The sequence below is a fragment of the Phaseolus vulgaris genome, chromosome 1, assembly GCF_000499845.2.
Source record: "Phaseolus vulgaris cultivar G19833 chromosome 1, P. vulgaris v2.0, whole genome shotgun sequence".
Taxonomy (NCBI): domain Eukaryota; kingdom Viridiplantae; phylum Streptophyta; class Magnoliopsida; order Fabales; family Fabaceae; genus Phaseolus; species Phaseolus vulgaris.
Window position 1 is genome coordinate 47,202,681 of NC_023759.2, and position 62,388 is coordinate 47,265,068.

General features: G+C 30.6%; 7 protein-coding genes and 1 long non-coding RNA gene across 10 annotated transcripts in view; 6 read left to right on the forward strand and 2 right to left on the reverse strand.

Moving 5' to 3' along the window:
- Positions 1–11,297: 11,297 nt before the first annotated feature.
- On the reverse strand, positions 11,298–15,372 carry LOC137814815 (uncharacterized). Its single transcript, XR_011081683.1, has 3 exons — positions 15,325–15,372; positions 11,682–15,236; positions 11,298–11,597 (listed from the first exon to the last, which is right to left on the reverse strand). It is a non-coding gene; the product is annotated as an uncharacterized lncRNA (long non-coding RNA).
- Positions 15,373–21,260: 5,888 nt separating this feature from the next.
- LOC137814808 (polygalacturonase At1g48100-like) lies at positions 21,261–24,521 on the reverse strand. 2 transcript variants are annotated; one of them, XM_068617719.1, is made up of 6 exons: positions 23,344–24,521; positions 23,075–23,242; positions 22,935–22,979; positions 22,641–22,848; positions 22,473–22,554; positions 21,261–21,986 (listed from the first exon to the last, which is right to left on the reverse strand). In XM_068617719.1, the coding sequence occupies exons 1-6, from the start codon at positions 23,719–23,721 to the stop codon at positions 21,485–21,487; spliced, it is 1,383 nt and encodes a 460-aa protein (XP_068473820.1). In that variant the 5' UTR covers positions 23,722–24,521; the 3' UTR covers positions 21,261–21,484. The 2 variants fall into 2 exon arrangements, with proteins under 2 accessions (XP_068473820.1, XP_068473821.1); XM_068617720.1 differs by lacking the exon at positions 22,935–22,979 and having other exon boundaries at positions 23,344–23,977.
- A 4,470-nt stretch (positions 24,522–28,991) lies between these two features.
- LOC137814816 (short-chain dehydrogenase reductase 3b-like) lies at positions 28,992–30,187 on the forward strand. Its single transcript, XM_068617733.1, has 2 exons — positions 28,992–29,129; positions 29,208–30,187. The coding sequence occupies exons 1-2, from the start codon at positions 29,116–29,118 to the stop codon at positions 29,986–29,988; spliced, it is 795 nt and encodes a 264-aa protein (XP_068473834.1). The 5' UTR covers positions 28,992–29,115; the 3' UTR covers positions 29,989–30,187.
- Positions 30,188–32,767: 2,580 nt separating this feature from the next.
- LOC137814817 (short-chain dehydrogenase reductase 3b-like) lies at positions 32,768–34,152 on the forward strand. The gene is made up of 2 exons (XM_068617734.1): positions 32,768–32,993; positions 33,237–34,152. The coding sequence occupies exons 1-2, from the start codon at positions 32,980–32,982 to the stop codon at positions 34,015–34,017; spliced, it is 795 nt and encodes a 264-aa protein (XP_068473835.1). The 5' UTR covers positions 32,768–32,979; the 3' UTR covers positions 34,018–34,152.
- Positions 34,153–45,236: 11,084 nt separating this feature from the next.
- On the forward strand, positions 45,237–46,625 carry LOC137814819 (short-chain dehydrogenase reductase 3b-like). Its single transcript, XM_068617735.1, has 2 exons — positions 45,237–45,432; positions 45,589–46,625. Exons 1-2 carry the CDS (start codon positions 45,419–45,421, stop codon positions 46,373–46,375), a joined length of 801 nt encoding a protein of 266 aa, XP_068473836.1. The 5' UTR covers positions 45,237–45,418; the 3' UTR covers positions 46,376–46,625.
- Positions 46,626–49,685: 3,060 nt separating this feature from the next.
- Positions 49,686–53,163, forward strand: LOC137814820 (uncharacterized). 2 transcript variants are annotated; one of them, XM_068617737.1, is made up of 9 exons: positions 49,707–50,283; positions 50,761–50,794; positions 51,051–51,287; positions 51,574–51,663; positions 51,974–52,039; positions 52,307–52,398; positions 52,485–52,532; positions 52,727–52,857; positions 53,006–53,163. In XM_068617737.1, exons 1-8 carry the CDS (start codon positions 49,943–49,945, stop codon positions 52,842–52,844), a joined length of 1,026 nt encoding a protein of 341 aa, XP_068473838.1. In that variant the 5' UTR covers positions 49,707–49,942; the 3' UTR covers positions 52,845–52,857; positions 53,006–53,163. The 2 variants fall into 2 exon arrangements, with proteins under 2 accessions (XP_068473837.1, XP_068473838.1); XM_068617736.1 differs by having other exon boundaries at positions 49,686–50,283; positions 52,727–53,163.
- A 2,974-nt stretch (positions 53,164–56,137) lies between these two features.
- LOC137814821 (uncharacterized) lies at positions 56,138–60,614 on the forward strand. The gene is made up of 7 exons (XM_068617739.1): positions 56,138–56,721; positions 57,357–57,662; positions 57,760–57,968; positions 58,048–58,096; positions 58,208–58,297; positions 58,491–58,553; positions 58,685–60,614. The coding sequence occupies exons 1-7, from the start codon at positions 56,554–56,556 to the stop codon at positions 60,302–60,304; spliced, it is 2,505 nt and encodes an 834-aa protein (XP_068473840.1). The 5' UTR covers positions 56,138–56,553; the 3' UTR covers positions 60,305–60,614.
- Positions 60,615–62,056: 1,442 nt separating this feature from the next.
- The window catches only part of LOC137814822 (uncharacterized), a 12,159-nt gene continuing 11,827 nt past the window's right edge, over positions 62,057–62,388 (forward strand). Inside the window, exons 1-2 of the mRNA XM_068617740.1 lie at positions 62,057–62,300; positions 62,380–62,388. The exon at positions 62,380–62,388 is cut by the window's right edge and continues 245 nt beyond it. Coding sequence (XP_068473841.1) covers positions 62,159–62,300; positions 62,380–62,388 — 151 coding nt within the window. The 5' untranslated portion in view covers positions 62,057–62,158. The remainder of the gene's footprint in view (positions 62,301–62,379) is intronic.

Here is a 62,388-nt window from a genome sequence, read left to right on the forward strand (position 1 = left end):
TAGTTTTAGGTTCGTAATGGCAAAAGAGAAATAATGCTTCACATGCAGCCATCATAATTCATGGTTATAAATGATGTTGTCTTTTGGTTGGGGAATATATATAATGCCTTAAAAAGAAATATTTTTTATAGAAGAATAAAATATCTGAACTTAATCTTTTTCACGAATACACATGTTTATGAAACAAAACAAATTTTGGTATTTATGTTTTTTTTTATATAAAATTCATGTTATACAGCACTTGTGATCACATAAAATAACTTTGAAATTTAAATAAAAATAAATAAAGTCATGTGCCAGAATTATATGGAACTGATGTGACCAGCTGTTTTTGGAACGAAATGAGCAAAATATTGTTTTCTCTTAGTAACTGCTGTAAAAAAAATTATTAGTAAGATATAAATGAATTTTATAAAAAAAAATGTTTAGCAATAAAATATACATTCAAATCACATAGCATAAGAATTAAAAACATTTTTTTTTAAATTATAGACAAAGGCATGTGACGTGTTTGGTTTAGTAGGAAACCCAACTAACGTTAAGAAATTAAAATTGAAAATTTATCTGGTTTAGTTTTATTTAAATCCAATTATAAACTGAGTTTTGTCTTGAAAATGAGGAGTAAGAAGAGCTATTTTTGCAAACTCAATTTACAAGAAGTTTAGTCAAATTTAAATTTATAAATTTTAGTCCATGCACTAAATCATTAAAAATGTAACTCACTTTGGACATTAAATTGATAAAATAACAAGATATTTTAAGTATAAATGTGAGGGATTCAATTACTCAAATATTATTAAAGTTGTAACAGAACATTAAACATAGGATAATAGTATTATTATTATCCTTACTTTCTCCATTTTTTTCATTAGATTATTTTCTAACATGATACCTTATTAGGCCTTCAATTTATTTTGGGCCGGGCTCTCAGATGGGCCTAGGTTATTCAAAAATTTAAAAATTGTAATTTCAAGTGCTCTTTTTTAAAATAAAGAAAGAAGCGTTATTGTTATAGAATGTGGAAACTGAGGCCTTGAAGAAGCTGCTAAAAGGTATAATGTTTAGACCTAGTTTGTTTCACTAGAATCTTTGTAAGAAAAACATTTGGTAAATATTTACCTAAAATATTGAAGTCAAATTCTAAATTTTCAACTAATTATTTTAGCTTATGGATTATGAAATTCTAAAATCAATTTTTTGCATGAAAAAAAAAATAGATTACACAATATAAAAAATCAATTTATTATAAAAAAGAACTTTTGAATTGTGTAATTCAGAAGTCTTTCAAATTATATAATTTAAAACACTTTCTTTCTTAAATTTATTCATGATTTTATGTACTAAGGATGACATAAGACAGGGGTGGTGACGGTGAGACAATTTTATCTTTTAACTATGGGGTGTAGAAAGAAATGGCACAAGACACAAAACACAATGAAAAGATTTTCGTAATCCAACCCATTTGTTGTGGCTTCCAATTCCAATTCATTTTGGGAGATTTCTTTTTGCAGCCCATGCTTTCCTTCTGCACCTTCATATATCTTGAAATCTTTACTAATAACACAATTAGCACGGGTGGGATTGAAGAAAGAAATGCATTTCGGGTCAAACATATTGTCCACCCTAACACATCATAGTTATTGTATAAATATAAAACTGTAAAAAAATGGACAAATGCATGTATCCAACTTACAATCAAACATATAGTTTTTATTTAATCTATATTAATATATAAAGATCTTCATAATAGTTATTTTGGTATATACATTTATTTTTCTATTTTATTCTTATGTCAATATTTTATTTTATTATCTTAGAAATATATAATATGAGTTTTTTGTTATTTTGGATATTCATATCATTTTTTTTGGTATTCACTCTCATCTTTCTAATTTTATAATTTGAAAACAAAATGTAACTTTCTTAAAAACTTTTCACTTTCCTCTTTATTAAAAATATCACACTTTTCTCTCTATCAAAACTTCTCACTTCTCTCTCTCTTAATTGTCCTTAAACTGATTAGTTACAATATTAATGTATCTCAAACTTCACCCTCTCTCACATAGTTTTCTCTTAGAGACACATGCTTTCTCACTTTTTTTTTTCTCTTTCTCTTCTATTTTAGAGCTCATTCTCCTTTTTTTCTATTTTTTTTTTGTTTTGTTCCAATTGTTCCATCTTCTTTACATGCATTGTGTTTTTGCAAATAGAATTTTGTATAGGTTTACCATTGTCGTCATAAGCACATGAAGTTTGATCTTTTGGTTGAATTAAGTTGAATGACTCTTCATCTAACTAGCTCTCTTCTCCAATTCCCCTCACACACTTACTTTGTTCCCTTCACTCTCAAATGAATAAGTTTCTAAAAAAATATATTCATAACTTAACCACATTTTGTTTTATGTGTTTCAGATATACACATGGTGTCTGTTGCTATTTCTTCACCATTTTTCCCAAAAATCCTTTTTTTCTCTTTTTATTAAAGACTCAAATGTTATTTTTTTTCTTATCAAAAGCACTAAAATGATTGTTTTATAAAAAATAATTATTCATTACTTCTTTTCTATTTTTAAAGATAATATTTTAAGCCTTTAAAACTAAAAAGTGATAAATATTTTATTAAGCTTATTTATTTACATGTTTTTATTTTGTTTTCATGTTTCTTGGATAGAAGGTGTAGAAGTCATTAATCCATATGAGTAAAGAAAACCCAGAGAAGGAAACACAAAGATGAAATAGAAACAAGAGTATTTATTTATTTCAATTGACTTTTTAGGTAAAGAAAAAAGATTATCAATAAAAAATGATGCAATCATATATTTGTATTTGTTCAAATGTTAATAATGACACTAAAATTATTAAAATATTATAATTTCTCATTTATATATTAATTAATGAATTTAATTTTATAAATCTTATTAAATATATAATAGATATATATATATATATATAATATTTATTATTCGATTTTTAATATTAAACACAAATTATATAAATAATAAAATAAAATATGTGAATACATACATATTGGAACAAAACTTGTGTTTTGTGTTTTGCTAATAATAATGATGTTAATCATACAATAGGATGAGAATATGAAAAACAAATTATAATATATAAATAAATCACAAGCAAATCCCTATAAAAGAGGAGGAAAAGGCTAATGTAGAAGGAAAGCGATATAAATGAAATGATTAAATTCTTCCCTCTCTTTCCAATGATCTGTCATCAAAATAATAAAATCCCTCATTAAAGGAAAAACTAATAATTCATAAACATGAATAAATGCAGCAAAACACTACCAACACATGATAGTGATTCAGACGTGGATTTCTTTTCAGTCTCTTTCTCTCCAATTCACCACACTTTAGACAATTTTATTTGCAACCATCTATTCTAATTCCATTATATTTTGTTTTAATCTTTTTCTAAATTTATAACTAAACACATCTGTGTAAATAATTATAATTATAATATTTCTAAGTTATAAATTTTAAAAACAAAAAATCTTACATAAAGAGATAAGAACCATAAATGAGGAATTGACTGCTATATGGGTCCTGCGGTTTTTGTAACCACCAACTCCAAAGTTTCTCAATTTCTCATCACAAATTCACTTCCTTATCAATCACTGTTTTTTTTTTTTAATTTTAAACAAACTTAAGTATAAATTTCGTTTGCATAAATGGTAGATACAGTTTTATATTATTATTTCATCATAAATTATGACTTATGAGAAATTTGTTCATTTTTATAATAATCATCTTATACAACTTATATATGATGGTTTTATATTTGTTGATAGTGTAAATTATATTTTCTCTGTTATTTTAATACATATTTTAAATATTTAATTAAGGGTTCCTATATACAATATGTACAATAAATAATTTTCATAGATAGCATTATGATTTAATAGATAAGTTAATAATGTCTATTGTACAAAATAAACTTGTTTGTTAAATTATTATTACTACACTTAAAAGTAACAAACTCTATAAAATAAAAACTCATTTTAAACAAATTTCTCTATGAAGTTTATTGAATGAAGATTGTGATACATTATAAACTAAATAAAAGATAAGTACATGTGACTTGAAAAGAGGCTTATCCAAATTAATAAAGATTTTGAGGTGGGATTAAATTTGGTAGAATTTTAATATATAAATTACGTAAAAAAACATTTTCTCCCATTAGACTATTTGATATAAAAAATATAGTAGAAATAAAATATAAAGAGACAGAAAAAAAAAAAAACAAAGTTGAATTTCAATTATGAAGGGCTCAAAGCTTTAACACGATTGGAAAATGTATTCTTTCGAACGTATTTTTGGGTACTCACGAGAAATATGATGAATTTATTGGATGTTTTTAGTGAAACATGCACAAATAAATGTTTAAAATTTATCTCTGAAATAATAATAAAAAATTATATTCCCGTGAATTCTAAGATGTGATAATTATTAACGAAAATTATGTTAAAAATTTAGGATAATTGAGATCTCTAATGAAAAATATGTTTGTTTATAAATCTTTAATTTACCTCATCACACGTGATATGAAAGCTTTTATTTAAAAAAAATAATTTACCTCGTGACACAATATACTGTAAATAAAATTTTAATCTGGAAATTCCATTGCAGATGAAATAGTAACAAGGATGATTAATATTACTCATAAAAAGGTGCACGCACAAAAAAACAATTAAATTACTTGAAGAAATCAATATCATAAAACCTGATTTTAATTTAACCATAGAAAACTTCTTTGATAACTTGTAATCCTCAACTATAATTTCTTCATCAAAATCATAAAATATTTAGAAAAATAAAAGTAGATCTAAAATTGAAAAATTGCTTCAATCCGAACCACTTTAAATGAAATTGCATAAAATTTAAATTTTTAAACTATAAACTAATACGATACCTCTCGTGTTTTTGTTTTTTTTTACAAAGAAAGAATAAAAGGAAAAGAAAAGAAAGCAATTGTTATTCTATGTCGGTTTCTAACTCACCTAGTTTAAGAATGTGAAAACAAATGCCGTGCTTTAAACAGTAAAAGTAAATGCATTCATTTCACAACTCATTATAATAATATAATAATACTTTAAATTAAAAAATAAAATAAATATGGGTCCCGATTTTTGGACAACTCTAAATGAGTTGCTCCACCATACAACTGCCAACGTGGCAAAATAAATATTATTTTATTTGAATTGTGGGGTCCAGGCAAAATCTGAAATTTAGTGTTTAGGGTGCGGTAGAATGTGAAATTAGGTTTTAAGAAAGGGGCTGAAATTAGGTTTCTTCTTCTCCACCACATCGTCTTCTCCACCACATCGTCTTCTCCACAACATCGTCTTCTCCACCACATCGTCTTCTCCGCAAGCTATTTGTTCCAAGTTCTCCGCAACCTTTATGTGCAGCGGCGTTCGTGGTCGTCGTAGGTGCATCTATTTTCAGGGTGGCTTGGCGGTGGTGTCGTCTTCGATATCCTCCTTCCACGGTGGTTGGGCGGCGGTGTCATCTTGGACATCCTGTTTTCACAGTGGTTGGGTGGCGTTCTCCTCTTGCACATCCTGTTTTGAAAGGTAATACATTTATTTTTTTCATTTGTTTATTAAGTGAAACCTTGTTGTTGTGTGATTTTTGTTGTTGGGTCATTCCTGTTATTTGTCCTGTGGTGACCCTTGTATGAGCCAAAACAGATTTTTTTCGTATAGACTGTTAAGATAAATGTATATTCGTATTTGATGTTGGGTTTACTTTGTGGGTCTTTGTGGGTTTGTATTTCACTATTATTGTAGTATTTTTTTTCATAGTAGCATGTTAGGATACACAAAGAAAAGGGATTGGTGGAGCAACTCATTTAGAGTTGTCCAAAAATCGGGACCCATTTTTCTGGAGTATGACTTGATATTTTGTGGAAAATATTTTGTTGTTGGAAATATGTGTCTTACTGTAAAAATAATGCAGAGTGTTTGTTTGGAATGTTAGGTTGATGAGGTACCAAAATTTTTAAGGAAATTTTGTAATGTTGACATGGATAAGAAAGTTAAAAGGAGAGTGTTAGTGTTAGTGTTGATGTTGGTTGGGGAGGGCACTAGGTGGGGAGAAAGTGGGTTAAATCGGTTTTTTATATAGGCCATCAAAGTAGTTTAGTGTCAAGTAACCACAATGTTCACTGAATTTAGAGGGTTGCAGTATGTTGTGTCCCTAATAGGAGTATGTGGTGACCCACATGAGACTTCTTGCACAAACTTAACTGGGGAACTTTTTCTTGAAATTTCAATGGGGAGAAAGTGGATTAAATGAGTTATTTAGAGGCTATGAGAGTAGGAACCTGTGAATTAACCCCAAAATTTAGTAAAGTTAGAGACTAACAGTACATGGTGACCCTTCAGGGAATATGTGGTGACCCACTTCTTACTTCCTGCACAAACCCAATGAAACTTGTTATGGAAATATGAAGTGAGTGTTCATGTTTAGGGTTTGGGATGGGCATGATGTGGGGATAAAGTGTGTTAGATCAAGACTTTAGAGGGCATGAGTGTAAGGCAGTGACAAGTGAGCAGAAATCTAGTAAACTTAGAGGGTTGCAGTATGTGGTGACCCCAGTAGGAGTATGTGGTGACCCACATCACAGTTCCTGCACAAACCTAGCAGGGGAACTTTTTCTTGAAATGTCAATTGTGTTCATGTTGGTTAGGGAGGAACACGAGGTGGGGAGAAAGTGGATTAAATGAGTTATTTAGAGGCTGTGAGAGTAGGATCCTGTGAATTAACCCCAAAATTTAGTAAAGTTAGAGACTGACAGTATGTGGTGACCCTTCAGGGAATATGTGGTGACCCACTTCTTGCTTCCTGCACAAACCCAGTGAAACTTGTTCTGGAAATGGGAAGTGACTGAGTGTTGGTTGTAGTGGGCGATGAAGTGTGAATTGTTTCATTTTTTAAAGATTGATGTTCTTTCATTGTTGTTTGGTTTTAAATAACGTATTCAATGTTGATGAACATGTGCAGACGTCTTACGTTAATGATAAAGACGATCCCAATGAGCAAGGCATACCTGAAGAGCAAGGTGTACACGAAGAGCAAGGCCTATCTGATGAGCAAGGTGTACCCAAAGAGCAACATGTACCCGAACAGGAAGACGTACCCGAAGAGTAAGACGTACCCCAAGAGCAAGACATACTCGAAGACCAAGATGGGGGAGAAGAAAAAAGTAACATATTCACCCGAGTGAAGCATAGAGCAAGGAAACATGTGAAGTCGGCTGTGATGAAATCACCATGGACTAGGTATGGAAGGGGAAAAAATGATTTTGTTAGTCATAATTGAAAGGGATCGTACATGACGTGTTTAGTACTTAAGTATGTTTATTACGAAGTAGTTGTTAAGAATGATATATGTTTATTTCATTGGGTGTAATGTGGTTAGAGAATTTAAGACATGTATTTAGCAACAACGTTGTAATTTTAGTAACTCTAATTTGGTTGGACTTTTTGAAGCTTTATTTAATTTTAATTGTCTTCCATTTATGTGGTTGAAGTGAACATATTTTTTAAATTTAAATGTATGGCAGTGTCAACACACATAAACTAAGTTCATAGAAGCTAAGAAGGACAAGTAACCAAAAAATTCACTTAACACATGTAATAAGCATTGTTCAAACATGTGCTTATAAATTATAAATACAATTTTGTATCCTTAATTACACAATAATAGTCTTCATTGTGCATGTAGCCATGTTTGTAAGATGTGGAAGTTTAAACCATCCTTGAACGTCAGATTCTATCTTCCTCCCTCTTATTCAATAACTCCAATTGTTTTGCATCTGAATATATTTTGAATATTGAAATGTGAATTATAATATTGGATATAGGACATTGTTTTTTAAGTATAGACAATTTTTGAAACTGTACCTAGAGTCGGTGGATCGCGTATTACTGGATGAGAACAACGAACTTCCTCATCAGATGGTGGACATATGTCAAATTTGAAAACCTATAGGCATGAATCAGATGGTGTACATATGTTAAATTTTAAAACCTATAGGCATGAATATTGTAACGAAAGGCACAGTTGTCTGTACTATAGTTATAATGAAAGCCACATACCTTAACAATGTTGTTTATGGTTATATATTAAGGTAGAATGTTCTTTGATTCGAACTAAATATGACTACCTATAACAATATTAATGATTTCATGAAATATGAAATGGACTTATTTGAAAAAAAAGTTTTATGGAAGATAAATACATTCTTTAGCACAAAGACTGATCCTATTGCAATTTGTGATCCAAATTCCGGATCTTTTAACACCTTTGCATGTACACTTGCTCTAACTGTTCCTGTTGGATCCTGTAATAAAGATGTGTATAATAGTAATTTTTTTGTTGCATAAACTGAAAGGATCGAAAGAGTACATAAGGATGTAATCTTGACGAATGTGAACAATGTATTCAGGATGGAGTTTATGAATGACACATGTACAATTTTGTTATGTAATATTGAACAATTGTTGTACATGTTCAACCACCCACATGCAATGACTAGTTGTATATGTTTGAATGAAAGTTTTTTTACCATATTCAAAATATTTTGTAAGATTACAGTGTACATGGTTATCCCGAAAATGCGGATAATTTATTCTAAATCGATCAATTATGTGAGTAGTATTAGCAGTCATGCATTTTCCCTCAATGGTTGCATTTTAGCTTCTACTAAAAAATTGGATTGGTCCAAAATGGTAAACTGCTCAAGGGGTCCACTTTAGGTTCTACTACAAAAATTGGATTGAGCGAAAACGGGGCAGTGCTGAAGGGGTCCATTTTAGCTTGCATGAAAATAATTTAGATTGACTGAAAATAGGGCAGTGCTGAAGGGGTCCATTTTAGCTTGCACAAAAAATTTTGGATTGAGCGAAAACGGGGCAGTGCTGAAGGGGTCCATTTTAGCTTGCACGAAAATAATTTGGATTGATCGAAAATAGGACAATGCTGAAGGGGTCCATTTTAGCTTGCACGAAATTTTTTGGATTGAGTGAAAACGGGGCAGTGCTGAAGGGGTCCATTTTAGCTTGCACGAAATTTTTTGGATTGAGCAAAGATAGTCCAGTGCTGAAGGGGTCCATTTTAGCTTGCACGAAATTTTTTGGATTGAGCGAAAATAGTCCAGTGCTGAAGGGGTCCATTTTAGCTTACACGAAATTTTTTGGATTGAGCGAAAATAGGTCAGTGCTGAAGGGGTCCATTTTAGCTTGCACGAAAATTTTTGGATTGAGCGAAAAAGGGGCAGTGCTGAAGGGGTCCATTTTAGCTTGCACAAAAATAATTTAGATTGATCTAAAATAGGGCAGTGCTAAATGGGTCCATTTTAGCTTGCACGAAAATTTTTGGTTTGAGCAAAAATAGTCCAGTGCTGAAGGAGTCACTTTTAGCTTACACGAAAATTTTTGGATTGAGCGAAAACGGGGCAGTGCTGAAGGGGTCGATTTTAGCTTACACGAAATTTTTTGGATTGAGCGAAAATAGGTCAGTGCTGAAGGGGTCCATTTGAGCTTGCAAGAAAATTTTGGATTGAGCGAAAAAGGGACAGTGCTGAATGAGTCCATTTTAGCTTGCACAAAAATAATTTAGATTGATCTAAAATAGGGCAGTGCTAAAGGGGTCCATTTTAGTTTGCACGAAAATTTTTGGATTGAGCGAAAACGGGGCAGTGCTGAAGGGGTCCATTTTAGCTTGCACGAAAATAATTTGGATTGATCGAAAATAGGACAATGCTGAAGGGGTCCATTTTAGCTTGCACGAAATTTTTTGGATTGAGTGAAAACGGGGCAGTGCTGAAGGGGTCCATTTTAGCTTGCACGAAATTTTTTGGATTGAGCAAAGATAGTCCAGTGCTGAAGGGGTCCATTTTAGCTTGCACGAAATTTTTTGGATTGAGCGAAAATAGTCCAGTGCTGAAGGGGTCCATTTTAGCTTACACGAAATTTTTTGGATTGAGCGAAAATAGGTCAGTGCTGAAGGGGTCCATTTTAGCTTGCACGAAAATTTTTGGATTGAGCGAAAAAGGGGCAGTGCTGAAGGGGTCCATTTTAGCTTGCACAAAAATAATTTAGATTGATCTAAAATAGGGCAGTGCTAAATGGGTCCATTTTAGCTTGCACGAAAATTTTTGGTTTGAGCAAAAATAGTCCAGTGCTGAAGGAGTCACTTTTAGCTTACACGAAAATTTTTGGATTGAGCGAAAACGGGGCAGTGCTGAAGGGGTCGATTTTAGCTTACACGAAATTTTTTGGATTGAGCGAAAATAGGTCAGTGCTGAAGGGGTCCATTTGAGCTTGCAAGAAAATTTTGGATTGAGCGAAAAAGGGACAGTGCTGAATGGGTCCATTTTAGCTTGCACAAAAATAATTTAGATTGATCTAAAATAGGGCAGTGCTAAAGGGGTCCATTTTAGTTTGCACGAAAATTTTTGGATTGAGCGAAAACGGGGCAGTGCTAAAGGGGTCAATTTTAGCTTGCACGAAAATAGTTTCGATTGATCGAAAATAGGGCAGTGCTGAAGGGGTCCATTTTAGCTTGCACGAAAATTTTTGGATTGAGTGAAAACGGGGCAGTGTTGAAGGGGTCCATTTTAGCTTGCACGAAAATAATTTGAATTGATCGAAAATAGGACAGTGCTAAAAGGGTCCATTTTAGCTTGCACGAAAATAATTTGGATTGAGCGAAAATAGGACAGTGCTAAAGGGGTCCATTTTTGCTTGCACGAATTTTTTTGAATTGAGCGAAAATAGTCAAGTGCTGAAGGGGTCCATTTTAGCTTACACGAAATTTTTTGGATTGAGCGAAAATAAGCCAGTGCTGAAGGGGAGTCCATTTGAGCTTGCACGAAAATTTTTGGATGGAATGTTGCTTAGGCATAGTATCATGAAATTTTGTCTTCCACGCTTTGATCGTAGTTGTTTATGTTTTACCCAAATACTTGGTAAAAAAGTTGCCAAATTTTGAACTTTAACTTAATATTGTTAACTTTAAACTTATTTTAGTGTAGCAAAATGCACAAATGTAAATACTTAAAACTTTTTTTTGACTAAGTCCAACGAACTAAGAACGAAGTCATACTTAACCACGAACGACCGTTAAATTAACCTTCCACAGTATGTGGCACATGCTAATGGATCCTTTGGGTTTGAATACGAATAAAATCATTTCTAGAAAAACCTCTCATCATAATTACAAATGATGGAAACTAATTTTAAGTGTAATTAGAAGGTTTGTTGCATCATATGGTACAACAATATCCGTCTTCAATTCTCAGCATTATAAAGTTCGCACATTGTTCAACTCAATGGAAGTGTATGTAATCCATTATGTTTCTACAGTTATGAATGCTCCTAGGATACACTAAAACATGTAATGAATAACTACACAATTGCAGAACAAACAGCTTCACATGCAACGCACTCTCAACCACCATCATTCTGAAGTTCCACGAAAGTTGAACTCCCTCAACACATTTTCTCTTTCTGCATTATGTGCATCAAGGACCCAATTACAAACCATTTCTTGACGGAATGCTTGAAGCTCGTCCTGAAATTAATTTTGAAAATCAATTTTCAGTGCAGAATAAAACTTATAACTTGTACTCTACTAGTGAAGGGAACAAATACGTACGTTATTGTATTCAGGCATCGTCTTCCCGTCATAGTCAACCATACCATTCCACAGCTCAATATATTTCAAAACCAATACTTAACAATTATAACTACATAAAGAAAAGCACATAAAAATATTTACATATGAATATGCATAAAAATAACAAAAGTTTTCATTTCAATACTAACCCGTTTGGCTGTATAGGAAGTTTTTGTTTGACTACCTTGATGGGGGGACTATCCACCCCAACCAACACACACTTCACATTTCCAAAATAAATTTGCATTGGTGTGTACAGGAAGTCTAATGTGGGTCACCACATGTTACTACTTGGGTCACCACATACTGCAATCCTCTAAGTTGAGTGAATTTGTCATCAGTGGACACTGCCCTTCACTCATGGACTCTCAAAACCTGATCTAACTCACTTTCTGCCCGCATCATGCCCACCCCAACCAACATGGACTTCACATTTCCAGAATAAGTTTGCACTGGGTCTGTACAGGAAGTCTAATGTGGGTCACCAGATGTTCCTACTTGGGTCATCTCATACTGCAATCCTCTAAGTTGAGTGAATAATTGCTCACTTGACACTGCCTTGCACTCATGCCCTCTAAAGACCTGATCTAACACACTTTCTTCCCACGTAATGCCCACCCCAACCAACACGCACTTCATATTTCCAGAACAAGTTTGCACTGGGTGTGTACAAGAAGTCTAATGCGGGTCACCACATCTTCCTACTTGGGTCACCACATACTGCAATCCTCTAAGTTGAGTGAATTTTTGATCACTGGATGCTACCCTACACTCATGGACTCTCAAAACCTGATATAACACTTTCTGCCCACATCATGCCCAACCCAACCAACACTAACACGCTCTGCACATTTACATAATAAGTTTGCACAGGGACTATGCAGGAACTATAATGTGGTCACCACATATTCCTACTAAGATCACCACATACAACAATGCCCTAAGTTGAGTGAATTTGTGATCTCTGGACACTACCTTACACTCATGGACTCTAAAATCTGATCTAACGCATTTTCTACCAACATCACGCCCAACCAAACCAACACCAACACGCACTTCACATTTCCAGAATAAGTTTGCAAAGGGACTGTGCAGGAAGTCTAATGTGGTCACCACATATTCCTACTAGGGTCACCACATACAACAAACCCATTGAGTGAATTTGTGATCACTGGATACTGCCCTACACTCATGCTGCATACTGTGATTTCGGTATATAGATGGATAAAAACAACTCTACATACATGGATAACAACAGCTCAACAAAAAGGATATGGTGCAAACTATGTTTCTTCATATTTATTGGGTTTATTGAACGGTTATCCAACTGTATATAACTAGGGCCAAAATCACAGGAAAAAAAGTATTGTTGGAAATCATTAACCGTAAAATTGGAAACAAAAAGATCTTATTGTAGTATGACATTTTACCCCATGGGCATGTTTGGTTGCACTCTGCTGCCCTGCTTCACAGAAATAACATGTTTTATACATACAGAGATGCAAAGTCACACATTCATATTTTTACAAACATGCTATACAAAATTAAGAGCATCTCATGGTAATTTCTTAAATATAGATTACAAATTCATATTCTCATTCCCTTTTGTCAACCACACTCTGTTTTTCAGCATTTTATAACAATGATTGGTTAAAAAGTATTTACTGCTTAGAACTGTCTATGTCACATCTAGGTAACAAACAATTACAATGACATTGGACTCAAGCTTCAAAGCTTAATGTAATGTTTATTTTGCATCAGAGTATTGACAACATGATGCCAGCTTCCACAGATTTTGGAGTTGCAATCGCTTAATGACTTGGGGTTTTCTGAAACATATGTGAGATGTTTGCAGGTATGGTATTAAATTATACCTGAAAGTGTATGTCAAATGTTGAGTACTATAAAGAAAACCTTTGATTTGTTATGCTTTGTATTTTCTCAACCAATATATTACATGCTACAATGCGTGACAAATTTCGGAGGTTGTCAACAGCATGAAAGACCTAATACATATCTGTGCACAACACAGAGTTGGGGTAATAAGTAATTTGCGTGTAGTTTTTATGATGAGGTTACCCTATCGTGTTCTATTTTCAATTAATCTAGTTGTATGAAACTGTTTTAATTTGGGCTTTTGGAATTATATTCTTACATTGGCCATTAGTCTTGCCTGCAAAGTGTTTCAAACAATTATCCTCTACTAACAACAACCTCAAAGCTCAACATGCAATAGATGCAGGAAATGGAGCACATGTCAAATGTTCATGGTCTCCCAACTTATACAATCACACTCAATAAGCTGATGGACTCTAAAAATCTTATCTAACGCACTTTTTGCCCACATCATGCCCACCCCAACCACATATTCCTACTAAACCCTAAACCAACAATTACCAAACTCGTTTGTTTAACGATTAGAACATACAATTTATATGCTCTAACTTCATCACTGTGAAAAAAATTTATCAATTTTATATCAATGTGTCTAGTAATAACAACAATACCAACAGTTCAACATTCAAGGAAGAAAAGCTTCAAACTTCCTTCAACACGAAACTCAAACTAAAATTGAATCAAAAGAGGCTCTACAACAACATCAAAATCACACAACAATGTTTCACTTCATAATAAATTGAATCAAAAATATATTATCTTTATCACCTAACCACCATGAAAAGAGATGGAGGGCGTCCACCGAGCAAACACCGGTCGACGACGGCAACGAAGAACAAGACCACGGAACCACGACACAGGAAACCAATACAACAACAAACTGCAAGAGGGAACGGTGCACTGGAGAACCACGAGACCTTTGCGAAGAAGAAATTCAAAGAGGGAACGGTGCACTGGTGAACCACAGGACCAAAAAGAAGAAGAAATTGAAAGAGGGAGAGTTCAGCCACCAAAAGAAGAAGAAATTGAAAGAGGGAGAGTATCGTAACCCTAATGGAAATTTGAACCAAAGATTAAACCTTTTCAAAAAAAAAATTGTGGACCCCGCAACAACAATTTAATATTTATTTTTTTGCCACATGTGCAGTTGTACACTGGAGGAACGAGATAAGCGGTTGTTCAACCAACATTTTCCAATAAATATAGTTAAAATACTAATTATGGAAGAAAAGAGGTAGAATAATAAAGATGGGAAGAGGAGAGGAAGCAGGTATCTAGAGAGAGAGGTTGAGATCGAGAGAGTTATCGTGCAGGTGATGTTGGTGGTCGTTCTTACGTTGTTTGGGAGTGGGACGTGGCGAAGGAGATGTCGTTGATGACGGAGTTGTGAAACGCAAAGGTTGTCCTCTGAATTCAACCTCGTTTGTGAAATCTTCCCACTCGAATGATGGCATCCAACCACTCTGTTGCTCTGTCGCCACTTTCCTCTTCTTCTCACTCTTCTCCAATTCCTCCAACTCCTTTCGTCTCCGATCACGCGCGTCTCGAAACCTCCGCAAAAGCGCGTAAAACTCCTCCATCTTCGTCTCTTCTTCCTTCTCCTCGTCTTTTCCCTTCCTCTTCTTGTTTTCCATGAATCTGCATAATATAACAGGCAAAACCCTGATTTCATAACAGAAAGAAAGAACAGAAGAAGAAGGAAGAAGATAATGAAAACAATGTCTACGTCTGCTAGAGGGATGGAGGTGGCCAAGTACCAAATTTGAAACGCTTAATTTCCCTTCTATGCTTTCCTTTTATAACCATACTTAACAAATGTGGATTATTTTGTGTTGTTTATTTTTATAATAAAGGCCAAACAAGTACAATTTTACTAATTATTTTTCTCATTTCCAGTTTAATTCAAATTTTAAATAAAACCGTTTCAATATAATATTTTCATACAATGTATTAATTTCAATATTATTATATATAATTAAATATTAAATTTAATATAACGTTAAATTAGACAAAATATTGTTACTCAAAAAGTTGTCATGTTGTTATATTATTATTTGAAAGATTATATTTTTTCAAAGAAACTACAACATTAGATGGCATTGAGACGAATTAATATATCGAATTTTTTTAAGCTTAGAGAATGGAATTCAAATTGAATAAAAAATAAATATCTTTTGAAAAATACTATATATAAATTTAAAGATTTCATTATTCATTTATGAAACATTGTTTCTGTAAGATCCTTTTTTAAGTTTATGAATTGGTTATCTATTTTTTTGAAGTTCGTAAATATAATAACGGAAGAGAAGGGCATAACAGTAAATGAAGATTGGGTGTTTGGTGAATTTTAGTCACGTCACGTCACCATGTTAGAATATGAGACACTCAACAACTTAAACAGAACACAATACCAAATAAATGGCTGTTTGGGATAGCTGACGTATCATTGTTCGCGTCACTGCTTTTTGCTACCTTGCGCTTCGTGTGATGTGTCCTGTCCTCTCCCTCCACACTACGTTAGTCAGCGGAGTAATTATGGGGCAACATGATTAAATTAAAAATAATGAGTGGTTCATAAAAAAATGTTTTTTCATTATAAATTGCATGAGAATATATTCAAAATTATAACTTTTTTATGTTAATTAAAAACATTTCAATGCATTAAGTAGTTTCTAAAAAAAGAGACGGTGATGGTTATTTAAGGTATAACAAATTATGAGTGTCTTATAATTTTTTTATTGAAAATGGAATGAATTTTGTAAATATTATAAAAAAATCACTAAATAAAATTAATTTTAGAAAAAAATAATAATTAATTATTATAATGATTAAATTATAAATTATTTATTTTTTTAAAAAAATATTTTTAAATTGATTTATATGTTTCTAAATTGTTATCTAATTAGCTACCAAAGTTTTAATTTCCAATTATTTTTAAATTTGATAGAAAAAAATTAGTTATTAATTAGATATCAATTTAGAAATTATTTATCAATAATAGAAATTAATTTAGAAATTAATTTTTTTTTAATTTCTAAAATATCTCTAATTTAATCTCTCAACTAATTAATTTTAATTTCTATTTTTTTTTAAATATGGTGCATGAAAAAAATTATTGATGTGGTCCACCCCCTACTTATTTGAAAGGGGGACAAGTAAGTGATCCTTAGAAAGTTGAGTAAATTATGAACTTTTATAACTTCATAATTCAATTTTTTGGATTATTCTTTTATTTTTTTGTAATGGGTAATGTCTAATGCAATCTGACTGACTTTATTCCCTACTGATTGAATGATAGTAAATATTTTTTTTAATTTCTTAACAAAAATGATTCTAATATATGGAATCCTCTTAATTTTGTAACTTTATATACCTTTTCACATTATTTTCTTTGGAGTCCAATGTTTAAGTTTGAAAAATATCTGCTATTTATTATTTGATTTTTCTTATGTATTTTCATGACTGCGATATTTTAATAAATTTAAATAATTTTTTTTATGTAAGTTTGCTTCGTATTATTTTTAAATTTTCTTAAGAAACTAAATATTATTTTTCTTCTTAAAATCTAAGTTTGAGATATTTTTAAACTTAAATTTAGTTTTACTTAAACCAAGATATATGAAATTATAAGAAATTAATAAGAAACAAAGTTACCCAAAGTACATTTAAAATTATAAAAATCTCACAATTATGGAACTATATAAGAAAACTCAAATAAAAAAGTCTAGACATATAATAACTTATAAATGGGCACGTAATAAAACCATGTGAAAATATATAAGAAGTTCCAAACCAACAAGATTCTACGTATTTTTTGACATTTTTTTCCAATAAAAAATCACTTTAAAAATACTACAACTACCAAATAAATCAATATTACATATAATTTTAAGAAAGTTATTTTAAAATATTACAATTAGAATAATATAATTTTCCCGCTCATTTAAAGTACGCGTTTAATTGTTTAAAGTGCATAAATTTACGCTTTAAGTGTGATTAAAATTTTACTTAAGACAATATTACGAATTTAAACAGATGTTCTTTTTGGTTTATTTACTTAAAACAAAGTCATGATTATTTAAGTGACACATATTCATTATGTGACAGCTTTTGAGACGAAAATGTTGTGACAAATTTGTATGTTATAAAAATGTTACTAGTCTTTTCTATTCAATTTATAGTAACTTCTGTAGTAAAACATGATAACATATTTTTTTCTCTTACACACGTCACTGACATATTTTGAACAAAAATGTTTATTTCAAACAATATTACCCCTATAAATTTTACTTGTATTTTTATTAAGAAGAATTTTTTTTTAATTTTTTTTATTATTAATATTAATATTTATTGTGGATATAAGATGGAGTAAGAGTGTCAAAAATATCATATTATAACCCTATTTGGAATGCATTGTATTCTTTTTATATCAGAATTTTTAGAAACAATATTTTGTCCCAAAACACCCTCATTTAAAATTGGTCACAAGAGATATATCACAAATCATAAAATAAAAAATTTATATAGAATATGAGTCGTTTGAATCATGAAACAGAGATGGAATTATTAGCAGATTGAATCATAATAGGTTGCTGATCACTTTTCGTGGAGTACATGGGGAATCCAAATCCTTAGCACCATTGATTTGTTTCTGAATCTTTTATCATATCTTACCATTTTTACTACTAGCTAGTCAACACACTCCACATCCACATATTGTGCCCAGAAATATCTACAATCCCATTAATGGCTTTATGAGAGAAAATAACAGTAGCTTTTATCTTTTTCCTACATAAAAATGCCAATGATATTTCACGATCTCCCTTCTCTGTGGCTCTCATTCTCCCTCTCTTTTGTTCCTTGCTTTATCTTCTTTTCCAAACAGTCTCCTGAAGCATCATAATGGTTAAGGAAAGTGGTATTTGTATGCTATCTTTAGATGTCATTTATAAGAAAAATAGAAATAAAGTATTAGTTTATGATTGATCAAGTTGAAAGTGGGAATCATGAGATGCCATAAAATGTCCTAGATTCTTTTCTCACTTTTTTTGTTAACTTTAGATTTTCAACTTTATTCCATACCCACATTCATACGACGTCCTTTAATTAATCTTTCAGGAGTTAATTCACCTTCTCCTTCTTGGAATCTGCAACCATTTTACAGAAGGAAGACCAAAATAATTAAAAGAAAAAACTCATTAGACTCGATACCTATGTTACACTAACTATCCCGAGCCAATGAAATCGGGTTTATATGTTCATTCATTGCCCATTGGCACTGATATAGAAATATGTTGTAGTCACCTATTATTTCTTGGAAAAGGCTTTTCTGAGTTTGGTTAGACATGGTGTTAGGCCATGTGCATTGCTTGTAATGATCTTTGTGACTCGTGTCATGAGAACGAATGATCCTGAACAATGAAAGAAAACTTGAAGGAAATTTGAAAATGGATTCTGTAATTGCAGTAGAAAAGGTGTGCAGAATGATCAATCATGAAGTGAACTGGATTTGGAAGAAGAATGTTCATTGTACTGCAAAACAATAATCAGTGGACTACAGAAGTAGAGCAGAAGAAAGAAGGAAGAATGTGCTGAAATTACTATTTTATAAAGCATTTGATATATAAATATACAGACGCACTCATTAAGTCTCTTCTCATCGTATTAACAGTATTAGCCATTATATGTGCTTGTAACAATCATATACAGCTAACAAGATTGAAGACAAAAAAATTGATTCGATTTGAGCATGTTTTATTGTGAAATATATTTTTTGAGATCTCTTTAGAATCTCAAATTAAAGGGTGTGCTGAAGCAGCTGATTAATTATACGATGATGAAAGAAAGTTATTCGTTAGATGAGACCATTAGTCTATAAAGAGAGCTATCACCAAAATAAAGTTGCCCTAGGTGAGATGGGATGAGATTAAATGACATGACTTGACTTAAGAGAGAAAAAGTTTAGGTGTTATATATATGAAGATGTTCTTCAGTATTTCTTCTTATTTATATTTACATTATTCTTCACCATTTAACAAATTAAAAACAGTGCTTTGAAAGGAAAATTATGTTACAAAGTTTATTATGCCATTTTTTGTTCATATTCATACATACATTCAGGTAAAGATTGAAGAACAAGCTTAGAAAACCTATTCTACTATGTAGGTTTTTCAGAAAAGAAAGAAAAAACTAGAATCTTGTGTGAATTTGTGATTGATATTAGTGTTTAGTTCTGCATTTTTTTATGTATAAGAATCTTTTCTTTATATATTTAATCAAGAAAAATCCAAAAGAAAGTCCTCCATAGACACAAAGATTTGAAAAAGGAAAAGAAAGAGATAATCCTTCATTCTAAATGACCCCCTAATCATCATTGTTCATCCTTTTCGCACCCACATTTTGGTACAACAAATTCATAAACCTTACATTCATATACCCAAATTTTGTTGAACATATCTTGGATATTGGGAAGAAGTTAAGTTACCTAGGGTTGAGTTATAATGATGTGCAAGGGTGTGACGAAATAAAACCCAACTTCTTTAAAAGGTTGGTTATAGTTTGAATTATATATGACTCGTTTTTTGTTTAAATTAAAAGAAAAGGAGAAAGTGCAATTGGACTTATTATAGGTTGTGCAGGATAACTTTTTTGATGTTGAAGATACATATAACTTATTGATGTTAATTATGAAGAGTATGAGCTATGATTAGCGTGGCCACTGAGTATGCATGACTGAAAAGGCAATTTGACTAAACTTCCTCTTGAAATCACTCACGCTCACTAACTACTATGTTATTATATGTGATACTACTTTTTTTGCTTTGATTTCCGGATACATTCTTTTTGTTTGTTTACACTCTTGTCAGTCATCGTAATGAAGACACAAATGCCAAGGTAGTATTGGAATCTCTTCAAGTTTCTGATTAAATATATACTCATCTCATCATTCATCCTGGACCAAGTTTTATTAACTTTCCGTGGGAGACAAAACTTTGGTGCTTCTGTTAAAGCATTAGCTTCTATAAAAAGAAATACCAAATTCATCAGCTCTCACACTATTGGTTTGCTAAAATAGCGTGCTATCATCCATAAACAATTCAACTTCGCTGTTTCTTTCTTTATAGGATGTCCGATGGATACTGGGATGTCAGGTATATAAAGCTATTCAAGACCCTCCATCACTCTACTTAATGCCAGTTTATTGATTAAGGTAATGGAGCTTTTATAACCAAATCTTCTGCTTTTTTATGCAACTAGAAACTTTTTACACTAAGTATATACATATTGTGAATCATGTGGGAGGAAAGGAATGACTAGGAAATTATTTATGACAAGTTGACTGATGAATTTCAATCTCTGATTCTGAGAAATTATCCATGACCATAACAAACGGAATTGTGTGTTGATACTGTGTATTACAGACATGCAATCTTTACATTAGCAAACAACACCTCATAACCAACATATTTTGAAGTGTTTTTTTTTTATCATTTTAACTACGTCCTTTGAATTTGTGATCAGGATTAAAATAAATGATGAATGAGTTTAGAGTAAGCATTTGAAAGTCCACGTGGTGAATCAGAAACTGGTAAGAGTACGTGTTTCACACAATTAGCCACGACACTGGTGTGGGAGTAGTGGGGTTGCAAATTCAAGTTCATATACAAGCAATGAATCAGGCAATTAAATTCAAACGCCAACCGTTCCTGAATAATCACGCGACATATAGTTCAGAATTGGGGAGGAGTATAAAAAACACAACTCCTGAACAATCACAAGATAATTAGATTCAACATCATGCTATGTATTCCCTAATGGCCTAATCACTTCCCTAGTAAATAATTATATACATGCTCACATTTTTGCCCAACACATAATGTAGTGGGTCAGCAACGAGTTATGTCAAAGTCTAACACGGATTGAGGAGTGCCCTCGAGCAAGCATGAGACTGGTGGAATGGTTAGTGTCTCCAAATCTCCATATGCATTCCAACAGAAAGGGTCATGCACTATGTCTCCTTGAGCTGGAAGAAGCTCAATTTCTGAGAGTGTTAAGTTGGTGCATGGGACAGAGTCACTGCAAGAAAAACGCATAGGCGGGCTCCTTATATCATAAGTCCCCTTTATGTTTGTGTAAACAATATTTGATACAGATACTGCAGAGGTCTTGTTGGTGCAATCCTTAGTGAGGCAGTAGAATTGGTCGATTATGATGGGATTTCTTACACTAACCATATGAATATTGTTGAATGTCACTCCAGACACTGATCCTGATCCACCTTGCCAAGTCTTGATCCTAACCCCATTTTCTGTCACTTTTATAAGCGAGTCTCTCACCATAATGTTTGAAACACAGGCTCGAGAGTTGTGATTCCCCAGACTACCAATGCTGCATGAGTTATACAGACAACAGTTATGTCATAGAAGCTTTAAGCCAACATTGAAATCTATTGAAAATTACTGTGTTTAGAGTATAACTTGTTTTTTGACGAGTTTAATGATTTGTAGTTTTTAATCAATTATAAAGAATATGTTGTATTAAAAAGTATGTTATTATCCCTCTTCGATTATTTTATTTTTGACACAAAGCACCCTTCAAGCTTAAATTATAGTTTATTTATTTAATAACTTGAGATTTTGATACACTTAGTTCAAGACATGGTGTTTAGAGTCTTTGTGACAGAGTAATCTATCAAGAGTGCCATGATTGTCTCTTCTGTTCTACATTATAAAAAATCAAAACAGCGGACTGAAGCAAAAGTTAAGCGAGTATTTGGCTTATTTTATGTTTTAGAGGAACAATGATTTTCCAGATATCATAGTTACCCGCTAGATGAGGAGATTAAAACCTTTTCTGAAAGTAAATAGTAGTTACCTAATTCCATGACCAGGGCCACATGTAATGTTCTTAATATCGACATCATTGCAGCCGGATCCAATGGAAACACAATCATCACCTGTAGAAGATTATTCACCAAACAACATTAATAATGCCTTTTGATGCAAAAGCAGTGAAGAATTAGAAGAGTTTTTCGTTCCTAACCATTAGAAATAACAGAATTGTATATCTTCACGTCATTTGTATTTTCTATGTGAATTCCATCAGTATTGGGGCTAAGTTTTGGAGCTGTTATGTAGATTGATTCAATGTGGACGTTTTTGCAGCCATCAAATCTGAAATGGAACTGGGGGCTGTTCTTTACCCTTAGTCCTTGCACAGTTAAGTTGGAGCTCATAAAAAACCTTATGGCCTGCGTCATGCAGAATTACGCTCAATCACAATGCAAACTATACAGATAGAAGATGCAAATAGAAAAAAAAGGGCATGAAAGCTCACAATTGGGCTATCACAGGGTCCAGGGAGTGTTGTCCCATTAGGTCCCTGAGGCATTTATTGGTAGGGAACATGGAGTTAGAGGCTGCTTGAAGGACCCAAATTGTTGAACAAATAAAGCAAACATTCAAATTCATTAGTACCTTGTGAGGCTTACAGGGAAGGTCCCACCATTTTTCTCCTCTCCCATCTATTAAACCACTTCCTTCCATTGACATTCCATTGATTCTATAAAACACCAACCATTGGTGCCTACTGTTGTTCTTTGGCCAAGATTCGGGTCCATCAGGTGGCATAAGAGTGCCATCAACCTTATCCATATATTTGAGCCAGAAAAGTCCATTAGTAAACTTTAACCTTAAAAAATGTAAGAAGAGAAGGGCCAAAAGTTGCAAAAATAAGTATACATTACCTTCAACACCATGAGACTTTGACAAGGACCAGTGAAGATAGTGGACTGAATGAGGAAAGAGAAACCTTGAGGTACAAGAATAGCATTAACTGCTGATTCACTTTGGCAAGCAGTGTCCCATGCCATCTTAAATGACTCTGTATCATCTGTTTTTCCATCTCCTATTGCTCCAAATGTTCGTACATCCAAAACGCCAGAAGCATTGTTATTGTTCTCATTATGAGGAGGGCTAGGAGGTGCAGGATTTGAATGTTTAGAAGACTTATGAGAATGTGAGTGCTTGTGTTTTGTATGAGAATGATGCCTAGCTTGGACCAGAAGACATAAAGTAAGGAAAAATATAGACAATGCTAGTGGTAAAATAGGAGAATGCTTCATTCTGAAAAACTTTATCTGGGAGTGAAAAAAACAAAGAAAAGAAGGGGAAAAATAACTAGGAAAGTGAAGAAATCCTGAGACCAATTGGCTTAGTCACGCACTGCAAACAGCAAGGAGAATGTAATTGTGTGACTGAGTTATTAGAGCCTGGGTTTTGGGGAGTAGAAATAAAGCAGTGTGTCTAGTTTGGTACCACAAGTGAGCACTAGAGCACAAGTTGCAATAAGTTTAACTGAGTTTGGCCTTTGGAGTGCATGCAGAATCGAAAAGCTTAAGTTACTATATATAATAGCAAATCATAGTGGAAGGTCTGCTAAAGTTTCATCTTCACGTTACCAATTTTTATAATGGCTTTCATAGTGAGAAACGACAAATAACTCATAGCATTGGCCTTCCTTTAAGAATGTGGAGTCTGCATATGACTGTTCTGAAAAGAACCGAAACGGAATAACGAGATATCAGATTAGTGGGTAGTCGATAAGCCTCCCATGTTCTTCCCATAACATAACTGCCACTTTCTTTTCCCCCCCAGATTTTCTTAATATAATTAATGAATCAATTACACATATACACGTATGTTAAAGTTAGATCACAAAAATTAAACCCTTGCTTCTTATATACAAACAACCTCTTGTAAACACTCATAGAAAAACAATTTGTAACCACCGAGACATGGTTGTTCTGGTTTAACAAGGATCTCAATTTCGAGTTCTCGAGAGTAGTTGTCTATGTATGTATGCATGCATTCATCCTTGTTTTATTATTAAACAAGCATAAACGGTTGCAGACGAAGTGTGTATACAATAAATGATTTAGTTCTACAAATGTTCAAGTGACCAACCCAACAAGTTAGAAACATTAATGAAGGATTACATTTCATTTGGTTGCAATCTCAAAAGTGAATTATGCCAAAGGATGCTAAACACTGATGTCTATACTCTATACATGGTGCTAGTCGCTAGATTGAAAAAAATGAATACTCTGTTAAAATCCCAACGTCAATATAATGTAAAGAATAGCAAAGAAGACAAGAAGCATGGGGCCAACGAACTTTATCCCAGGATGGTTTTAAAATACACGAATGCAGTTTTGCGAGTAAATAGTTAAGCTTTGTTTACATAATAATTAAAATATGAATCCTGTTAGAGTATCTAAGAACACAAGTTGAAGAATACATAATACATTAGTAATATGATATGTTAGTTGTGAGAATGTGTCACTTTAATTCTTTAACCAGAAATTCACGATGTGAATACACAATATTTTATGTCTGAAACGTCCATCACTATGGAGATGAAAATTCATCTTTCTGCTTTTCTTCCACTCTATAAGAGCTAGAATGTTCCCAGTTTCTTTCTTTGGCAGCCCAAATGGTGACACTAATTCGGGTCAGGGTTTCTCAATTCCTTGTGCTACTGATAGCCAATTATGGCACTTTGGTATTTTTGTCAGTAATGCTCTCAAGTGGAAACTCATATGTGTTATTTTCAAAAAAAAAATTATTAAGAAGTGCATTTTAATTCATATGAACTAATTTAGCTCAATTTTATAAAATTGTTTATAAAATAAAATTTGTATTTATTTATATATTACGAAATATTGTAAATTTTATTGCAGTTAGAATCTCAACACTTTAATTTTTGTTTTATTTAATTCATTTGAGTTGCAACAACAGTTCTTTTTTTCCACATTTCGGCGTGGGAATGGCCCCTTTTTTCATTATGATGAGACACCACATTCAGTGGATCGTAATTCCAAACCACCAATGATAATCCATAAACTGCGTTTAGCATGCAAAAAGTTAATTGCTAAAACCCAATCCAATTCTTCAATAGTTTTTGCTTTGAAAGCCGAAAGACAAAAGTGGATAGCCAAAAAGGCTACGTTGTGCTGCACTCAACCAATCTTAATTTCTTAATCCAAATATAACTACAAAAAAAAACCATTATTTTCACTACATTAGTTACTATAAGTTAAATTTTGTAATGTTTTTTTGTGAATTTTAATTTATTTAATGAATTATTTTTTCTTTTTTAATTTTTAATCACTTTTAACTAATATAAAAGTGTGTTAAAATATATGTAATATATATATATATATATATATATATATATTTATTCATATGTATGAAGAGCATTCTCCTCATAAACCGTTTTTTTTACACAATTACATTTATTTTTCCATTTTATTCTTGTATCTATTTTTTATTTTATTTATACCTATGTATAGAGAGGATGATCCTCGTAACTGACTTTTTAGTGTACATATTTACTTTTTTATTTTATTCTTATGTCAATATGTTATTTATTATTTTATAAATATATAATACGAGGTTTTTTGTCATTTTATTATTATCCTGGACATTTCTGTGATTTTATTTTTTTAATATTTACTTTTATGTTTATAATTATATCTTCTAATAACCAAATTTATCTTCCTTTATAACTTCTCACTCCCCTCTCTATCAACAACTTTTCACTTTCCTCTCTATAAAAAAAATTTCTCACTTCTCTCTCTGTTAATTGTGTTATTGTTATTGAAACTTATCAGTTACAATATTAAGGTATCTCAAGTCTCACTCATTTCCTTCACATCCTTTTATTTTCTCTGCTTCCATTCTCACTTTTTTTCTTTTCTCTTTTCTTATCCTCGTTTTCTTTTTCCTAATTTTTCATAAGACACTACAACTATAAACTCAACCATGTTTTATTTTTTGTGTTTCAAATTTGTAAAGATTCGGAGAGAAATTTAAGCTTATTTACGTGTTTTTAGTTTTATTCTCAGACTTATTAGATACAAATATGTAAATTAATTAAGACGATAAAAAAATCTAGAAAAAAAACACAAGGACAAAGATAAAAACAAAATATATGTTATGTAATAAATAAGCAAATTTTAATATTAAATATAACTATATATAAATATAAAAATAAAAAATACAAATATATAAAGAGAGAGGGAGGGAGACAGTATATTGCTAGCAACCATCTAAATAAAATATGATTGAAAATATATAAATTTAAACAAATATTCTATTTATATACAAATACATGTGTCATGTCAAGTCATAATATTATCTTTTATCGCTTTAAAATGTATTAATTTAAATAGGTATTTTAATACGTATACTGGTTATATTCTATTCTATCAATTTTTTATTAATTTGGTTTAAAAGTTAAGAAATTAATTATTTTTATCCGCACAATAAAATTGTGTATACCATTTGGTATCCCCTACCTATGAACCCTGAGCAATTGGTCACTCCATACAATAGAAGTTTCTATTAGAAATTTCAACTTTATAATATTCATTTTTTAAAATAAAATAAATTAGGAAAAATGCGTCCTAAAAATTGGTGCTCAAGAAAAATTTGTAGCCACCACTCACGATGTTCCGTAATCAATTTGTTGACGAGCATGCGTCTGGCTCAATGCTCACTGTACGAATTCTTAAACATGTCTATCTAAAATAAATGGCTTTTGAAGATTTCGTTTGAGAGAAAAAAAAAAGAGAAGATTAATAATGAGGTGACAATTTAAATTAATTAAAATTAAAAGAGTTCATTTCCTAAATATATTGTTAACATAAAATTATGATCAGAAAAAAATTAGTATTTAGAATTTAGGTTACCATTTTACCATTTCATTTCTATATTACAAAATAAATATATATATTATTAAAAATTATTAAATAAAAATTAATTTAAAAAATTAAAAATAATTAGTTATTATAATGACTAAATTATATACTATTTTAAAAAAAAAATTATTAATTTTTAAATTAATTTTTATTATTATAAATAATTTTTAAATTGATATCTAATTACCTACTAAAGTTTTAAATACTAATTTTAGAATCTAAATAATTAGTTGTTAAAATTTAGGTAGCTAATTATATACCAATTTAGAAACTAATAACTAATTTAACTAATTTTTTTATCTTTAAAATTAGTTTTTATTTAATAATTTTATTATAGTGATATAAACTAATTACACTTATTTATAAGATTTTTATTTTTATTTTTTTTCATTTGTGCATTACAATAAATGTGTACTTATTACAATAAATGTGTACTTGTAAACTAAGTAAATATTATGCTAAGGATATAAATAAAAAAAAGTAATGTTTTAAAATTTGAAAATGATAATTAGATAAAAATTAAAGTAATTTAAAATACGACACTTAAAAAAAAAGAACTTAGAGAATATAGAAAGTCAATTTTTTTTATTATTTTAAGTAAAAAAAGTGTTGTATTTGGAGAAGGGGTTTGGAATTTTGATAAATAAAAATGTTTAAATAATGAGATTTGGAATTTTTAATTGGAAACAACTTATTGGGATATAAATTTAAGTACGAGATTTCACTGTAAAGAAACATGAATGGTTGAAATTAAATTTTTGAGCGATCAAGAGTATAAATTTATGTTTGGTACGAGATAGTAAAGTAATATGAATGGTTGAAATTAAATCTTTGAGCATAAAAGGTACAAATTTATGTTTGGTAAGAGACAGTGATTGTTAGTGACTTTTAAAAGTGTTGGAGAAATTAATATCCGACAAGTCATGTTCGTGAATACACACAATTAAAGACTAAAATCGCCTCAATAAAATTTCTAGAATAACAAGAAGAAAAGGTCAAAGTTTAATTTTGAAGTTTCTTACATTGCTCACTTGCCTTATGTTAAAAACCCAAAAAAATATAGGGTATTCGTAAACATTCTCCATTTAAACAATTAAAAAAAATGAATAAAAGAAGGAAACATATAATAATATTAGTCATTTTCACATAACATTCAAGTCTATGCATCCAATGGTGTGAAAAATACTCCATATATTTTCTACAACATTTGTTCACTTTTAGAAAAGAAAAAATCTTAAAAATTATATCAATAATAATGTTTAAAAGTTAAGGAATCAAATTATTACAAAATCTAACGCAACTCCATTAAACCGGCTCATTAGTGAGATTTGCACTCACTTATATACAATGAAATGTCATAATCTCTAGTCGATGTGAGATCTCCAACACCCCCTTTATGCTGAGGATGACAGCTCGTGCGTAGGATAACATATTATGAGTGGTCCGATAACGGCCCGATAGCGGATGACACGATAGGCCCCAACAAACACTTGTAAGGATAAACTTTAAATGGCTCTGATATCATATTACAAAGTAGACTTTAAACCTAACTGAACCCCTATAAAACCGACTCATAGAATAAGATTTGTACCAACTTATATATAATAAAATGTCTTAATTAATCTGTATAGGGATCTCTAACACAAATTAAAATTTTCTATTGGGTTTTCTTCATCGATATATTGGCCTCCTTATCTCTTATAAATTTAGGAAAGTGGTTATATCAAGATAGTGCAAAAGAAGCAAAGCAGGAGAATGTCGAAAGAAAGGTATAGAAGGAGTTTCACTATTCCTTACGTTATCTCTCTGTAGACCATCTGTGCTTAATAAATTTGTCTGATCTTTAGGTTGCAGGGTAAGGTGGCTATTGTCACCGGTGGAGCCACCGGAATAGGAGAGGAAGCAGTGAGGATATTCGTTGAAAACGGAGCATCAGTAGTTATAGCAGACATAAAGGACGAATTAGGTCACAGTTTGGCAAGTTCATTAGGCTCAGAGAAGGTGAGTTATCGGCACTGTGATGTGAGAAACGAGAATGAAGTTGCGGAAACGGTGGCTTTCACAGTAGAGAAATATAGGAGCTTAGACATCATGTTCAACAATGTTGGTATCGCAGGATCTTATACAACCATACTAGATTTGGATCTTACCGAATATGATAACACCATGGCCGTGAATATTCGCGGTGCAGTAGCATTTATCAAGCACGCGGCACGTGTCATGGTGGAAAGGAAGATACGTGGATCCATAATCTGCACAGTAAGTATTGCTGGCTCCAACGCCGGAGCCGCGGGTCATGAATACACCGTATCCAAACACGGTCTTCTTGGGCTTGTTCGGTCGGCGTGTGGCGAGCTTGGAGCCTACGGGATAAGAGTGAATTCCATTTCGCCTTATGCAATTGCCACACCTCTTACTTGCGACGCACTCGAGGTGGGAGTTGCTGAAGTTGAAGCTGCAGCACACGGTTCTGCAAATTTGGAGGGAATTACGTTGAAGGCTAATCATATTGCAGAAGCTGCTCTGTTTCTTGCCTCTGATGAATCGCTTTATGTCAGTGGCCACAACTTGGTCGTCGATGGAGGTTTCTCCGTCGTTAACCGCTGGCTTCCTAGGATTCAAAAGTAAATTATCACAAAAAAACAGAGCAAGAAACAGAGCACCTTCCTCAATATCATTAGTCTTCGATGTCTTGCCAACGGAGTCCAAATGTTTTTATATGATCTTCTTCATTTCGTGTGTTGAACATCTTCTGCAACTTTAAATTCTCATTCCATGTGTTGAACTACTTCAGTGGCCATATGTGTTTAAAATTTACTTGTTTCAATATGCCATTTTTTATTACATTATAGAATATTAATCTTTACTTACTTTTAATAATGAGAGCACAAATTAAAGACAAAGTGTAGAAAAATAATCATTAAATAACCATATAATAATAAAAATGATATAAATGTAGAATTAATGAGTTAAAGAAAGTTTATATATATATATATAAACTATAAATTAGAAAGAAAAAATAAACTTTGTGTCAAAGAAGAATAGTTTACATAAAGTAATATAAATTAAAAGTATTTTGGCAATAGATTAGTAAGTGTCATAAATTGACTATTGACTTCTAATAATACTTTGTCAACCACTAAAAATCACTAAAAGTTAATTCTATTAGTTACAATCATACGAACATGTATTTAAAAAGAAAACACTCAAGTCCAAAGTTAGTTCATATTTAAAAATTTTGAGTCTTAATATAAATTCAAAGCTACTTGAAAAAAATTAAAAAGAAAAAAGCGTAGTATCTTCAGTTTCCAAAATCCCATTAAAAAATCCCAAAAGATTCGAATTTAAACATAATACTTCACATCCAAATATATGTAAATTTAAATAATCAATCACAAAAGATATAACCAGAATAACTACATCTACTGACTTAAACTATTTTTGGGCTCAAGATAACCCCTTTTTACTCTTATACTAATTTTCGATTAGTAAATAATTAGAAAGTAAACTCTACAATTAATGTTAGGGAAATTTTAATACCAAAAATGTATTATTTTTTTTTTGTTAACTACTTCCTCCCTTATCTTCATGTTTCGATGAGCTGTCATTTGATTTATGTAGGTCCTCAGTTTATTGATAATGTGGTTCAGTAAATTCTACAAAAATTAATATTTTTGTAACGAAATAATTGTTAAAAATTAAAAGAAATAAACATGATGAATGTGTGATGAGATCCACTTGGCTTTGCTTCCTTTTTAAGCTAAACAAATATGGTTGCTTATTATAAAGTCTGTTAAATTTCAAACTAAAAATCTGTTCGAAATCACGTGTGAAGAAAAATAGAAAAGAACTTTCCCATTGGATTAAAATAAAATATATGTTAATTCTTATATTATAACACAAAATATTTTATTTTTTATTCAAATTTTAAATTGCTTCTAATATACAAATAATTAGATAGTTTATTTGTTTTTTAAATTCATCAAGTTACACTTCATCAATCTATTATAAATCTATACCTATATATATAGAGGGGATTCCCTCTTAACTGCTCTTAATTTTTTTTCCTATTTTATCCTTGTATTAATATTTAATTTTATTATTGTATTATGATCATTGTGTCATTTCTTATTCTCCTCTTAACTGCTTTTAATTTTTTTTTTCATTTTATCCTTACTTAATAATTTATTGTATTAATTTATTTTGGTTATTTAGACATTTTATAATTTCAAAAATTAATAAAATATTTTTTTAATTTATTTTATTTGTTATTATCTAACTGGAGAGTGGAGAGAATGGGAGGGTGGAGAGATTGATTAGTTACTTTTCTGTTTTAAAGATTTTCTTCACTAATAAATAAAAAATTAAATATATTTGTAATATTTTGTGGACCAGTAGGAGGGTGGAAATTTTGTACGTTACTTCTCTGATTTCATTTTATCCTTACTTAATAATTTATTGTATTAATTTATTTTGGTTATTTGGACATTTTATAATTGCAAAAATTAATAAAATAATTTTAAAATTTAAAATTTATTTTATTTGTTATTATTTAACTGGAGAGTGGAGAGAGTGGAGAGATTGATTAGTTACTTTTCTGTTTTAAAGATCTTCTTTTCTATTAAATAAAAAAAATTAATTACTCTTTAACTTCGCTAGTAGTTATAATGAACATTACATCTATATTCAAAATAATAATGATAAAAAAAAACTAATAATTTAAAAAAATTACAATCATTTCATATAAAAATAATTTATTTTCAATCATTTTTATACTATTACCTCAACCGTCTAATTAGATAAAGACAAAAAAAAACAAATATAATTAACTCATTAATATACTATCATTTGGATGGGTAGTTAACACTTAAAATAAGAGTTTGAATAAATTATAATTATTATTTGGTTGAAATGGAACAAAGAGGAGTTGATAATTGAATATCTAGAAAAGTTTCTTGATAAGATATCGCTTCATGTGGTTCACTTTCACTTGGTTAGGTTAGAAAGAACAACTAGGACTTGGTAAAGTTTAATGGCTACAAATACAACTAACAAAAAACTTAATGGACTCACTGTAACTTTCTTATCTTTTACTTTATCTCACTATTTTTTTCTTACTTTTCATAATATTTAGAAATACAAATATTTGGAAGAAATTTGAGTATTTCACAATTAACTTTAATACTACTAAACCGAAAATGACATTATTTTATTCACTCTATTCCATGGTTTTTCTATTTTATTTACGTCACTTTTTTTATCAGAAAGAAATAATAATGTGGTAGTCCAACTCATTTTATTTATTTATTCATTTTATTTACCTTACATTATTTATTATATCTTATTATTCGTCTCCTCTATACATCCAAAACACATTCTTATCCCTCTATCTTACTATGACCCTACAGCTCAGACACAACACCATGGAAAACGTGATTGGTTTATCTTTTGTAAAAGTAACACGATTTTTTTCATTGGAAAATATTTCTTTCACTCTTTCTTCATCTTTGTTTCCTACAGTTTTCTAGGGAAATTTTACAGTAATAAATCTTATATATAAGACTGAGCAGAAGTTTCAAGTCCACTTTGCACACAAGCAAGGAGAAGCCATATTATATAATGTCCAAGCAAAGGTATGGCTCTCAATATTCTTTTCATTACCCTATTGAAGGTATAGTTTCAATCAATTTCCTAGATTGCATGAATTTAAACTTCTAAGAATCTGTGATTTGATTTATCACCAATACATAAAGTGATTAGACAGGGTAGAAAATCACATATTTTCAAAAGTTATAAAATATTAATTATGTCACCTGAAGATTAATTAACGAGAACACGTGGGTGAGTAATTTTTAATAAATTGATATGATCCTTAGGTTGCAGAGTAAGGTGGCTATAGTCACCGGCGGAGCTGGCGGAATAGGAGCAGAAGCGGTGAGGATATTCATCGAAAACGGAGCGTCGGTGGTCATAGCAGACGTGAAGGACGAATTAGGTCAAAAGTATGCTAGTTCATTTGGTTCAGAGAAAGTGAGTTACCGCCACTGTGACGTGAGGAACGAGAAGCACGTTGAAGAAACAGTAGCTTTCGCGGTGGAGAAATACGGCAGCTTAGACATCTTGTTCAGCAACGCCGGCATCGCGGGTCCTTTGTCGAGCATTCTTGCCTTCGATCTCAACGAATTTGACAACACCGTGGTCGTGAATCTTCGCGGTGCAGCAGCATTCATCAAGCACGCGGCGCGTGTGATGGTGGAAAGGAAGACGCGTGGATCAATAATCTGCACGGCTAGCGTGGCCGGTTCCGTCGCCGGATGCGCGGGTCATGATTACACCGCATCCAAACACGCCCTTGTCGGGCTTGTTCGGTCGACGTGTAGCGAGCTCGGAGCTTACGGCATAAGAGTGAACTCCATTTCACCTTATGCAGTTGCGACGCCTCTTACTTGTGAAGCCTTGGATATGAAGGATAGTGAAGTTGAAGCTGCAGGGCATGCGTTAGCGAACTTGCATGGAATCACTTTGAAGGCTAGTCACATTGCAGAAGCTGCTCTGTTTCTTGCTTCTGATGAATCGGCTTATATGAGTGGACACAACTTGATCGTCGACGGAGGTTTCTCCGTCGTTAATCGCGGTCTTCCATGTATTAAAAATTAAATTATCATGCTATGATGATGCAATGATGATGAGCAGCCACTATCAAAATAAATATTTTGATACACTCTCGTATCATTATATATTAAATACTTTATTATTGATAAAAAGCTATTCAGTAAGTTGTTTAAAGAAAAATGGTTGCCATTACATATTTTTCTATAGAATATATCTTGGTGTTCATAGTTCACTTAAGTTTTTAAGGATTGTGTTCCGAGTTAGATTTCTCTATTTTTAATAAAATAAATTTGTGTTGAAATATGTTTGATTTTAGTTTCTTAATGTAAATTAGTTGTTTAGATCTTTATATATAAAAATATGTTCTTTTAATCAGTAAACAATAAATAATATAAATATAAAAAAATAAAATAAAAAGGTGTCTCAATCCTTATATGAAATAATTTAAATAACATTTTTAAGCATCTTGCTTGAAAACAAACCTATCAAACAAAACACAAACATCTTTTACCATCACTGGCTTCATGCAAAACAAATAACGTTAAACGACTTTACATAAAAAAGGAATTGTGTATCTTAAACAAGAAAAATCAAAAACTAAAGTATGAATAAGAAACTAAACACACACAGAAGACCAACCTCCCAAATCAGACAAGTATTCCCAAATCACACAAGTATCAAAATTTTGCTCATAATAATAATAATACAAGTAGTTAAACTTGAACTCCATCTAAAAAAAGAGAAATACACAATGTCTTATATATAATTGGTATCCTCCTTACAAAATTATCTTTCTCTAAGAAAAAATTATTTATACATATTTTAATATTTTATTATTATTTTTATTTAATTGATATAGAAAAAGCACACTCAAATTTCATGAAGAAACGTAAAACATACTACCACTACACCTTTAATTATAATATTACTATGAATATTCCTTGCATTAATATTATTTTTGGATAGATTCGTAGATAAAATATACACGTATGTATATTACGGATAAACATGTAATCATAGATATAATATTAATAATAATAATAATAATAATATTACTCATGATATAATCTGTATATAACTTATCAATTTTTATGTATATTGTAAATAATATTAGTAAAAGTATTAATAATAATGTTATTATTATTATTAATGAGTAGAAAATAATTTAATAAAATATTTAATTAAATAATAAAAACTATTTTTTTCTAGACAACCAAACAGAAGCTTATTTTTAATAATGGATATTAAACGAAATTATTCAATAAATATCACAGCTTTTGTTTTAGAGGAACTACAATGGAATATTGCTAAGAACTAAAGTATATTTAACTTAATGAATTTTTAATGTACCTTTTTTTTATATTACGTAGTTTTTAATCAATTAAAAAATACACTTAATTTGAGCACATACATGTTAATGGGAATTTAAAAAAATATAAAATAATGCTATGATAATTATTAAAGTTGTATATAATTCTTGTGATAATCTATACTTATTTATATAAAGATGATTTTCTATTATAACTTTTTTGGTATATACAATTTTTTTTCGATTATACCTTATTTAATATATCTTATTTTATTAATACAATACAATATTTTGTCATTTCGTATTAATTACTTAAAAAATAAATTTATTTTTAATTTTTAAATTAATATTAATGTACAGGATTTTTATGCAAACTCACTTCCATTATTTCTTTAATTCCTTCTAGGCAAAAAGAAGAAGAAAGAGAGAGTATATTATCACACGTTTCCACACAAAATCTTACATATCAAATAAAATAATTTATATTTTTAATCCATCTTTTCACTTCACTTGAAGCAACTATATTTTTTGGTAAAACCATTGCTTTTTTTATCTACCATCAAATTAATCCTAACTTTATTAACGTAAACATTATCATACTCTTCGATTTCAAAACTATAAATTCCAAAACTATAAATGAAAGAAAAAAAAAGACTCAAAATACCAAAATAAAAGATTATTTAATCAATTCACCATTTTTCTTTTATATATTATATTTTAACTTTTTTATTTTAACTTATCCAAAATTATTTCCCAGACAGTGTCTTTTTCTGTAGGGACACTTTCTTTGAATTCCACATATAACAGGAACTAGACGTGCCTCCGCCCAGCTCATTTCACATGTTTGTTAAGAGGAAAACATCATTTTGAAATGAAAAATAAAACTTTGAAACTCTTATTTTTATCTAACTTTCATTATAACCTTTTTTAATAGTAAAATATTATATTTAATTAATAAAATAATATAATTATTAATTGTTAAATGAGACTTAAAAAAATGACTGTCAATATATCATTCATCATTTGAAATATATTTCTAAACTCTACTGTTTTTAATTTCTTCATCAACAGTATCTTGACCCTTAACAATAAAGCGTTGCGGAATTTTTCAGAGAAAGGTGGCAAACATGTATCACGGGATCAATTATTGGGATAATGTCCCAAGCTTCAGGACAACGTGTACTAGGGAGTTACTTGCATAAATTGCCAACTTCTTTTTTCAGACAAAAATTTTAAATAGAAAAGAAAGTTTCGATAACAAAGTTAATTCATCAAATATTCCTTTGTTTTGTTGGAGATAATCTGCGTTAACTAGAGATGAGGATAATTTATTGTATATAATATATGCAAACTCATCTTATGAGCCGGTTTTATGAAGTTGAGTTAGACTTAAAATTCACTTCATAATATGATATCAGATTCATTTTCGAGTCTATCTTAACGAGTGTTTGTTGGGCTTATTAGGTCACCCCTATCAGACCGTTATCGAACCACCCATAATATGTTATCTCACGCACCTGTAATATTTTTTATAAATAATGTAATTATATACCAATTTAAAAATTAGTTTATAAATTTTTAATAATAAAAAATTATTTAAATATATTTTTAATTTTTAAAATAATATTTAATTGATTTAAAAAATAATAATTTATTTTTTAAAAATTAATTTTTATTTAATAATTTTTTATAATAATATGCTATAAGGAAAATCTCATGTGCATGTTTTCGAAAGTTGTATTTCTTTTAACATAAAGTTCACATTATTTATGAGTAAACGAACTTAGTTGTTTCCTCCTTTAAATATAAAATGTTTTTTTTTCTTAATATAAGTATATACTAGGCACATCATGTCCAACATTTTATTAATTTCTCAAATTCAGGTTGAGATAAGTTATTTTGGCATGTGAAGGTTCATATCCCTGTTCATTTCTAATTATATATGTTTATACTCTTTCTAAACGTTCTTTTGATATTTATCATATACGATAATTATGTTCAAGTTAATACAAAATGTAGTTATTAATTTGTCACCCACAAGTTATAATTTCTTTCAACCATACAATATAAACAAGGAAAAGTTTATTTTGACATTGAAACAGTAAACAATATACATTTCACAACCAATTATAATAATATAATAATATTTTAAATTAAAAAAAATAAAATAAATATAATTAAAATAATAATTTACTAAGATGTACGTACAATGTATGTATTTTACTGTGTACATTTTACTCCAGGATCGCAGTCCCCCTAGCGTTCAATCTAAGCAATATAATCAACCATTTAATATTTTACTAATGCATAATAAATTATTTCACACATTATTTTAATTTATTAGTAATTTTACAGATTCTTTATGGATTGAAAAGTTCTATTCAATCATACTTAAATAATGCTTGCATATCTAAGCTACATAACTTAGTGAAAGTTTCAAAAATTTGCATTCACTGAATTTTTCTTCCAAAATTATTAAATACTAAAAACTATCTTATATATTATTCGTAAGATTTCATTAAGTTATTAAGTTTTATGCATATTCTCAGCTACATTCTAACTTATACATGATATCATACACTACTACAACAAGAAAGTTATTAAATATAAACAAATTTTAAAAATAAAATAATTAGTAAATATAAACAAATTTTAAAAATAAAATAATTAGTTAATATATTGATTAAATTATATATTATTTTATAAATTAAAATAATATTAATATTTAAAATAATATTTATTATTAATAAAATTTGTAGTAGATTTAGATTCTAAAGTTATAATTAATTATATACAAAATTAAAAACTAGTTTATTAATAATAAAAACTATTTTAAATACCAATATTTATAGTTTTTAAAATAATATATAATTCAATCAATATAATAATTAGTTATCTTTTATCTTTAAAATGATTTTTTATTTAATAATTTTTTGTAATGACATTTTTGCATGCTCAAATTCATTACTAAACTAATTTTTCTAATTATATGATCCAATTTACAACATAGTTTAGGACTTTTAACAAATAATTTGTTTTTGAGTAAGTCGTGGTAAAAATATACCATACCTCATAAACAAAATAAGTAACATACATCATTTAATTTTCCAATATTTATTAAGCACCCATCAATATTATTTTTCTATTCATTTCTTCATACGGTCAGAAAATAGTTTTCAGCTTCAAAATTCAAATAAATGTTGAATCATTTATGGAAATTGTAATAGAATTAAATGGCTCTAATATTATATTTAATCTCTATATATATGTTCATTAAATTTTATAAAATACCAACTTTTGATTATTTTAAAAATAATAAAATGGACTTATAAATTTCCGAAAAAAACATATACATATCACACTTGAGTAACAAATCATTTATATAATTTTAGGGATATAGAAAAAGCAAGTCGCTGGTTTCAGAACTTCCAAACTCTTAAAAAAAAATGCAGTAGTGGTGCCCAATATGAAGCAGTACCACACAATCCATTCCTTAGTTGGCACCACAAAAATCAAAATTTGATAGATATGACTCACGGGAGAGCCACAAGAATAAAAGGTGGACAATTGGCTCCATAATGTCTATAAGGTGACAAAATATCATCTTTCTTCATTCATGTATACAGTGTTTTCCGCCGTTAAAAACGTGATTCCGGGACTCTTAGAATTCAATTTGTATATCCCACGTCGTTTAAAAGTTTAAGATTTATGATTTGATTTTAAGAGTGGAAGTAAATGACACTTTAAATATACATTGAAACGTCTAGTTGAGTTTCGATTATGAAGTGATTGTGAGAGGATTTGAGAGATTAAGTGTGCTTGAATTTGAGTATAAATTTGTGATGAATCTTTATTGAAATTTGTAAGTGATATAATAATTGTGAAAGATTTTTTATTTTTTGAAAGCGGTAAAATGTTAGTTACAAATTTACCCTTGTATTTAAAAATATTTAAATAATAAAATATGAAATATTTTTATGTAAATTTGAATTAATTCAAATATTTTTTAAATTATTTTTTGAAAAAATATAAATTATTTAATATTGTCAAAACATGAAAAGAATGGTACAAATTTACCATTATATTTATTTATACATTTTAAAAAAAATTATTCATTTAATTATATTGTAGATAGTTATAACATGTAAATATTTTATAATAAAAAATGTTATATGCAAAATAATTGTACAACAAATTTATTTAACTTAATAATCTATTTTTAAACATTTTTATCGATTAACTTTATCACTTTAAACATGTTCGTAATATAGTAAAAATACCAACTTAATAATTAAATAAATATTAGTATTTCTGTATAGGTTAGCAATTGTTTATTTTAATTCGAAAAAAAAAACAAATTAGTTATTAGATATGTTTCTTTATTATAATTACCCTATGAAAAGTTTAGGGTTTAATAGAAATGACAATGAATATAGAAAACCAATCATAACAAAGTTAAATTGCATTCTATAATTCTATATTACACCATGTTAATCTACATAAAAGTTTACATTGTGTGAAACAAATTTAAATTAAAAAAAAAGGTAATTAATGTTAATAACCATTTTCTTGTATGTGTACCTTTTACTAAGAATATATGCCTCTTATCACCCTTTTACCTTTGGAAGGGCCAGAAAATCCATTGGCCAAATTTTGTATCCAAACATTCCTATAGTTTGATGACCAATATATAGGGATACTTTCACCTTTCAAGTTCCATTTTTGCACCAGAAAAAACATGAATTAGGCATAGGAAGAAAGGGTGTTATTGCATCTTCTGCCACCAATTGCAACTTCCATGTTTTTTTCTAGAAAAAAGTTCAATAAAGAGGATGGAGAGGAAGAATAATATTTTTTTTTTCATTTCTTAAAGTTATTTTTCAATCACTCTTAAATTTAATTAATCTCTTCGTTTTTAATGTGTTTCCATAAAGTTTTGGCATCAACACTTAAACCCATAATTGTTCACTACCTAAAGATCTACTAGAGATGGAGGAGTTTCCCTTTTCTTTTTCTTTTTTTTTATAAAATTTTTTATATTAGGCATTACTATGCAACTTGACATTTCAGCACACCTCAAGTAACAACAATCATCTACCATCACATAAAAAAAATCATTATTAAAAAAAGATAAAAAAAATACAAAAATATGGGAGGAATAGACTAAAATCCACATGTTAACAAAAACGATTTTCTTTTCTTTTTTATCAAGTTGGATGCTTTATCATATGACAATTTAACTGTGATAAAATGGATTATTCTCATGTTTTAAATGTATAAATTCATTTCTTTAAATGCTTTGGAATGTTGAGTAATTTATCTTTGGCTATGCCTTCGTGAATCTTTAAGAAAAATATTAATAACAAAAACGAAAAACAAAATAATCTATTATATTCTACAAATAATTTATTATTTCATGTTTTTGGAATCTATTTTGAAACATAAAAAGCAAATAAAAAATCATTATAAGTAATAGTTGATTATATTGAGTGACTTTAATACATGTATGGACGTTTAAATGATTATTATTTAAAAAATAATCAATTAAATTAATGTAGCAATGAGGGTTAAAAATATTATTTTATTTAAAATAATAATTTATTTCTAATCAATTAGGCGAATAGACGATGTTTAAATTGATTACGTAACCTTGTTTAATGAATTAGATATAATGAATTATCTAAACGTTTATGAAATCAATTAAACGATAATATATTGTTATGAATGGTTAAAAATCTTGATGAATGATAAACTAAGTGATAATAGTTTGTGAAACACCTTTATTCATGTAGTTATACCTTATTTTCAAATGTAACATAAATGAGTTGAATACTTGAGTTTTTTTTTATGGAATGAAATGTATTACAACAAGTTTTTTTCCAAAATATTAATCCTATGAAAATATGAATCTTATTAAAAGATTTAATAACTTAAATACACTAAAATAATTTCTATTATTAATAAAATTTATAAATTATTTTTTAATATTAATTACTAAAATTTTAACTATTAATTTTTCTATATTTTCTATTAGTCATTATAAAGAATAATTGGAAAAGTGTTAAGATTATAGTTCAGCCAAAATTAAAGTTATTAGACAAGAACATAGAGGAGGGGGAAAAAATTCAATGAGAAACATGAAGAAATCTCAAAAAAGTTAATTTAAAAAAAAATAAAAAATATATAACGTCATTTTATGCTCAATATGAGATTGAAGCAAAGTAATAATAATATTTATTTGGTCACGATTGAAAAAATCAACACTAAAATTTATAAAATTGTAAAAATTTAGTAACAAAATGTATAATTTAAAATATAAAGTAAATTAATATTCTGGGTTGAAAACCAACTCAGATTGATCATATTAGCAAACTAATAATAATTTGGTAATTAATTGACAGAAAGGTAAAATATATAATTTTTAAATTTAGATAGTAAAATTAATAAAGATAAAAAGTAGTAATTAAGCTGTGTAATGAAGTCGATTTTAAATGAATATCAATTGGAATTTCCAATTTGATGGAGACAAATTTGTTAAGCTATGCCGTTTTTTAACTCCTTATATATATTTCTTATTAGTTAAATGTAAATTCAAGATCATATTAATAATTTTCTATTATAATTTATACTAGCCTTTAATAAATTTTAACTAACAATAAACGTCTGCTGTAAAAAAATGTACGAGTACAGCTTCTTAATTGACATAAGTATTCCATCTACTGATACCTACCCACAGAATTACTATTTAACAAACAAAATATTACCTTCAAAGTATTTAACTTATAAAATATATTAAAAACCTAAAAGTTATTAAAATTGATCATACTATAAATACGATGGTTATGTTTAAATTAAATACTAGTATATTTTGCAACTTGAGATAAATAAAGCTATTTAAAATTATTTTCAAATCCAATTTGATATTTAACTCGTAATTTAATACAACGTATTTCATAAATCACCATTTTCAAGTACCCACGTCGCAAATTTCAACACCAAAACGTAAAATGTTCATTTTATCTTTTATGATTTAAAATTTTTTGTGTGTTTCAGATATTCATAAATTAAATCACAATTTTTTTTTATATACAACCGAAATTAATATCTCACTTTTGAATTTTGTCATATAAAAATTTGTTTGCCTAAACAGTATAAATAATTTCCTAGATATCAAGATCCATAAAAAAGTATAAATAAGTTATAGATCTCGATACTTAGCACCATTTACAGCACACAATCCTGGATATGAAAATTCAAAATTCATAACTCACTTATTCTGAAACTTAAATGAAGTATGAAAATGACATTTTCGGTATCGAAATTTGGAGTATATATCTTTTTATAAAAAAAAAGTTAAAATGTTTGAATGTTTAGTTATAAAAGTGTGTTTTCTTTATATTTTGGGTTGTGTAATTCTCTATATTACACGGTCTGAAATTAACTAAAATGTTTGTGTATCTTATGAATTAGACAACCTTAAACTTATTTTTAAGTAAAACTTTTTGAACTAGTCAATCCATAATGCAAATTTATAGTTTGAATTATGTTATTCAAAACATATTTTTTTAAAAAAATACATAATTTGAAAGTCAATTTATTATTCAAGAATCCTAGAATTTAGAAGTAATTTTTTGAGAAAACACATTTTGAAAAAAAAAATTATCGATTACATGATACAGAGAAGCTTTAAGAAAAGACTTCCAAATTATATAATTTAAAATATATACTTTTTACTAAAGGATAAAAATGTATTTTCATATAAAATATATAAAATATGGGGATGCCAAAAAATTATGAAGGTATAGGAAGAAGCAACTAACTTTTTGTAAAGCTTCAGCCCAAAATATTCCCAACGAACCTTGCATCCAATAATTGGTAATTACTTCCTGCACCCAGTAATATTTGAAGTTGAACCGACATTTACATCAAAAGACAAAAATACCCTTAAATAAAAGAGAGTGAATAAAAATACACTTTAGAACTTCTTTTCCATAATATTTTTCCAGATTTGAACTTCTGGAACATTTTTTTTATTCCAGAATCTTTTTCCTGAATTACGCTTTCAGTTTTTTTTTTCTCAAACTTAATTTTCGCCTTCTGAAATTACCTTTTCAGAATAGAACTTTTATTTTTCTGAATTTTCAAATTCTATTTAAGAATTTCATTCCCATAATAATCTTTTCCAAATTCTTTTTTAATTTCGAATTTTCATCTTCAGAATAAAGGATTTTTTGAAAATTTAAAAATATTCAGGATGCGGTTTAAAAAAAAGATGGGTGTAAGGAGAATTTGGCCGATAATTAATCCCCAATGAAAATTCAGAACCCAAACCCAAGAGACGTGGACGTATGTATGCTTGGCACTTCCACATAAAGCTATTCGTTAATTAACATGACTAATCTTATTAAACAACACTAAGCTTATAATTTTAGCAACTACATGTGTGCGTATCTTAGTTTCTTGCTTTGATAATGCTTTTAAAAGCAATCAATCATAACAAATAATAATAATTCTTACCAGCTATAAGAGCTTAAAGTGTAGTTAAGTATTATTAGTCTACACTAATTAGTTCAGTGGCGTTGCTTAGTGGCCCCAAATTCTCTCTCTCTAAAAAAAAAATTGACACTTTTAAAAATATTTCGTAAAAATTCACTTTGTACACATTTATAATTATATATTATGAAATATTCTTATTTTTAAGTTAATGTGAGATCTTTAACACACTCTTCACTATGTAGCATAGAAATGGACACTGGACACGAACACAAATACAGGTATAATATCTAAAATGTAGGACACGGAAGCACGAATCTATATATTATATAATTATAAATTATATAAATTGACAATAAAGATTTATGTGCCCAAGTATGTTCCGAATTATTTTTTGGAGCAAAAAATATTTTTCATGACTGATTCAAAAAAATTTGTTTATTATTTTTATAATCATAATATTTTTATACAATAAGTTTAATTTTTTATAAAATTAATGTATTTTTTAAAATTGTGTTAAAATCATACTAGAATTGTCAGAATTGGATATTTCACGAATATATGTCCTACAAGTGTTATATGAGTGTCGGTGTCCGATATGAATATCCGAAACCGACACGCCATTTAAGAAAAGTGTCTGAGTTTCATAGACTCTTCACCTCAAGACTGTTAACTCGTGTGTAAAACTATATAGCATAGGTGATCCAATAACGGGTGATCTGATAAATCCAACAAACTCTTGTTAAGATAAACTTTAAATGAGTCTAATATCATCTAAACAAAACTTTAAGTGCATTTCAACTTTATACACATGCCTACTATGTTTGTATATATCTTTATATAACACAAACTATATATCCCATTACATATTTCTTTCTTTTCACTTTATTTTTCTCTCCCTCTTTGTATGAATTCATTTCTCAAAAAACCATATCTTTAAAACAATTACTGATGAAACATCTGGATTACATGTTGATATTTCCTGCATGTAACGTCTCTAAATTCGTTTATTTGAAAGAGGGAATATAATTTTTTCTGCATCGGCATGGAATTTATATAATAAAGTATTAAACATCTGGAAAACAATTAAATTGTATATATAATTGTATGATTGCATAAAAAAAGTAAAGAATAGTGTAGCTTGTAGGAGTTGGAATGCTTGACCTTTCAACTGTACATTAAAAGCATATGATGAAGGCCATGTGATTCGAAACAGAGTGTATTGAATTTTATATGCTGCATACATCTAAATAATGAATGCATAATCAAATTTCTTCACCCACAGATCACGTATATTTATTTGATTTCGTATCCTCAAGAAATGCATTAGGCCAAACAATGATTATATACTAGTTTCAACAGTTACAAGGAGAAGTATCTGATTAACCACATTTTTCAAATACAACATCAATAAGACAAGTTGTTACTAATATTTAATCATGATTTGACGATTATAATGAACATTCAAACAGTTAGTTAGTGTCATGTATCTTTGCACTCTACAAAACCTTATAAATATAGGTTATTATTATCAGGGGTCACTCCAAGAGCTTTATTTCCAGGTTTTGGGGAGTGTTCATCGTCCAAACAAGGAACTCACGCATTCATTCATTCATTCATTCATTCCCTCACTAATCACTTCCAATGCCGAAACAAAGGTCCTTCTCCAAATTAGATCTATCTATGCTTCTTTCATCATTTTGTAACATGTCATAGTTCTATGTTGATTTTGTTCATCTGATTTATATATACTTTGATGATGAACTTTGATTAGTTGACTGAGCACTTTTTTATGTGATTATTTTGGGTTATAGGTTGGAGGGTAAGGTGGCTCTTATCACCGGGGCAGCAAGTGGTATTGGAGAAGAGACAGTGAGATTGTTCGCAGAACATGGAGCAGTTATTGTGGCAGCAGATATTCAAGATGAGCAAGGTCAAAAAGTTGCTGCTTCACTAGGGCCAGAGAGAGTGACTTACCACCATTGCGATGTGAGAGATGAAAACCAAGTTGAAGAAACCATCAACTTCACTTTGGAAAAACATGGTCGAATAGATATTTTGTTCAGCAACGCAGGCATCATAGGTTCTCTATCTGGGATCCTTGACCTTGATCTGAATGAGTTTGACAACACCATGGCCACAAATGTTCGCGGTGTAGCCGCCACAATTAAGCACTCAGCACGTGCTATGGTTGCCAAAAGCATCCGTGGATCCATCATATGCACCACCAGTGTGGCTGCCACAGTTGGTGGAACAGGTCCTCATGGTTATACCACATCAAAACATGCTCTCACGGGGTTGGTGAAATCAGCTTGTAGTGAACTCGGAGCATATGGAATAAGAGTTAACAGCATATCCCCATTTGGAGTAGCCACGCCTCTTGCATGCAGGGCTTTCAACTTTGAACCTGAGCAAGTTGAAGCTAATAGCTGCTCACAAGCCAACCTCAAGGGTGTGGTACTGAAGGCTAAGCATATAGCAGAAGCAGCTTTGTTTCTTGCTTCTGATGAAGCAGTTTACATAAGTGGTCACAACTTGGTGGTGGATGGTGGCTTCTCTGTGGTTAACAGAAGTTATTTTTCCACACCTGTTGACGTGTAGACCCAAAAAATGAGTTTTGTGGCAGATTGGCTTTAGTTGCCTTATCCTTCAAGTTGAGAAGATGATGTCATGCGGTGCGTCAAATTACGTTGTTACCGGGACTTTTCAATTCTGCAAGTGTCTCTCCTTTGTTTCTATGTTTTTTAAAGCATAAATTCATCAACCTTGTCTGCTTGTGACTCAAAAGCCTGTTTGCTTTCTATGTACTTTTCCTTATCTTGGGTTTAGCTTCTTAACATTAACTTTTTCACTCCCTTTTTTCCCTCCCCATACTTATTTCTGTTTTTTTTTCTTCAAATTTTCTTTGTATTATTAATGTTGCATACTGTGTCATATACATATGAAGTCAAGGATAGTTAATTTGCTGACTTTTTTGTCTTGTAATAAACTAAAGAACTGCAACCCTGGAACCAGAGGCAGTGATGCTTTTCAATTATATTCTGCCATTTCAAACAATGCTGGACTCAACTTGCACACCAACATCCCCTATAGAGAGAGGTTTAAAGATAACAATAATCAATTTCTAAAGATAAAGTATGTTTTTTCTTCCACTGCATCTAACCAGGATGATCCTGAATTGTATCTGTTACTGTTGCTCTAGGGAAAGTAGGAACCACCGTAACTGTAACACAATTCATTATTTTCTACCCCTTTCTTCTCTAAGATGCGGCGAAATTGTCGGCCACTGAGGGTTTCATTCTACCATCGATGTTTGCAATTTCAAAGATTCAATTTTCTCGGGACCAACTCGCACTGTTCAATTCACCAAGCCTTTTTTTCCTTTTACTTTTTTTCAATTATACAGTGCAAAACCATTGGGAACTAATTGCAGGAAAGACAAACACACATGTATTTTTATCCGTTTATTCAGGCTTTGCATAGTTTCCCGATTATAAGGTGGTTTCAAATTGAGGTTGTAATTATAATTTGAGAAGTAGTTGAATGGGTGGCGTCAAAAGCACATGATGAAAATTATATATTATATGACTGATGCTGAAGGGAGGGAGAGACTTTGTGTATAATCCAATTAATCAGTTTCTCTTTTGTCAACCCCACAACCACAGGAAGAAACACGTGAACTTTTAATAAACCATAAACGCAACACATTTTCTCTCACACCAGACCCTTGCTAAAACTTCACCAAAATCACAAAATCTAATGCATCCAAATGCATATGCATTGTTAGAAGAAAATGCACACATAGTTCAAAGTGATGAAATATATTTATAATATGATGCACTTATAGCTTAGAAGTTTACTCTTCCTTGACTATTACATCTGATGTAGATGTTACTCCTTCTTGAACTATTGTTTTGAAGAAAATGTTGTTGATCATTTGAAAAATAATTTTATGAAAGAATGTAACATTGTTGCTAAGTATCTAGAGGTAAAATCGATACATAAGACTCTCTTATATTAATAACGAAGATAATATTATTCAAACTCTTAAAAGGTCAGAATGTCATAGAAAAAGTGTTAAGAAGATTATTCTGACAAATATTGTTATGAATTAAATGTTGTTCTCTCCTCACTTGTTGGTTTCGAGAATGATGTTGTTGATTTTGTTTCAAAGTATGATATGAATAAAACTGGTAGGAAAGATTCTCTTATTGATAGTGAAAATGATGTTGTTCAAACAATTAAATGGTGTGGACATCCTAAAAAATGTTTTAAGAAATATGAAGTTAAGAGAAAATTATTATCCGGATTTTGTTGTATGAATCTATTTTAAAGTTTTTTTTGGAGTTTTTTTCTCATAGGTTTTCTCCTCATTTTTAAGTTTATTTTTTTATGGTTTTTTTTTTATAATCTCCCAACTTGTTAGGTTGTTCTATTATGTAATAGGAGATTGTGTATAGAATGGAAGTTTTATAAAAAAAAAATTAAGAATAGGTGAAGAAATATACTTATTGAGAAATCATATAAATTATATATATAAAGAGAATATAACAGCTAGCTGAAGAATATTATTGAAGTCAACCGAATGAAAATCAGAAAAAAAAGGTATAATTTGTAGCCTCCCCGTGATATTTCCTAGATTGGCTAGTTGACCTGTCTTTACAAAATATTAACACACTTAAAAACATACGTGGTCTAATACGTACCACGTCTATTCATTTTTAATATTGTTTAACAATTTTATACTGGAAATAAAAAAATTAATAAAACTTCATTGTTTTTCAAGACTAGTTATGGAACTTTATATTTTAGTCTTTTCATTTATACTTTACTGTAAATACATATGAGTTGTTTTTCATTTTTAATATTAATGTTTGAATTATTTAAAAGTTAGGTGGTTTTGTCACTTCAATTCGATCTTACAAAACTAAAGTAAAAGTTGTTCCGCACTAAACAAAACTCAAGTGGTGGTGCATAAGAATATAATTAAAAGAATAATTAATATTCATTTGAAAATTTAAATGAATTTTTTTTTCAGTACTTAAAAAATAACTAAACATATCAGAGGTTAAGTCCATTTTTTCATAATTTAAGTATTATATCTAATACATTCCTGGCATAAATTTTAATAATAACAAATTAATTTTAATTATGTTTTTTACTTTTTAAATTTAGGGTAGATTTGATTTAAATCTTTCAAATTTAAAATTGAGATTATTTTTAGAATATGCAATTAAATAAGATTAATTTAATTTAAAATGATTTATATTTAAATACTTTTACTAATATTTAAATCTACTAAAGTTATTCATTACAGTACTTCCTTTTTAGTCTGTCTAAAAATCCTACTCCAATAAGCACTTCTTCCTATGCTGCACAAAATCCAAATACAGAACGGGCTTATCTGTTTAATTGATACTGTAGAAGACACACTACCAATAGCAAAAGGCAATTGCTTCCTGCACCCAACACTTTTGAACCTGCACCCAACATAATTTCAAAATTTCGGAAATACCCTTTATTCCAGAAATAAAAATTCGAAATTGAAAATAATGTATTCTGGAAAAGTAGATCCGGAAGAGATTATTGTGTTTTGGATATAAAAATCTGGAAAAAAAGAAATCAAAATCTCATTCCGAATTAAAAAATCCAGAATGGAAAATAATACAGAAAAGTTTATCCAAAAAAAATTATTGTGTTCCGGAAGAGCATCGAAATATAATTTATAATTTTATATGTACACATTTTTTAAGGTCTTTTATCCTATAACCAGGTGCAGTTATATGGTGAAAAAAACAATTGCCATAGCAAAATTACAATAATAAGCCCAAAATCACTTCCCTGACCACATGCTTAAGCCCAAGTTTATGATATGTTGTTTTACAGTTCAAAACTGTGTCATTCAAATTCCAATACCCCACGTTGGAATTCCACACCAACTGTGTCTGAACGCTTAACCTTTTGTCAAAGTTCTATCCAAAGATCCCAAACCTGACATTCAAAGTTAAGCTACCAGTCCCATATGAAAATTCAAAGCCACCCCGAGGAGCTGTGTATACTTGTAGCTTAATGTGGCCAGTTCCAAAGCCTTTGTTCCTCTACTTTGCATACAAAAGGTGCATGCTTGGCGGTTAATTAACTAACTAACTGCAAACAACAACAATCATCATGGCATTGGAGACAGCGTGGTATGATTTCGTGTGTTTTGGCATAGTTGGGTTGGCCTTTTTGGGAGCGTTATTGGTTCTGGGAATGAAAGAAGTTGCTTCTCGAAGGCACTTTGAGACCACCTATGAGAGCCTTTTGTTGTCTCGACCTGACGATGAAGTGATCTTGGATGTTCTGCCCAGTGATCACGTCAGCACCTCACAACTGTGGACAAGTTGCTGGCAAGGACTGCACCCCATTTGCCTCCTTTGTACCCGTTTCCTTTCCTTTGTGATCATGCTTCTTTTCTTGCTCTGGGATGTTCTACTGTACGACGCAGGAATATTTCTTTACTACACTGAGTATGTTTTCTCTTCCTATCATGGTCCTTTTTTATACAATACAATTCTAGAGATGGTTACACACTGAATATGTACATGATAAAGCTTCAAACTTTGGTTTAACAGGTTGTGAAGAACTAATTTCATCAGTTAGACTTAATCCTTTGTTGATCAACCTTTACTATCTGCTTGTGCAATTTATGACACTCCCCTCCCTGCATGTCTTATATGAGTGCTGATCTTAAATTTTATTGCTATAAAACTGCCATTTGTAGTAGTTTCTCTATGCCCCCGATTAAGACATGACATGCCTAGGGTCGACCTTGTTTCCATGCCCATTAAGATGTTATATTCTTTCACTTCTCCTTCTTTGTATTGCCCGAGTATTTATTCCTCTGACTAGAAAACTCTGAAAGGAATTGAATAGTATGCCAATTGTAGTGCTTTTATAGGTTCTTATATTATGAAGACCATTTAATATGTAGCATTTTTCTGCAGGTGGACATTTGCATTGGTTATTGTATATTTTGCGGTAAGACAATTCCATCTGTTTTAAATTCATTACCGTAAATATACTTTTTGTTTTGCTCTTTGATCAGAATTAGAGTTTCACTTTATTAATTTACGTAATAAAGGTTTACACTAATGTTCAGCATAGGTTGTAGAGGTAAAGTTTTCATTCTGATTAGAGAAGAACACCAAAAACACCTAAGGAATTGCATATAAGTTTCGTTGATTTAATGGACACCTACTTTGCATTTATTACTTGTTTGGAACTTTGAATGCAGTTGGGAACCATTGTGTCTGTATATGGATGCTGGAGATTCCTTAATAAACCTCTCATTCACAACGTTGCAAAGGATGAGTTTATGAGCAGGGATGTGGAAGAGACAATGTCTACAAACTTAAACGTTTACCAAGAGAAAGACGCCAAGAGTTCCATCAAGTTAGAAAGCCGATATGTTGAAGAGGAGTTTCAACAAAGAGCAGGGTTTTGGGGTTACCTTATGCAAACTACATATCAGGTCGGTCAAACACATCGAATTCAATGTTACCAATGGAAAAATTACAATGAAAAATGTCACTATGTGCCGTTCTAGTATCGTTTAACTGATATGCTACATGGTCAATGAACATGCCCCCTGGTCATTGTTCCTATCAGCAACAGCTTTCAACTAGTTGATTTTATCTGTGTTTGAGCCTAATTCACAGAACCTAGTTCATAGAATTGTTTTTTTTTTCTTTCTTATTCCTTTATTTTTCTAATTTGTCGACAATATTCTTGTTGAATTGATATGCTGCATTTAACAGACGTGTGCAGGGGCTGTCATCTTAACCGACATTCTATTTTGGGGTGTTATAGTTCCCTTCTTACCAATTTCTCATTTAAGACTAAGCCCGGTGAGACTAACCCTTCTATACACTAACTGTTTTTGCTACTAGTGCATATTCTTCCTTTCATTCACTGTTTCTGCATACAAACACTGGAGTTACCTGTGACTAAAGAGTATTTACAACTTCCTCCTCATACTCTAGTTTGATTGCATAAATAAGTGACATTATGATTTCATTTACTCATTGCTGATTTCACTCCCTGTGTACATTGTTGTCATAAAAATCCTTGATATTTCTGTCTATACTACTGATTGTATAATAATTTATCTGTGTTAGGAAGAACTCTAACTGGTTTTTATTGGCCTGAACTTGACAGTTGATGGGATGCATGCATACATTGAATGCATTTTTCCTCCTTCTGGATACAGCTCTTAATAATCTCGTAAGTGTAATTCACCCTTGAATAAATTTAATGACAAAATTTAGATAACTACTTTTAGTATTGTTTTCCAGACAGAATTAGAGTTTACACTAATCTTTAATGAAAACCTTTATCATAGAAATAACTAAGATGAAACTCTGGATGACAATACCAAAAGTACTTGAAGAAAATGCATCCAAGTTTTTTCCTAATTTAGTTTGGGACTGGTTTAAAAGCACTAAGTGCTTATCCATCTCACTGTTGTGATGTTGGTGCATTCATTGGCAGCAATTTCCTTGGTTTAGAGTCTCCTATTTCGTTCTCTGGAGCTGTGGTTATGTCATTTTTCAATGGGTCATCCACGCCTTTGGTTTTAAATGGTACCATAACTAAAATATCTTGTTTCCATTGTCAGCACAAGTTTTCTTTCACATAGTTATAAGCATGTGTTTTTGTTCCCTAACAGGTGGCCATATCCCTTTCTGGAGCTTAATAACAAATGGGCTCCTATCTGGTGGGTCATACATACACTCTAAAATTTCTCTAGTTTTGTTTTGCCTTATTCACTTTGTGTAGATAAATTATTCCATGATCTACAATTCTAAGTCTCAATGTGATGCATAATTAATCAAGATCATTTGAATCATGTTCTGGTTTCTCTTTCGTTTGCATTAAAATGGTTTCACTGATTAATCTATGTACATGCAGGTATTTGTGCCTGGCAGTAATTCATGTCCCTTGCTATGGTGTGTATTACCTAATAGTGCGAGGGAAAAATACCATTCTCCCCAGATTGTTCCCTAGAGCATTTTTAAGGTCATACTAGTTCGGTTGCCTATGTAAGTTCTGTAAAAACTAGGAAGGACATGTTTGTTTGTTGCTGATATATAAGCATGGTCCACACACAAGAACCATAATCAATTTCTTTCAGTTTGCACAAATTAAACTGTGGAACTTCGATATTTAATATTGTTTTTGTATGCACAGGAAGGTACTCTCCTTGTGCTTCTAAATGCTTCTAGTCAATTATGTTGCACGGGATTCGGTTTCTAATGGCGAGGGTGGAATATTTGTAAAAGTTTATCCAATGCCTAAGTTAGAATGCAGAATGTGGTAAGTAAAAATAATAAATACGGTTCAATTTATTTTGGGTGTAGTGCATATTTGTAAAATTTTCGGTTCTAGGTCTGAATTAGGGTATGCTGCAAAGTTAATCTTGATGTTAAAGTAAGATTCCAGACTACATCATCCGACCATGTTATTTGTGAGGTATCCGACCACGTCACCGATTCGACTGTTATTATCGATTATCGATGGTACAAATATGTTTAGCACGATTCCCATAAATGACCTCTTAATAAAATATTAAATAAGTTATGAGAGAAAAAAAGTCACAAATCACAACAATTACTAGTACTATACGAATATCATTACTAGTACTATACGAATATCTTGAGCATATTCTGAAATGTCATTTGGAATACCAATTGCCGAGCATTGAGACTATGTATGCAAGTGGTTAAAGTCTCTCCCATATACTTATCACACTCAAATTTGAATGAGAATCATAATTTTGTGACAAATTTAGTATTTTTTAGAGTATTATGTTCATAGTTTTAAGTTTTTATCTGGAAGAATCTCTCCTAAACGTGAATAATCTTGTACCTATCCTTGATGAAATGAAGTTGGCATGCTCTTTCTACTTTATTTCCTTTTGGCTTTATTTTTTAATTTTACACTTTTGTTTCTTTATTTTTCAAGCATGATAAACTTCAAGTGGCTAACCCGGACACTAACTTTTTCCCTTACCCTAACTCCAATCCTAATCCTAAATCTAACATCAATCTTAACCCTAACTTACATCTACAACCAACCATGATCCTAACCACAATCATAACTTTAACTTCTAATCTAACTTTATTCCTAACCACAACCCTAAATTTTATTTTCAAATGAAACAAATTATTTTATTCATAATCATTATTATCTTTAAACAATGTTAACAATTAATATTTTTTTCAAAATCTATGTAAATACGTTATTACTCATGTTGGGGAAAAAATTATAATTACAAATAAATAAAACTCACAATAAATTAAATTATATTCATTTTTATTTTTTTTACATATAAGAATAAATTTATAATCATAATTTTTTAAATAAAAAAATACAATTTTAATCTGATCCCATCACATCACTCATAATTTTTCATAATATTTTTTCTTCATTTTTCAATCTATTTACTTTAATCCAAATAACTTAAATTTGTTCACACTTTTTATTCAAATTATCTTAAATTCACTAACATACATAATTATTAATTAAATAAAAATATATGAATATATACAAAAATTTATTTGTAAAACAAGTGAGTCTAAAATAGTATGTTAGAGTCAAATTCTCCCCCACAATATCAATTTGAATTTGTAATTATTTTTCAATGAAATCACGAAAACATCATTGTAAAATAACGAAAATGTCCCTGCAAAAATAACGAAAATGTCTCCATAAATACAATTAATTTGGGTTAAGTGGGGTTTTACCTCCCCATAAATACAACCCAACAAAAAAAAATTATTGTAAAATGTGTGTAAATTCTCTATCTAGCACCATTTACACTTTTATTTCTCCATCTAACACTTTTTTTGTTTTTATTTCCCTATCTAGCACCCTTTTGTTTTTATTTCCCTATCTAACACCCTTTTATTTTTTATTTCCCTATCTAGCACCATTTCAAAAATAAATAAATAATAAATTAATTTTTGTTTGATAACTTTAATTTTGAATGCATTAAAAAAAAATATTTTTAATGTTTAAAATAGTTAGAAATATAATTAACGAATAAAAAATGAGTTTTTGCAAAATAAAAATAAAAAATAAAAAATTTAAAATGTTTAGTTTAATTTTTTTTTAAGAATGAAGAAAATAAAAAATTAAACTCTGTAACAACATAAAAGTTGAATCTATAAACATAAATTAGTATTTATTTTTATTATTGATGATGTAATCACGTTAATTTCAAGTAAAAAATACAAGACATAATTATAAAAAAAATCAAGTTGAATAAAAATTGATATGGACATAAGAGAACAACATGACCGAACAAAAAAAATGTTCATATTGTCAAACACCACACACCTAAAGAACTTGTCATAGTATTACTGGATTGCGCAATTCTCGTCATTAATTATATCATTGAATAAAATATTAAATGAATGATCATATTTCATTTATTTTCTTTTTTATGATCAACATATACTTATTTAATATCACCTTATATCTCTTATATTTATCTTATTTAGATTTTTTTATATCTTTTATCTTTATCTTATTTTGTTTTGCCTTTATTTTATATATTTTATGCTTTTAGTTATTATTTTTTTTCTGTCATTCTTTATTTATTTTTGTTTTTTGTTTTTATTTTATTGTTGCTATTTTTATTTTCTAGACTTATTTTTTTTTGCATTTTTTCTTATCATTTTTAAGCATTAAGTGTAACATTTGCTTTAGTTTTTTTTTAGGATTTTGCATTTAAGGTAGACACTTCAATATTATTTGTGTGTCCACTATTAATTAATACTAATTGACTTTGGTTTTTTTATAATTATGTCCTGTATTTTTTACTTGAAATTAACATGATTATAAAAATAAATACTAGTTTATGTTTATAGATTTAACTTTTATGTTGTTGTAGGGTTTAATTTTTTATTTTCTTCATTCTTAAAAAAAATAATTTTAAACTAAACATTTTAAATTTATTACTTTTTTATTTTTATTTTGTAAAAACTCATTTTTTATTCATTAATTATATTTCTAACTATTTTAAACATTAAAAGTATTCATTTTTAATACATTCAAAATTAAAATTATCAAAAAAAAATATTATTTTTTATTTATTTTTAAAAAAGTGCTAGATAGGGAAATAAAAAATAAAAGGATGCTAGATAGGAAAATAAAAACAAAAAGATGTTAAATAGGGAAATAAAAATAAATTAATACTAGTTAGGGAAATAAAAATGTAAATGGTATTAGATAAAAAATTTACCCGTAAAATGTATGTTATGGAATTTTATGAGATGATAAGAAAACTTTTAATTTATCTTTTGTAAAAGAAAAAAAAGAGATGGAAGGGGAAGGGTGTGGATTTTGTTTGATTGAAGGCGGTGGCAGGTGGCTATAGTGTTTTAACCCTTTCTATCTTCAATCAAAGCACTCACCTATTGAACCCATTGAACCTATTGAAGCTATTGACGTAAATTTTTATATCACAACCTTCTCCGAACCTTCCGTCTCCCGGTCATCGAAATTCCTTCCGACCCACGGAAATCGCAAATCATCGCTCCAATATTTAAATCATTAATTCAAGATCCAAAACACCAATCCTTCTCAAACCCTAGAACCCCAATTCCAATCCATTCCTTTCTCTCTGTTCTCTCTTTGTCGCAATAACCTAACTTCGTGTCTGATCCGGCACTGGACTTAGGGTTTGTGATTTTACAGCTCAATAATCAACAATCAAGAGGAGAGGAGAAGAGATGGATGACTGTTGTGCTGTTTGCGCAGAGCCTTTGGAATGGGTCGCCTACGGACCCTGTTTGCACCGGGAGGTCTGCTCCACGTGCGTCGCTCGCCTCCGTTTCATATGCGACGATCGCCGCTGCTGCATCTGCAAGACCGAATGCAACCTCGTATTCGTCACCAAGGTTGTGCCCAATGCCCAGCTCTCTCTTTTCTTCTCACTTAATTTGTGTCGTTTTTTTCTTGTTTGAGTGTCGGTTTTGTGGAATTGTTTTACATCCATTGCCCTTGTTGAAGAGTCTTCGAGCTCTGGGGTTGATTCAGTTAAAATCTTTACTTTTTCACATTGATACTTACTGTTGTGTTCGATTATGACATGCATTTTTAACAAGTAGGGGAATCGTTGATATCTCTTAGCTGTAGTTTGAAGTTGTTCCGAGTTATTGGAGCGTATATTTTATCCCTAATTTGAGGCTTATTGCGAATTGTTTACTACTGAGATCATTGTTAATGGTTTTTGTGCAGCTTATTTGTTCCTGCATTCCTGTATGAACACATTTAAGCGTGGCGTGCTTGTGTTTGTGGAACTTTACTTTTGATCTAATGGAAGTCTGTAATTCACCCAAAATAACATGTTTGTCTCTGAAGATTTTTGCTTGATGTTGCTTCTAAACCACTGGATTTAACAATCCATGACTTGGTTAACATGGTTTGGAAGCTGTGGTTTTATTCAAAATTGTAGCCTTTTAATCCTGTCAATATTGATACGTTATTGTAATCGGTGCTATCTTTTGATGTTAATATTGCTGCGTACTGCCAGGCTCTGGGAGATTATACGAAGGTGATTAATGACTTTGCTGCCCTTCCTTCAGAGGTAAGGGAGGGCAAGATTGGATCATATTGGTACCATGAGGATACAAATGCATTTTTTGATGATGTGGACCATTACAAGATGATCAAGGCTATGTGTAGACTTTCGTGCAATGTATGTGACAAGATGGAGGAGCAACCACAGGATGCTGCTTCAAGGCGACGTGCTAAGTTTAGGAATATAGGGCAGTTGAAGGGTCATTTATTCCACTGTCACAAGTTGCATATGTGCGGTTTGTGTTTGGAGGGCAGAAAGGTGAAATTTCATGACGTGTCTGATAAGAATTTCTTGGACAACATAATTTTGTAGTCTTTTCTATTGACTGAGACTTGAAACCATTTCTATGACATAGGTTTTTATATGTGAGCAAAAGCTATATACCAGAACACAGTTGAATCAACACATAAACACAGGTGATTCTGAGGTGGATGGAAGTGAGAGTGAGAGAGGTGGTTTCATGGGGCATCCAATGTGTGAATTCTGCAGAACCCCATTTTATGGAGACAATGAATTATATATGCATATGTCTACAGAACATTATACTTGTCATATATGCCAAAGGTAACAACTAAGCTAATCCCATGGCGCAATAGTTGTGTCATAAATATAATATTTGTAATATTTGTACTTCTTAATGCAGGCAGCATCCAGGGCAGTATGAGTACTATAAGAATTATGATGACCTAGAGGTAAGATATATGCATTAGGCTCTTTTTACTCTATCATGAACTAAATGGGTTTACAAGATCTTTGCTGTCATTTGAAATTGAAATATTTGTATTGACATATGTCTTGTGCAGATTCACTTCCGTCAAGAGCATTTCTTATGTGAAGATGAGGCTTGTCTTGCTAAGAAATTTGTTGTTTTTCAATCTGATCAAGAGATGAAGGTGACTCATTATTTATAGCAGATGGATCTCATTTTAGTGATTTGTTTAGAATGTGCAGCTGCACAATTATTCACAAGCCTGTGCATTTTGGGCCTTATTGTTTTTGTCTTTTACTATAAAATTATTAGATGTGTTGGTATTATTGTGGGTTTTATTCTCATTGTTGAAATTTTTTTCCTTGATTATGGCTTAGAGGCATAATGCTATCGAACATGGAGGACGGATGTCACGATCTAAGCGTAATGCTGCTCTTCAGGCATGTATATAGTGACAGTAATTTATTTTGATCTCACTTCTCTTTTCTTTTGTTTTTCCGATGATTTATTATTTCCTAGATTCTTCTCTCTCCCTTATGGAAGTAACTGTAGCTACATTCCTCCCTTACAGATTCCAACTAGTTTTCGATACAGACACGGTAATGAACATGAGCAACGCCGTGGAAGAAATCGTTCGTTTCGTCGTGATTTTACTGAAAATCAACTTTCTATGGCCATTGAAGCTAGTCTACAAACAGCTAATACAGAGCAAACATTTCGTGATCAATCGGCATCAGGTAGTGGGCGAGTTGCTGTTGATGATGACAATGGTGATATTGATTCTCTCATTCTGCCATTTGAATCATTAGATGCAGCTGGTTCTGAAGCATCTTCAAGATACCTTCAAGCCTTGGGGCATAGCTCAAGGAGTGGACCTCTGGAGGATTCTTCCTTTCCACCACTACCCATAACTTCCAACAATGGCCAGCAAGGATCCAAACATGAATTGGAAGGTTCATCTAGTAACTCCATGGCTGCACGTCTGCGTCGTCGTAACAACAAAACTGTAACCGTTATTAATTCTGGTAATGCCTGGCCAGCAGCTAGTCGTGGACTGGTACAACCATCAAGTAATTCTTCGCAATTTAGACTGTCATCAAATAATGTCCCGGGTCTTTCTCGTAATTCTGGGCAGACAAAGAAGACAGTGATTAACAGTGGACTTTTGCCATCAACTTATGCTGGTTCTATTCAGTCTACACAAAGAACTGCTCATGGACAGTTACCTGGTGGTTCATCGAGGGATACACGTGACAATGTTAGAATTGTTCACTCTGCATCTGCCCCAAATCTCATGGAAAACAACTCTGTCGAAGCTTCAATATCTGATTTTCCTCCTGTTTCTGCTGCACAGGCGAGCAAGTTACCTGCTAGCAGTCACTCTTCATTGAATGTGGAAAATGTTCAGTCTGCTAACAAGTCTCTGGTTGAAAAGATTCGTGGTGCTCTTGATTTTGACGAAGGAAGATACAGTATGTTTAAGGACATATCTGCCAAATATCGCCAAGGCACAATAGATACAGGCACGTATCTGGACTATGTGCAGAAGTTTGGCTTGTCTCATCTTGTGCTTGAGTTGGCAAGACTATGCCCGGATATTGAGAAGCAGACAGAGCTTGTTGAGGCATACAGCGCTACTTTGCAAAGAGATGCTTTACTTGAAAATAACTTGGTTCAAAGCAGTGCTAGCACCCATCGCAAAGACAGTAATGTAAACAAGAAAGGTAAAGGTAAGTCTATAGATAGTAGGGGGAGTAACTCCACAGAGAAATTAGCAGATAACTTTTTAAGCACCGTACATCAGCTACAGGCAAATTATAAATCTTCAGAAGAGAAGGCGGAGGTGCTATCAAGGGGTGATTACCGAAGTGACAGGGGCAAATTAAAAATCGATCAGCGGATTGATACAAATTCTGGAAGTCAACCTGCGGTGAAGCTTAGTGGGAAGACTGAGACATCAAATGGCAGTTTATCCACTCAAATTAGAGAGGATGGTGGTGGTGGGAACAAGCAACGCAAGAAAGGTTCAAAGTTCCTTAGAGTGCGACTTGGTGATGGCCCTGCTTCGGCCCTTGATCAATCAGATCCTGGAACAACAGACGGCTCAGAAGTTAACAAGGATGGATCTGGAGGAGGTCTACCTGTGCGTGGTGTTTGGCGAAATGGGGGAGGTCAGAAACTTTTTCCCTAATTTTTTGCTTCGCCGTCATTTTTGAAACGTGAAGTATCAAACGCAGTTGAACTGGCTGGCGTTTGCCATGGTTGAACTGCAATATAAGTATGAATTTGGTTTTAGCTTAGGGGATATTTGATTATATCGAATATAAGTTAGATTTCAAGTATATTGTGGGACGTGACTTTGTCGATTTGTTGATGGCCAAACGCCGTTGCCTGAATGGCACATTTTTTTGGTTTGGGGTATATGATTTTGTTAAAGACAAGTGTTCATATGAAAGTATGGTGCCAAGTGTTGCGTTGTACGAAAATGGCACTGTTCCTTATTTGCAGTCTACTGCAACTGTATTTCCTTCTGCGGCCAGGTCAGACTTGACATCATAATCCATGTCGGGTGTTTTGGAATGTCCTAAATGTTAAGGACTCTAATAAAAACAAGAGTACTTCTGATCTACACTTAGTGGAATTGATTTTAAATTAATATTAAATTAATCTATTTTACAAAAAATTATGCTAATAAAAATATTTTGGAACCACAACAACTATACACTAGTTTTACAGAAAAAGTTATAATTTTATACTTTTAAGTGATTTTTTATCACCTTGAAATTGGATTTTTATTTTTTTTAAATATTAAAATGCATGAAAGATGTTATTTTCCCAATTACGAACAGTCGCTCGTTTGCAGCTTGAATCATTCCTTGCTAATGTTGTGGGCTTCCTTGCGAAGATGAGCGCGTCATCTCTGAATTCGTTGGTTATTTTGAATGAACCTGAACCCTTTCTGCATGCTTAGACTTTGGAAATAAATCACTTACCTATTGATGTTTTCAAACTAAGATGAGTGTCTGATTCGCCAGTTTCACGTTAATAGCATTGATATGGATTGCAAACTTCGAGTCCCTTTCCATTCAAATGCTACGAATATGTTTAACCCTTTCAAATTTAAGTGTTGTTTTGCTTTGAAGGTTAAATTCCTAATAAGGCCACATAACCAAGTTCTTGGTGCACCTCTAAAAACATGTTCTGATCTATATAATGAAAACATGGATTTAGATTTTTTTTTATTTGCTAGACTGTCAGATTCTTGCAAAAATAACTAGTACGAAGAACTTCTTTATTTGCTGACGTCTTCCGTTCAAAATCTTGATCAATTTTTTTAGACCTGTTTCATTTTTTCATTGACTCATTTCAAACTGTTTATTCTTTTTTCCAAATAGAAACAAATTGGAAAAATAAGTTTAATAAGAAATCAAAAGGACATTTAAACACTTCCAAATATAAGCAACTTAATAGGCTGAACTGTGTGATATTAGTTTGCAATTGTTGTTAGTTTTTTTTTTTCGGTAGAAAGTATAATGGACTAAAAAACTTTGGAATGTAATATCGGACAAACCAGACAAAAAATAATTAAAATACAATTAAATAAAAAAATGTTGAAAGAATGTAAATAAATTTGTTAATTAACTTGTTAATCTTTGGATTATTTAACCTTTTTAAAAATGATTCCTTATACTTAAAAAAATCTTAACTACTTCTCTAAATTCATTAACCATACTTATTCAAGATACATATACTGTTCCATAAAAATACATGGATTCATCTTAAGTTGCATAAATAATTGAAAATTTAACTAAATAATAAATGTGCAAATTACTTGAAAATGTCAAATAATATCTGTACTTGGGGAAAATTTAACTTAAGTTTTTTTTTTTTACGAATTGAACAATTACACAAGCTTTTTGAAAAACTTCGAATTGACAGATTAATTTGACCAAAAAGAAGCAGCGCGAAGCAAGCTTATAAATCCTTCAGTTCAATGCATTCATGCTTAAACCCTACTCCGCCACTGCGTCGTTGAAGGAGCTAAATGGATTCGGCGAACGGAGCAATGACGGTGAGAGACCAACGGTTAACGGAATGGCGCATGCACCGTGGTCCCTACCTCGGAGACATTTCAGCTCTGTGTTTTCTCCACCTTCCAAATCTCTCTCTTCCTTTGCTGCTCGCAGGTACCGTATTACTCTCCCCGCATTCAATTGCACGTTGTTTAACCTTCATTTGTTTTGACATAGTGGACGCTTTCTTCAGGTTTGGGTT

Coding starts and splice junctions, on each gene's coding strand:
- LOC137814821 (XM_068617739.1), top strand. CDS start 56,554: ATGGATGACTGTTGTGCTGTTTGCGCAGAGCCTTTGGAATGGGTCGCC. Junction 57,663..57,759: donor TGTGTTTGGAGGGCAGAAAG/GTGAAATTTCAT, acceptor TCTATGACATAG/GTTTTTATATGTGAGCAAAA. Junction 57,969..58,047: donor ACTTGTCATATATGCCAAAG/GTAACAACTAAG, acceptor TTCTTAATGCAG/GCAGCATCCAGGGCAGTATG.
- LOC137814808 (XM_068617719.1), bottom strand. CDS start 23,721: ATGAAGCATTCTCCTATTTTACCACTAGCATTGTCTATATTTTTCCTT. Junction 22,555..22,640: donor CAATTCTGTTATTTCTAATG/GTTAGGAACGAA, acceptor AATCTTCTACAG/GTGATGATTGTGTTTCCATT. Junction 21,987..22,472: donor GGCCCTGGTCATGGAATTAG/GTAACTACTATT, acceptor TAACTCATGCAG/CATTGGTAGTCTGGGGAATC.
- LOC137814820 (XM_068617736.1), top strand. CDS start 49,943: ATGGCATTGGAGACAGCGTGGTATGATTTCGTGTGTTTTGGCATAGTT. Junction 50,795..51,050: donor TGGTTATTGTATATTTTGCG/GTAAGACAATTC, acceptor CTTTGAATGCAG/TTGGGAACCATTGTGTCTGT. Junction 51,664..51,973: donor CTCATTTAAGACTAAGCCCG/GTGAGACTAACC, acceptor TGAACTTGACAG/TTGATGGGATGCATGCATAC.